The sequence below is a fragment of the Parasteatoda tepidariorum genome, chromosome 10, assembly GCF_043381705.1.
Source record: "Parasteatoda tepidariorum isolate YZ-2023 chromosome 10, CAS_Ptep_4.0, whole genome shotgun sequence".
In the NCBI taxonomy this organism is placed as follows: Eukaryota; Metazoa; Arthropoda; class Arachnida; order Araneae; family Theridiidae; genus Parasteatoda; species Parasteatoda tepidariorum.
In genome coordinates this window covers 61415084-61487172 of record NC_092213.1, presented here as the reverse complement: position 1 = coordinate 61487172, position 72089 = coordinate 61415084, and the positions used below count along the sequence as shown (strand labels likewise).

General features: G+C 28.9%; 1 protein-coding gene across 12 annotated transcripts; it reads left to right on the top strand.

Annotated features, from left to right (window-relative positions):
• Nucleotides 1–22328: 22328 nt before the first annotated feature.
• On the top strand, nt 22329–66176 carry LOC107436661 (mitochondrial glutamate carrier 1). 12 transcript variants are annotated; one of them, XR_011638007.1, is made up of 12 exons: nt 22333–22605; nt 44677–44811; nt 44980–45035; nt 46836–46929; nt 47069–47184; nt 49846–50130; nt 50214–50289; nt 52910–53050; nt 56003–56023; nt 56110–56181; nt 61040–61056; nt 63376–63525. XR_011638007.1 is itself a non-coding variant. In XM_043045737.2 (11 exons), exons 1-9 carry the CDS (start codon nt 22583–22585, stop codon nt 56019–56021), a joined length of 945 nt encoding a protein of 314 aa, XP_042901671.1. In that variant the 5' UTR covers nt 22333–22582; the 3' UTR covers nt 56022–56023; nt 61040–61056; nt 63376–63525. The 12 variants fall into 12 exon arrangements, 3 of the variants coding, with proteins under 3 accessions (XP_042901671.1, XP_042901670.1, XP_042901669.1); XR_011638006.1 differs by having other exon boundaries at nt 56105–56181; XR_011638008.1 differs by having other exon boundaries at nt 55951–56023.
• Nucleotides 66177–72089: the final 5913 nt, after the last annotated feature.

Genomic DNA, 72089 nt, shown 5'->3' with positions numbered 1-72089 from the left:
TTCCCTATTAATAATAAGTAGAGACTAATTTCTTCTTGATCAATCTTCTGTCAAGATAAATAATTTGTCCGTAAATACCACTACTAANCTCACTACTTCATTTTAATTTTCTCTCAGTAAAAGATACTGAACCCCAACTTTCACCTTTCAGTTGCGCTTCGGCGATTTATTATATATTTCCACTCAGATGAATTAGTTGGAGCCCCTAGCGGGGCTGATGCTAAGATAACCAACACATATGAGATGAGTAATCATTTATTAGGGTTGCCACGAGCATCTAAAACTGACCCAAGTGGTAACAACTATAATTTCTTATTTTACTATAAGAGATTAAAATAATCCACTTTTTCTGGCATATTTCTTTCAGTATGCTATAGAAAATGCATGCATTGATGCTGGGTATTGGCGTTAGCTCAGTAGCGCCACAGACCGATTCATCTAAACAGTTATAACATATGCTAGCAAGTCATGTAGAGTCAAAATCTTGAGCTGGTTTCACTGTTGAAAATGCATGCTTTGAAGCTTGATCTGGTAATTGGTAAGTACCTGTCCGCATGCATTGACTTGACATGGTAATTGGCGAAGTACTGCCCGCAGTAGCGGGCACCAAATTTCTAAATCTGCAATTTGCCATAGGGCAACTGGGAATAAATAGCATAGATATTCGGAGGCAGTTGGCGGCTGGAATAGCATGCTGTGGTGCACAGCTCAAGTAATGAATTTTAAGTAAAGATATAAAATGAGATAAAATATATAAACTAAGCTAAAGTCAGTTGCGCGACAGCTTACAGAGGGCCAAGGCCTACTGTGCCCCATCTCAGTTTTCTTGATCTTGGGGTCTGGGATGCAGGAGCAGATGTTCCGGTCAGCCGAACGTGGAACCCCCAGTGTTTTGTTCCCAAGCATGCTTGGTACTCATTTATCGACCCACAGAAGGGATGAAAGGCCCCGAGGATCGAACCAGGGACCTGTGGCACGACAGCGCTACTGCTCAGCCACCGGGCGTCGAAATAAAATATATAGAAAAGCTTAATAGACATTAAATAATGAGTATTGGAGTTTAAAAACAATTTAATTAACCTGAGGGGTGGTTTGTTCCCGAGCCAAGAATCACCTTTGTTCCTTTTCTTTTCTCGGGAGCATGCACTTGAACTTTATTCATATACACTTCACACTTTCATCTGAAGGTGTGCTCGTGGGCACCTGGAATGATGTTGGGTATCTGATTTGAATGCGTTTTAATTATGAATAATTTAAAACCTAAGTCATAGTGGTAGCTTTTTCGAGAAAAAGTAGATATTGTTAAATGGTTAGAAGAGATAAATAGATTTACTCTTTTTCGTTCTGGATTGTCACTTATCCGGAATGGATTATTGAACTGGTTATAAGACTATTCAATTTTTCCTTTCTTTCGGCCGGAGTAAATTTTTTGAGACTACTGCTACATAGAAACTACTATAACAAGAACTATGATAGAAACTAAGTAGTGGTAGTTTGTGTATGTACATTTTTTCTAAAGGAAATATTAAAATAAAAATATTCCTACTACCAGTTTCGTATTTTTTCCATACAAGAAGCAATCCTGTAAAGATAAAATTAGTGACTAATAAAAGTGATGTAAAAGGATAATTAAAACTCTTAGACTGTTTTCCATTTTAAAAACGCAGTCCAGGCTCATTAACACATTGTTGATGGATGTTTGTTTTTTTTTTGTTTATAAAAACAAAGGAGTGTGGCCGGTAATTTTTTCGAAAAGTGAAAAAGAGAAGATCCTCATACTAAAAATGTGAAAAGCTTTATTAGGAACTTATCATACATGTTATCGAAAAGTATTTTAATATTGTTTTAATAATTTTTCGTAAGAAGTTCATGATCACCATTGGCTATTTCTCATGCACTTTAGCATATGTTTGATTTATGTATATCAAAATCTTTTAAATTAAAATTATAAGACAGAAAAGGAAATAGGAAGTATACTTTTAATAACTACTCTAAAAATGAAAAAAAAAAGTTTGAAACTAAGTTTGTGTTTCAAATTTTACAGAAATTACGTAATAAATTACTGGTAACCAGAATTTGAATATATGATTCCTCACCAATTACATTCGATTATAGGAGAACGTCATAAGACCTTCCTGTTCAGTGTGTAAGGAACAGAGCTCCTACCATTGGAAAATAAGCAATACGCAATGTTACGTCCATCTAAAAATATTAGTAATGATAGCAAATAAAAAGTGAACTCTTTCGAGCATATGTTTTCAGTTTGTTAGTAAATTCGTTTTCATAAATAATGTAATAAATGGTGCTATTTACAAATGAATAAAAAAAAGGATAAAGTGTTGATCACATTTTACAATTGTTGTGCACAAGTAGCATAAAGAAAACAAAAATTTAATAAAAGTTCGTATGGCAGTTCATTTTTGTTGTTGAAATTTAACTCGTACGTAATCATTAATCATTCTTTTATCCACTAATAAATATTACATACCAGCAACGTAACACCTGCTATGAATACATAAAATAACCTGGTCAAAAATATTGTCTCAACTAATTCAAAATGTATTTTCTTTCTGTTCTCCAATTCATAAATATTAGCAAAGATATTAAATAAGATAGCCATAAAAAAGAAACAGAGCAAAATTCGAAACTCAAAGAAAACCGTACAATGCGCAAAGCTATAATTATAAACTAACCGAAAGCAAACGCTATAACTTTCGCAAGCCACGACGGCACAGCTCTTAGTTTTATAACGATTAACTCTTAAAATCAACAGGTATCTAGCACTCGATCAGAGCACATAATTCAAAAAATATTCATTTGCAGCTACACCATACTTCATTCCGAAACATGATCCCAAGATTCAAGCAATCTTCCATCAGATAAAACGGGCCCAATTTCCTCCTACGTCAATTTCTTCATTAATATACATAGGCTTAAATAACTAATCCCCTTGTAATAGACCCTCTGTATACTAATAAACCCTGGAATTCTAATCTAGAGTCAGTCCCTTCTTAATTGATTTGTAAGGAATATAATTGCAGTACATCGAAAAGGAATTCTAGTCATGTGCCCCTCCCTGGATTTATACATCGCACGATTTATGTCTTTCTTGTCAGAAGCCTTGAACTTAAATATGCCTTCTCGCAAATTGTATAATAACGAGAGACAACCTAATCCCTATCTTCAGCCGATAGCTATCGGGGACACTAATTTCAACTTTCCGAGATCAGAAACTCATTTTTATTTTTTTCTCTTGTTCCAAACCTTTAATGTGCAATCTTGTAGTTTTGATCGATTAATTTCGAAGATTTATTTTCTCCCGGCCACACAGCCCATGTTGTGTTATGGTACGATAACGATAATGGATGGTTTTTTGCATCGGGAAAGATTGATCCAAGTTCGTGCATGTTTGGCAATAAGAGATTTCTTTTTACCCTTTGGTGTAATGTTTATTGTGAGCGAGGAGTAATTTCTATGGTATTGTAATGAGTAACACAGTAGGTATTGATATTAACTACTGCAGGGAAAGAATTGATGGAAATGCGATGCTCCGCGGACTGCATTATGATAGGGATGGATTTAGTGGTGAGTAATCAAAGGTAAAATAATGAATAAATCTTGTATTTTAACCAGGTTAAAAATTTGAAAGAGTCCATTGAGTCCAAACAAAGAAAAACTACGATTCCTAATATCGTCATCTAGTGTTGCTCAAGCCTTAGAGGTAGGTAACTTTAGCCATTTTGTTTGGTAAATTTCACACGTTGATTTTAGAGACACTGTTTCGGGTTTGATGGTTAATTTTCCTACCATCAGGTTACATGTTTTCATAAAGTTACTACTTTATCTTTTCATAAAGTAGTAACACAACATCGGCCACACAGGCGATGTTGTGTTATGGTACGATAACGATAATGGATGGTTTTTTGCATCGGGAAAGATTGATCCAAGTTCGTGCATGTTTGGCAATAAGAGATTATTTCTTTTTTATACCCTTTGGTGTAATGTTTATTGTGAGCGAGGAGTAATTTCTATGGTATTGTAATGAGTAACACAGTGGGTATTGATATTAACTACTGCAGGGACAGAATTGATGGAAATGCGATGTTCCGTGGACTGCATTATGATAGGAATGGGTTTAGTGGTGAGTAATCAAAAGTAAAATATTGTATAAATCTTTTATCTTAACCAGGTTGAAGGGTTAAAAATTTGAAGAGTCCAAACAAAGATAAAGGCATGGATAAAGGGAAGAAAAACTGCGATTCCTAGTATCGTCATCTAGTGCTATACTCAAGCCTTATAGGTAACTTCAGCCATTTTGTTTGGTAAATTTCACACGTTGGTTTTGGAGACACTGTTTCGGGTTTGATGGTTAATTTTTCTGCCATCAGGTTACATGTTTTCATAAAGTTACTACTTTATGTTTTCATAAAGTAGTAACACAACATCGGTCACGCACACGATGTTGTGTTACAGAACGATAACGATAATGGATGGTTTTTTGCATCGTGAAATATTGATCCAAGTTCGTGCATGTTTGGCAATAAGAGATTATTTCTTTTCTTTTTACCCTTTGGTGTAATGCTTATTGTGAGCGAGGAGTAATTTCTATGGTATTGTAATGAGTAACACAGTGGGTATTGATATTAACTACTGCAGGGAAAGAATTGATGGAAATGCGATGTTCCGTGGACGGTATTATGATAGGAATGGTTTTAGTGGTGAGTAATCAAAGGTAAAATAATGTCATCGGTCTTGTATTCTAACCAGGTTGAAGGGTTAAAAATTTGAAGAGTCCAAACAAAGGTAAAGGGAAGAAAAACTACGATTCCTAATACTGTCATCTAGTGTTGCTCAAACGTTAGAGGTAACTTTAACCATTTTGTTTGGTAAATTTCACTGATTTTAGAGACACTGTTTCAGGTTTGATGGTAAATTTTCCTACCATCAGGTTACATGTTTTCATAAAGTATTGGATCATATATTTTAATATTGCAAGTTTAAAACCTTTCCTTATAATTAAGATAATTACATGTAAAATTTTGTCACACCCTTCATCCAAGGCTCTAGGATGTTGATGTCCTAAATATTCTCTAAAAATGATCCTAAAAAAATGCAAAAATAAATTCCTATAACAAACAACCATCGAAAATGTAACTAAAAAATAATAATTTCCTTAAAGTTTTCATGTTTCATATGAGTTTTTACTTAAGACATGTTTTATATTAGTTTTTGTTTTAAGAAAATTTCAAATCCTTACTGGCATTTATAAACTTAATAAAAATATAAGGTAATAATTTAAATAAATAAGTTATGTTTTTCTTAACTTATGTCTGGGATTTTAAAATGAGAGCTAATAAAAAAATATTTGAAAGCTAATAGAAAGAAATTACGAGATTGGCATCCTTTTTTAGACTTTTAAGGACCACACAAATCCTGAAACAACGTCAATTCCTGCTAACAAAGTCAATTCAGTTTGAATTATTTTACCTCTAGAAATAATTTCCATGAAGCGCATAAAAGCTGACATTGCTAACTTTTATGTTCAAGTAACTACTGCAAATATGAAACTGGTTAAAAATTGAACTTCTGAAAAATGTTTGCAATGGAGAAAAAAAAAATCATAAAATGGGAAAAAAAATTTTTTGATCAATCTCTCTGTCTCTCGCGTCCTTTCAAAGGGACTATTCCTTTTTCTTTTTTTTTTCAAAAAGTAAAAAGTGGTGACTTAGGTGTTCCATTATAAGTTTTTATTTTGTAATAACTCAATAATACTATCCATCATAATATATTAATAATATCAATACATATATTTGTGTTTGCAGCATAGTTATGGTGAGTAGATTTTTAAATCATAAATTGAGAACAAATAAGCGGTCCTCGAAAACTTTTGCACTTCTTGGAAACCTCTATATGTATGGAAAATATTAATCCATATGGACAAAAAAAAATTTCTTATAAATTAATAACTAATATCAGGTGCAGAATTTCATCAAACTTGATTTCATTACTAAACAGTTTTAATATATCATTCTACATTTGTTTAAAAAATATAAAATGAATAAGTTGGTACATTATTATTAAAATTTGTTTATTTTTTGCTGAAATTATTTTCAGGCGATAATAGAGTTTTTATCAGTTTCAATATGGTGCTGTTTCACTTTTCGCTGTATTTTCTGTAAAACAAAAGTATCTTTTTTTCTTCCTCTTCCAAATCTTTCTTTTTGTTCACATTTCGCTGCATGTAAAAATAAAATTATTCGTCATCAGGGAAATTCGAGCGCATATATTAAGATTAGAGACAATTCTCAAATTTTGAAACAGTTTGAAAATTTTTAAGGGCAGCTATTGAAATTACAGGACTGTCCTCAAGATTTGAGGAAGTCTGATTACCTCCAGCATAGTGTCTTTTCAAAAATGCCAGGAATGAAATATCTAGTTAATCTAATTTTAAATGTCCTACAACTTTTTTCGCAAAGGCACTTTTTATAGCTACAATAGGTGGGGCATTTGTGGATTAAGGATTTTCAATTCGGTATTCAAAAACTAAAATATGCTATATTCAAAAGCGCGCATCCTATTGGAGTCTGGCAAGTCATGATTAAGATAGCCATCTTGACAATTCTGCTCTTTTAGCTACAAATTTCCTAAAAACGAATGTCATAAACGTAGAGTAATGACCGTTTGAACCAAGATTAATTTGGCAATTAGTGATGACAAAATGATTTGTGACGTACAACGGATACCATCAAAATATGACTACCAAGGATACGAAACAAAAGATTCTTCACAAACATTCTTTAAGCTTCTGCGTGCACCCAAAACTTCTTATAGAAAATTAAAAAAACCAACAGACATTTTGACAAGAGCGAAAAAAAAGAAGCCTGTAAGTTAATGAAGCGCTTTAGGAAATAGAGCTCTATGAAGAATATACCTTCTGTCTTTTAAAATGGAGACTTGGGTGACAAAGTGACTGTCAGAGGCAAGTTTCAACGGCTACGTTGTGCCAAAGCGACAACACCCTCTTCGAAAGTTCTTTTTTCATTAGAATAAGAATATCTAAATTTAGATGCGTCGTTAGAAATAAGAGAGTATCTTTGAACAGGAAAGAGTAACTAGGCGTGAAAAGAAGTAGGAATTGTAGAGAGAGCAAAATAGAGGAAGTTTTCTGGAGAACTGAGCGTATTCTAACTCAAGCGTTATGCTTCCCTGGGGAAGGTAGAGTTAAATCTGGTTAAAGAAAACAGCTTCTTAGAATACGTATTACTTCCCAGAATACGTATTACTGTAATTACGTATTACTCAGAATACGCATTACTTCTCAGAATACGTATTACTGTAATTACGTACTTCTGAGAATACGTATTACTTCTCCGAATACGTATTACTCAGAATACGTATTACTTCTCAGAATACATATTACTGTAATTACGTATTACTCAGAATACGTATTACTGTAATTACGTATTACTTCTCAGAATGCGTAGAAAGCGTATTACTGTTAGTCACAGTCTTAGCAAGAAAACTTGTTTTTTCTCTGCGTATGTATAGTTTGTCTAAAGTAAGAACTCCCCTAGTAACTATGGTAACGAGGTATGACTATTTCAAGTAGGGGTGTGGGGTCACTGTTTAGGACAGGTTTTGGCACGACTCAGCGAGAAAAAGGTAATTTTTTTCTCCAGTCTATTGTGTTACCCCTAGAGTGAAGAGAAGCTACTTTCACTGAAATGCGCTATTCTTGTATCCATAGCAGCAGACGGCCTCAGACTTTGTGGTGGGGGGAGTTCTTATCGTAGACAAACTATACTACCGTAACCAGTGCGTCTACTGGTCGCGAAAATTTTCATGACTTTATTTCCAATTCGTAAATGATTTTCGAGGAATTTTGAGCTAACTAATTTTTAAGAGACAATTTCTCCAACGAATCTGATATTTGGGGACATAAATTAGTTATTAAAAAGAAGCAATTAACAGAACCTCTTAAAGAGGTCTTAGTTTAAGATTCTTGTCTGTGTATGTACTAGACACTCTGCGTAACAGTCCATTATGAAACAGGGGTGATAGACGTTAAGGCTCGATAATATTGAAGTTAAGGTCTGCAAAATATAATTGATTAAAAATGGTATTATCGTAGTTTTCCGAAGGCAACTCATTAAGGCGCATCGTGAAGTTCAATTAATCCTTCTCAAAATAGTAAATAAAAAATATTTACGTACGAATCATATTTTTGGACATTTACTCGGTCCGTTTTTGGACATTTACTGAGACCAGGGTTACGCACGACTCCACGCCCGTAATTATGGATAATAGTAATCTCAATATGGATAGCCATATTCAATAATTCCATAGCCATATCCATAACCATTCAACTATATATAACCAAAAAAACTGTTTTATAGTAAGAAACAAAAACTATTATGAAGCAATCATCTAGGTTGGTGAGCGGCAGCGAACAAGGGATTTATTTCTCTAGTGAGAAATGATTATTGTATTTTGCTAGTGAGAAATAATTACTGTATTTTGCTAGTGAGAAATAATTATTGTATTTTTCTAATGAGAAATAATTATTGCATTTTGCTAGTGAAAAATAATTATTGTATTTTGCCAGTGAGAAATAATTATTGTATTTTGCTAGTGAGAAATAATTATTGCATTTTGCTAGTGAGAAATAATTATTGTATTTCGCTAGTGAGAAATAATTATTGTATTTTGCTTGTGAGAAATAATAATTGTATCTTGCTAGTGAGAAATAATTATTGTATTTTGCTGGTGAGAAATAATTATTGTATTTTGCTAGTGAGAAATAATTATTGTTTTAAAATTTTCATTTAAATGAAAAATAGCGCAGGTAAAATATAAAACATAAAACATTTGGAATGGGTTAAACACTTAAAAAAAAAATTTTTTTTTAGCTTTTTTTAATAAATTAAGGTTGAATTTTCCACCATTTTTCTCTGATGCTTCTAGGCGGTTTCCTAGGTTCGCATAATGATGGGTTCGGCCAGCTGAATAACAATCCTGCGACCTTCAATGCCTCGCACCCTCCTTATTTAGAGATTATCCTCATGGCTGTAGTCTATAAAAATGCAAATTTTCATTTCTTCTAAAATTTGTTACAAGAACTGAAAAAAAAAAGTTATGAATCAAGTTTTTAGTTTTATTTAAGAAACTGCCAAACGAGAGAGTGGCCCGTTAAAGGCCGCTGGATTGGAAAATCGCGGCCGGTCATAACTTGATCAAAGCTTTGTTCGATATTCGGTTGAAAAGAAGTTAAAACCGAAGGCAATCTCAATGAAGCATTAAAAATCAGAAACGGTTGTGATGTCTTTTTTTTTTTTTTTTAACAACAATTAAAGGCCGCATAAAAACGTCCCATGTATCACAGGTTCAGAATCCTTGGTTTAAATCATGAATGAAAAATTTGCGAAGAAAACAATAAGCCTAAAAACTCACTGCGTTGTTCCACGCTGGAATAAAAGCTTCACTCTTCCATTTAAAATTTTGAACAGAGCACAGTGGGCCAGCATCCAAGGCTTCGTGGCCAAAATTAGTATTTTGATAAAATTTGTTTCAAAATTTGGGGGCTTTTATTTAGGGGTTTTTATGTGCCGGTAAATTGAATTCATAGTTGAAATTTTGAAATACATTAAAAATACCAAAAAGCAAAACAAAATGGCGGCTGAAATATGGTGAGCAAAAATAAAAAAATATATTATAATACGTTTAAATAATTAAATATAGCAATAAAAATGTAATAATTTCGTAAATTTTACATTAAAAATGAATCATATTTCCGAAGTAATATTACAAAATAACGCGAATTAATTACAAATAACACGAAAACCTGAAAAAATAAAACATAATTTTTGTTTTTCTGTATACTATTTAATCCACCTTTGCAATATGGGCAAAATGGGGCAGGTTTTTTCGAGAGAAGAAACTTCAAAGAAGACAACAAAAGAAAGTTTAGCTAATTACCTCGTGGAACTTTTTGGAGATAAGTTTCGAAAGTAATTCAAACATTGTATAATGTCAAATGATAAGATATAAACTATAAGTTTGTCAAGAGTATTAACTAATCCAACAAATTGAAAAATTGTACTAAAATTTCAGACTAATTACTCTGATAAAAATGTAACACTAAGGTGAAATTCCTATATATATTTCTGAAATATAAATTAAAAAGTTACATTTAAAAAAAAATTTTAACACATTTTTCACTACATTGTACTCTTGTCGGTCCAAAAAGTCAATTATAATGTTTGGAATGATTATGAATACTTAGTTTAGGCGATATTAAAACTGCCTACACAAATTTTAGTTGAAAATTAAATTTTGACTTTTGGTCAAAGATCATGGTCTTCTGGCCCACAGTGCAGCCTAATATTAAAAATCAATTAACTCTTAAAATCGCTTTAAAGAACATTAAAAAAACAACAGCAATAAAGAATTTTGATGTTTCACTTGATTACCATATTCTACATGGGGGAACAAAAGGTAGAGATTTTATGTTCGATGACGTAAAAGAGAAACAAACTGACTCCAGAACACGATGCGTCCCATTGTTTTCCGTGTTGTTTTAAAATTGTAACATGTTCGCCAAATTTATATCTCTATAAATCTGACTTGTTAAGACATGTCCAAAGACATGACATAAAACATAATTCGCTCACATCTAAGTTTTTATTGCCTTGTATCTTTCTTGGCGAACTGCTATATGTAATAGCCAAAACGTAGGCGTTCTTGATTTACTGTTTTATGTCCAATACGTGTCTTTTATTTTAAATCTTATTTTTTCTCGCAGATTTTTATTTACATTATATTTCATTTTTTTATCGAGTAGAGGCGTACTTTAGTTCCCAGAAAGGTCAATTACTGCGATAACAACTTTTTGAGGAATTTTTAATTGGTTGAACAGTAATTTCGTCGCCAAGTAGATAGAGGTGTAGATTTATTGGAGCTTCTTGGTAAAGTTAAGATTTAGATGTGAGCGTTTATGGATGTGGAGAAAAAATATTTTATTCTCAAGTTTTTTCTTTTATTTATTTATTTTCTTTAAACGTGTATTGCTAAACTGAATGAGCGTTAAAATGTGCTGTGATTAACAATATGGTTTGTAAAAAGTGCGTAAAGAAAAATTAATAACTGCCCAATGTGTTTTAAAGTGCAGAGAGGAATATGTAAACAGTTTTTATGATGTTTATTAATTTTTTTAGATTTGCACCCTTGATTTCGATCTCGTAGGACACGAAAATAAGGCAAAGTTGCTACTTATGCTACGTATAAGTTGCTTAATCTACAAATTTATTTGCAAAAGTACAAATACTGATACTAATAATTCCGTTTTGTCTATCTTTTAAATAAAATTTATTACATATATATATATGCGTGTGTATTATTAGTAGTTGTCAGGAGTTAATCGTTCTATGGACATTAACTGCGTTTAAATTCCAGGGACCCTCTTACGGTTTCACGTATTTTATTTTATTTTATAACCGTCGTTGAACAGCCGACCCAATTTCATGGGTTTACGACTACTTACGTTCAACTCCGTAGCCTTGTAATTTTGAACCAATCCAGAAGACAAGGAAACTCCTGGATCAGTACCCCCAGAGGTATTGATTTGTTGTGGGAACATGGAGGACTTTGAGACTCGACAGATTTAACGTGCATCAGTCACCATTTACTACACGGGGAGTCTTCGGCCGGCGAGGATCGAACCCACGACCTCTTGGATATGGGCCCAGCGCCCTACCGACCAGGCTATCCCGGCCCCAGGTTTCACGTATTCAAATTTATCCTACTTTATCGGTAGATTTTTCTTGAAAATTTGAAGTGATTATAAATTTGCATTGTATATGTATATTTAATATTCGCATATTTAGTGTTTTATTTTTATTGCAATAAATTTGGTGTTCTCAGCAATTTCAACCATCACGATATAAAAAAAAATATATAAATATATGTATGAGAAATACTAATAGTTCGATGAACTTCTTAAGTGCTCAAAAAAGAAAACAAATTCTGCTTACCTTATTTATATTATTCTACATCTTCCTATGCAGTAGGAAAGGAGAACTTCTGGGTTGGCATACATGCTGTCAATACAACAGAAACGATATCATATTTGTCATTTCGATTCGTTATTTCAGTATTTTATAGCTTATATTGAAATCAGTATCCTTAAGCATCATGATGACAAAATTTTTCAATACAAATGTCATCACTTATTGTCATGATGGTACAAGCAACTCAACTAAAGTTCCTACAAAGTGTCACGACTATTCTAACGAAAATACTTAAAAGTAGAGAAGGAAAAAAAAAATTGTGATTTAACGTGCTTCTGAAAGTAATGACCAACAAAAAGTACCAATCTATTGAAAAAGATTTGAAACAGGTAGACTTTTTTTACTTATTTCTTTATGATTATAAGTGCTCAACATAACTTGATTTGAACATGCATCTTTGATTTTGGTAATGTTTGATGGTAGTTACTCATAAATAGCGAAGTTAAAAATTTAATACTAATGAAGTCGAATTCTACATCTTCCTAACTATTTTGAAACACGTTCCATTATTGAAAAAAATAAACATGGCGGCAAAATAGCAAATCAAATTGTAAGTTTTTTAATCATCCAGAATTTGATATAGATATGTTTTAAAGATTTCTTTACCCATTGGCAAACCAAAATGGGTGTTGTTTTGGGTTATTTGGACGTCATCACACTTTTCAACTGCGTTCAAGACTAAAGTAAACAGTGCGCATGCGTCGTCATTGCATGCGTTTCTATGGAGACTGCTGCTGTTTGATAATTTTTTTTAGAATTCTTTTTTTCACTTTTAATTTTGTTATGCATGAAATTCAATTGTTAATTCACGTAGCTGTCGTGTATTTGATGAATAATATCCGTTTGGCTGTGTTGTATGCAAAACCAGGGTCAACAACCGATGACATATTGGATGCTGTAGAAGACGAATATGAAGAATGCAACACAGCCTAGGCCAGCGATTTTTACATAAATATAAATACTGAAGATGGAGGAGAGTTTTGTGATGTCCTGAGAAACGTATATTGGTTGGAATTGAAAACAAATCCATCTCATTGGACGAGGACAAACATCAATAGATGCAATATTTGCTAGGCATGACGTGAAATGTTGTGGCGTTCATAATAGTATTTTCAGCTACCATGTTCCTTTATACTGTAGAATATAAAAAAATTAAAAAAAATTGACAATAATCATTTTGCCAATGAGTAACCTGTGGTCATCTTTCGGCAATCACAATTTTTTTTTGTTATTATTTTCATTTCAAAGTAATTATTCATAACTAATTTCGACCCAATATTGTGCATTTTCTAGTTATAATTTTGCACTATGCATTCGTTATTTCTCTTAATAATTCATAACTTTTCAGATATCGAAGTTAATTTTATGCTTAGTTTTCTTGATTCTGTAATAATTATTTTTAAGTATTATATTTTACTATTATTTTTAAGTAGTTTGCAGAGAAAAGAAATTAAAAAAAGGAAAGTTAATTTGGAACTTTGCCTTTTAAATTGAAAATGGAATCTGTGTTTTCTTTAAGTTCTGTTAACCAATTTTGAATCTGAAGTATCAAATTTTAGACCAGATTCAATTTGTTGATCTAACTATGGCGTAATAAAACGATTTGACCTATTTTTAGAAATCAATAAAGGATTAATAAAGAGTGAGTGCAAAAGAATTTTGCGTGCATATGAGATCCATGTAAATGTACTGTTCGGTTCAATCAAATAGCTAAATTTTGTAAAGTATGAGGTATGCGCTCAAGAATAGAGTAAAACCGATAATCCAGCTTTCACAGTTATGGTTAAAGTGATTTTAACTCCGAAAGTTTAAAATTAATAAAAACATCCACTTTTTTCTTCAAAGAAACCTGGCGGTATCTGTAAAAACTTTAAATGGAATTGGAACGATAATTTTAGCATGAGAAAAGACGGCAATAGGCAAAGCAATTCAGAAAAAAAATTTAGCAATTCAGCTCTACTGAGCGTGACCATATAAGGAAAAAAGAAAGTACTACATCGATTTGTATACCTAATCTCTGTCAAACGTCGCCAGCATCGTACTGACTTCATTTTTAAGGTTTTAAGCTTCATCATAGTTCAGTGAAAAAAGGTAATTATTGCCATTTTAAAACTGCGAAATTTTGACTCAGGTCACAGACTCTTTAAATCTTGAAGACAGTCTTTACATTTCAATAGTTGTCCTCAAAACTTCCAAACTTTTTGAGAACCGAAAATGTCCTCGAATTTCGCCGAAGAACATATAATCTACTTTCATATGCAGTGAAATATGAAGAAGAAAAAAAACCCGAGTGTTAAAAAACAAAAAAAAAATTGTTTTTNCTATTATTTTTAAGTAGTTTGCAGAGAAAAAAAATTTGGAACTTTGCCTTTTAAATTGAAAATGGAATTTGTGTTTTCTTTAAGTTCTGTTAACCAATTTTGAATCTGAAGTATCAAATTTTAGACCAATTTCAATTTATTGATCTAATTATGGCGTGTAAAACGATTTTACCTTTTTTTTTAGCAATCAATAAAGGATTAATAAAGAATGAATACAAAAGAATTTTGCGTGCAAATGAAATCCATGTAAATGTACTGTTCGGTTCAATCAAGTAACTAAATTTTGCAAAGTATGAGGTATGCGCTCAAGAATAGAGTAAAACGATTATCCAGCTCTCACGGTTATGGTTAAAGTGATGGAACTCCGAAAGTTTGAAATTAGTAGAAGCATCTACTTTTTCTTCAAAGAAACCTGGCGGTACCTGTAAAAAACTTTAAATGAAATTGGAACTTAGCTTGAGGAAAAACGGCAATAGGTAAAGATAAGAAAAGGAGAATTTTCTAAAAAAATTTAGCAATTCTTCTACTGTAGTTGAAGAAAAAAGAAACTACAACGATTTGTATCCTGAATGTAGCACTTTTAATCTCTGTCAAGCGTCGCCAGCATCGTACTGACTTCATTTTTAAGGTTTTAAACTTTATCATAGTTCAATGAAAAAAAGGTAGTTATTGCCATTTTAAAACTGCGAGATTTTGACTGAGGTCACAGACTCTTTGAATCTTGAAGACAGTTCTTGCATTTCAATGGTTGTCCTCAAAACTTACAAACTCTTTAAGAACCGAAAATGCCTTCAAATCTTAACATACATTCTCAATTGTCCTCGAATATCGCCGAACAACATATAATCTACTTTCATATGCAGTGAAATATGAAGAAAAAAAACCTGAGTGTTAAAAAACAAAAAAATTTTGTTTTTCAGTGAATTCAGCAAGCGAAACTCAAACTAGCACTATGCTAAAACTAACTAATGAAGACTCCATGCTCGTCTGAAAAAATATTAATTTCCACAAAAAAAGAAGAAGAAAAAAAAAAAGAAAACTCATTTTGGTACTTACGTATTATGTCGTCGATAATTTTCAAAAGTAAAAAAAATTTTTTGATGTGGTTCATATTTAAATATATTTTCATTTTTTGCGTGCACTAAGTTATATTTGTATTTTGTCTATCTCTTTATGATCAATTACTAAAAATAAATTGGGAAGATACCAAAATGGCTTAGGTACGATATTGGTAAAAACAGTCGACGGGATAATACGTATGTACCCAAATTTTATTCACTTCATGTGTTAAACAAGTATAGAAAATATGATGTATTAATAAATATAGAATATATGATATGCCCTCATTCATTTTACATTTGTTTAACAAATGTAGAATATATGATTTATTAAAACTGCTTTGCAGTGTAATCAAGTTTGATGAAATGAAGATTATTCTGCACCTGATATTAGTTGTCAACTTTTTTTAAAAAAATCTTACTTGTACATATAAATTAATATTTACAAAAATATATGAGTGCCCACGAATCGTACAATTTTTCGAACTTCCGTTATTTCACAAATTATGTTTTAGAGATATTGTCACCTTATATTTAACACGCTATTCTTCGCAATATATTCTATTATTATACCTTGATACAAAATTTCATTTCATTCTCGTGAAAAGTATAACACAGCAAAAATACCCCAGCTTGTAAATATGAAGACTACATGTGATGTGAAGAACGTTTAATGTCCATTTTTCACAGTTGGATCAAAGGACGATTGGTTCAACATTTTGAGGATTACTAAACTTTGACAAATCAATAACGTGAAAAATCAGTTTTCCATGAGAATTATTACACACTGAAGATTGGCTGTAGTGTGGAAAAACCCTTCCTTTCCTCGCACAAAGTCATGTATTCTCCGTATCAACTTTTATGGACATAAATCGTTAACATAAAAGTGATAAGCATAGAATAATTTCGTTAAATTATTGATAAACTAATCTAAAGCTATTAATTTTTTATTGTATTAAAAATAGTTTTCGTTAGAATTTAAAAAAAGTAATAACTTAAATAACTTATGAAGTTTTGAAAAATTATTGAAGGGGCACGTGCCCCACTTGTGATATCCGACTTTACGCCTATTACTTCGCCAAGTATAACTAAATAAAGTTTTCGCTGCAGAACACAGCTACACTCCCCAATTTCCTTTTCCACCTGTAATAAATGTGTATATTTTCTGGTTTAATATTCCATATTTCATGATAATCTAAACAATTATAATAAGCAATCACCGTAAATAATAAAAGTGGTACCATTTTGTTATTCATTTCCTTGGCCAAGTTCATTTCATATCTAATGTAATAATTTAGTGCTGCCATCTATATAATCTTTTCAAATATACAAATGTATTTAATAAATAATGGTAACTGGAGCATCACGCAATATAAAAGTTTGAAAATGAGATAGAACTTTAGTAATTATCAGTTATCTATGGTTATTCACAAGAAATAAATACACAAATGAAATATATTCATGTTAGTACAGCACTTTCCTAATAGCACAACTACATTTTCGCTGGAAACTTGTGTGTTTCAAAGTTGTTGATGTTTTGAAAAGTCGTGATCAAATATTGTAGAAATAGAATTATTTATTTGAATGTAAATTTTATCCAAGCTATAACTTACTGTGGAACTTCAGTTGGTACTTTCTGAAACTGAAATTTTAAATTGAAAATAAAAACATGCTTTTTTTGTGAAAAAAAAGTAAAAAATAAATAAATGAAAATAAAATTAAAAAAGAATGACAGAAAGAAAGAAAAAGAAAACAAAAACTTAAAGGTCACGCAATCCAAGATATATGATAGACAGCTTGAAGATTTAATTATTATACCACGAGCTGAAACAAGAATATTTATTTTTTTACTTTTACTCGAATAATTAATACGATTTCTGAAAGAACTAAGTGCTTTCGAAATTCATAAATATAAAAATTTTTCCTGCGAAGTTATTGGAAGTGGAAATTTTTTTATCGGAGTATCATACTTGAAATTCATTCAGAATCACCACTGTATCTACAAATTTCCTTTCTTTCTTTACTGTGTTCGATTTTAGTGCTGCCATCTAGAGTGCTTATTTAAAACACATGTTACTAATAAATTATTTTTTTTTACAGGAAGTCAATTTACAGAAGGGAATGATTTATTTTTGTTATTCTTTTTCTATCATTTTTAATATCGTGCTATTATTTTATAATTATTTCTATTAAACAGTTTCGGATAATAGAACAATTAAAAGTATTTAAACTTTTCTAAGGAACTTTAAATTTTTATTTAATAAATTTACCGATGTATGTTTTAAGTAATTGATATTAATTAGCAAAATAAATTTTTATATGTTATGCAATTTTAATATTTAACTAATTAATTTAAAAATCTTTTTTTGTTAGTGATGCATTTGCTAGAAATTTCTTGAAATATCAGTACATAAAAATGCATGCTATAATGATATACACCCCAAGTAGCACAGGGATATTGTAACAGCTTTGGTCTACATCGACCGACATTGTCAATATTGGCGAAAACCGAAATTGTGTGTACGATATTGTACGATTCCCGTCGATTTTACATTAAAAATCTGTTTGTAAAATTTTCATTTAAAACTTTATTGTGTTCTTAAATCAAAATTAATCATTTAAAAGACAAAAAATGACGTCAAATTGTTATAATTCCAAAAAAATAAATTTAAAATATAAATTTAGAGATATCCGAACAACAACCGGACAATTTTTGCTATCAATATTGTAATCGTGTTTTTGTCATGACATCGATCGTTTTCACTAAATACTGAAATCTATGATATTCACCACTCGGAACCGTAACCCGTTAAGATGCTGTTTATCATTTTCGGCTACACCTGCCGTCTATTTATATTTTGTCTTCTTATATTTAAATCTAATTTCGTCTCATAAGATTTATATCTTAGCGCATAATGTAAGTGGAATTAAAATAATTTCGATTTAGCGAGCCCGAAAACTCAAACCAGCTGAAGATGAAGGAGAATTAATGCACCTTGTTGAAGTGAGCGAATTCTCTGATCTTGGCAGGTATGTTCTGTTTTTAATATATATAATTATATATTGCAAGAATTACATTGATTTCCTCCTTTTTCATGTCCAGGCTGCTTAACTATTTAATTATAACACATTATTCAATTCTCATAATTCTCATATTCACAAACAGTGGCGAAATTTTATAGTATGTTTGGAGGTGTTAAGCCTTCTGACATGCTTATGTTTATATTTTTTCACACCTGCAACTTGTACGTTCGATGAAAAATATTTTTTAATACTTAAACTAATTAAAAATTTAAGAGCNGAATTATTGATATCACGATTTATGTTTGAAAAAAAGGAAGTTGTAAATAATTTTAATAACTCTTAATTAAATTTTAATTTAAAAAATTGAACAAAATGAAAGCTGACAGAAAATTTATATCTGAATTAAAAATTATTAATTTAATTGATGCAGTTAAATGAGTTAAAAACTGGAATTTAACTGGAACGTTTTACGTTTGCCTCAGAAAAAATCTCTTGACAAAATGACCTAAGTAAATGTTAACAAGAGTCATCCCCTTGGATCCCTTAAAAGCTTACATCCGTTTTCCTAGAACATCTAGATAATTGCTAGTTTCAGACAACTTAAGGGACATATAGATGGTACTGTAAATATATGACATTTCATAAAAGCACAAAAGAGCCCAGGGTCATAAAAATGATTTAGGCAATTTAAAGAAGCAAAAGGTCATTTTCCTCTTAGTGTAAAAGGAGATGGCTATTTTTTGAGGAGTCAGATAACTGTGGGTTAACTCTGCGGGTGGTATGAAGATTTTAACACCTTCATACCACCCACAGTCAAAAGATGCTTTAAAATATGTCGATTAGTCTCAGTGTAGGATGCATTTTTCAGGATGCAAAACAGTGGTGCTTATTTTAGTCTTCTAAACACCTGTTATGTTTTTTTATGATGAACACCTCTTCTCTTTTCGTGTTTTAGTTTTAAATTTTTTTAATAAATTAAAAGTTGTAATTTGTAGAAAAAAACTGAAGCAAAACCAAACTATTTTTCTTGTGGGGGGGGGGGTGTTATTTCAATTTGGAAAATAGCTAGTAAATTGGAAAAAAAATAATTTCTTTTTCTAAAATTCTGAATTTTATTTTACTTTATTGTAGCGAATGTCAAATTTTCAGAAGGGCTGGGGCATATTATCTTCCATCTCAATTAAATTTCAGAGGAAAATAAAGTTTTCGATTTGGAAAATAGTTTTAAAGTCGAAAATAAGAGTTAAATATAAATTCTGCTTGACTTTGTTCCTTCGAATGTTTGAATTTCAGAAGGGGTAAAGTATATTATTCACCCCCTCACTTTAATTTAAGAGGAAAATAAAATTTTCTTTTTGGAAAATAGCTTCAAAGTTTTTTTTTTTTTTTTTAAATAATTTTACTAGACTTTATTATTTCAAATGTCTGAATTTCAGAAGATGCAAAACACATTTTAGCCCCCTTTACTTTATATCAGAAGAAAATAAAGTTTTCTATCCCCTTACTATAATTTAAGAGAAAAATGAAGTTTTCTATTTGGAAAATATCGCCGAAGTTATGTAACAAAACAATTTTTTTTCTTCTAAAATGTCCAACTTCACTTGATTTTATTCTATTAATGTTTAAATTTCAGAAGATGAGAAGCAAATTCCACCCCCTCCCTCACTTTTATTTTAGAAGAAAATAAAGCTTTCTATTTGGAAAATAGATTCAAAGATGACATTTTTTTTAGTTACCAATTTTTATTATTTTTGAGCACTTTAAAATTTCAGAAGAAGCGAAGCACTATGTTCACCCCCTCATTACTATTTCGGAAGAAAATAGAGTGAAAATTGGAAATAAAATATTTTTTCCACTTTTACTTTACTTTTCCAAAAATCAAAAAACACATTAATCGCCCATAACAGAATAAAGTTTCCTGCTTGATGTATATTTTCAAAGCTGAGAAAGAATAACTTTTTTTTGTCTTTCTCTAAAATTACCTATTTTACTAGACTTCGTCTTGGCGAATAACTAAATATCAGAAGAGGTAAAGCACATAAATGTTAGAGGAATATAAAGTTTTCTATTTAAAAATAGCTTCAAAATTGAGAATGAAAATTTTTTTTTGAATTACCGATTTTACTTTATTTTTGTGAGTGTCTAAATTTCAGGAGGGGAGAAACGCATCGTTCACCTCATCACTTAAATTTTAGAGGGGCCCTCTGTCTGCCCCTGGTTGGCACGCCACTAGATCTGACGCTAGATAGTAGAGGAAACAACTGAGTAAAGTAAACCATATACAGAAAGTGTTAACAATCAACTACATGCAGTTGTGGCCTTTACCCTTCTCTGCAAAGCGTGTTTGTCCTTTTGAGAAAGGGAAATAATTCGCGAAAAGATGTTTTATCGTTTTTTACCCTTTCCTTTATGTTATAGTTTCCTTTGTGTTATAGTAGGTACGCAATAACAAAAAAGAAAATTTGCATCAACTCTATCTTAACACAATTTCTTTCTTACATACATATAATTAGAGTACTTTATTTTGAAAAAACATGATGTGGTCGCTTCATATGGGGCCCTCTTGACCGTCGGGGCCCCGGGGCTGTGCCCCGACTGCCCCGGTGTAGTTACGGCCCTGCTTGCAAACGTTGTATTTGTTTCTTTCTTTCTTGTGTTTACAACGAATTCGAAGTCTAAATACCACATGCAATAACTAATAAAAATGTCGTTATATAATAAGAAAAATTGAAAAGACAGTACGCTTATATTATTTTAATTATATTAATGTTAAAATTATAAAGGGTATATAATTTTAACATTAATTGTAAAATTGTAGTATTAAGTAGAAGTAACATGTGGTTTGATTTTTCTAAATCTAGCGACCATGCCACCTTTTTGAGCAATATATCTATAATTAACTGAAACAAATTTTAAATTCAAATTCACCATCATTGCTTAATAACATTAATATCTTATGAAATGCTCAGAAATTATCTAATTTATTTCCTTTATTGAAAACAAAATTATCCATTTGAAAATATCGCCTAGCAGAATAAGCTGTAGTAAGCAGCTACAAACTTTCTAACCGGAACTAGAGTAGGTATTGAACTCGAGATTGTTATTGTTTACATTTATATGGATGGTGTTTTCTACATTGGGGAACGCTGCAAGCTCGGTATAGCCTAAATTTCCAGGTTACTGTTTCCGTTGTATTTTAAAGTCATTTGGCATCATTGTGTTTTGAGATTCTTGCAAATAATGTATTTCATTACTTATTACTTGTGTTTATAATGCTAAAAGTGTTAACACTAACGTAAGATGGTGCACAGCTTGCAACAAGAACAAACAGTAATAAACTTATGGAAAGAGGCCATATCAAGACTGCCAAAAAAGCGAGTTATTCAAAATCTAGCAACCATGTCACCTTTTTTAACAATATATCTCTAAAAAACTAAAACAAATTTTCACTTCAAACTCACCAGAATTACATATTAACATTAATATCTTATGAAATATGGCAGATTTGAGCTCAGAAATTATCTAATTTATTTCTTTTATTGAAAACAAAATTATCCGTTTGAAAATATCGCCTATCAGAATAACATGTAGTAAGCAGCTGCAAACTTTTTAACCGGAACTAGAGTAGGTGCCGAGTATTGTTTACATTTTTATTGAAAACACCATCCATTATATCATCCATATTAAATAACTAGAAATCCGATTAAGATTAAAGAATTATCGTTTTGAGACTACATGGAGAAGACCCCGTTTATTGGTCATTTTTAAGCACGTGGTTTTCAACGTTCTTTTTGTCTATTGGTTAACAATCTTATGACGTTTACAAGAAAATGTCTGTTTATAGTTTACAGTTATAAAATAAATAGTCTGTCTGAATGTTAACTGTATTGTCCGTCGCAAATCGTTCTTTTCGTTTTTATATTTTGATACGGCTGCTAGCTATTTTCTTGTGCTCGCAGTTCTGCTGCCTTCGTTTTCACTGAAAATAACAAAATTTATATAAATCTACAGAGAATTATTCGAACTAAGATATAGTTGTTAGTTTAAAATATTTCTTATTATCATTAATTATTTTTCCACTTTCTATTTAAATCTTGAATTTCGAACTAAAGCAATGGTTGGCACTACAGAATTTCCGTAAGTAAAATGAGATTTTATTTCATTTATATTTTTATATCACATTATATTTATTATAATACAAAAGAAGATACTTTCCGATTCATTAAAAATTTAATCTGATGATAAAATTCAGAATAGTTTTTGTTATAATATATCAAATGTAATATGAGGATTTAAGTAAATTATCATGCAAAAAATAAAATGTAGTTTTAGTAGGTTAATATGCTAAATAAATGTAATGAAAGTACTTTATTAAACTAGATATCGCCCGTTTTATTGAAAATATAATCTTATCACGGTGTTTAAATTTATTCTTGTATACATTTATCATATTTTGTTCAGTGTAATAAAAAATGTAGTTTATAGTGATTATTTTCCTTTGAATTACGTTGTTTTAATCCTACTCTTTTAATTATTAGATACGCTTATTAATGCTTAACTAATCAAATATTCATTTATCAATCAATATTTGGTTATAAATTAGAGTATTATATCCACAGATAAAAAACTAAGATCAAGCATTAGACTCTAGCTATATTTCTTTATTGTATTATTAACGGATGTTTTTAAAGCTTTAATGGTTAGTGTAAGAAAATCTTGGGATAAATTCAGAATATCAATTTTGGATATTAATGTATTATTTTCTGAATAGTAATAATATGAATATTGTACATGGGGTGTCTCCTACAATAATTAGAAATCTCTAAAAGTCTCCTTCAATATTACACACAAATAAAGAAAATAATTTTGAATGATTGAGGATATTTCTGTATTGTGATCTGCAATCGCCGAGGCACCAAATTAATTTTAAAGGGAAAAATAGAAGGAAAAAAAAAAGCATGTAGAGGTGTTAACGCGGTGAAAAATAATCTATCTTTTTGCAAGTATTTAGTAAACGTCGAAGAAAAAAATGTGTGAAGTTTAGAGAGCTATTTTGACCATGTATTTTAATTCCGTACCCCATGGTATCATAGTATGACTATCAGCGAAAACTTTTAATTTTCTGTGTATTTTACTCTTAAAAGTTAATTATTAAGTTTGGCATTTATTTTTATATTTGATTGAGTGATAAAATATAAAATTTGTGTTAAATAATATTAATATAAAATTGAGTGGTAAATACAAAATTGGGTGATATAAAATTTAATATGTTAAATATTTTTCAATGTTGTTCCATTGGTGATAACATTCTAATACATTTAAAAAGAATCTTTTAATTTAGAGACTGTTATCTATGTAACTGAAGATAACTTCTATGTCCATTTATAAACTTTAGATTAATATCATTGAATCATTAGAAATAAATATCATATTTATTAATAGAAACATGTTATTAAATTTCATGCATTAGATGAAGAAAATAGTGACTAAGTCCACCTGCTCAATTAGTGGAACATTTTTTTATCTATCTCCTATCAATAGCAAATTTACATGCATATCTGCATTATTCTATTTAATCTTTCCATGTCCATCTAATAGATTGGAGATAAAAGTGTTTCTATGTATAAGGTGTCTTTGATTTAGAGTTTGATGGCCGTATTTAGTTATCAGATTCCTGGGTTTAAATTTTGTACGAAATATTCTAAAGATGTTAGCTGCTTCCCTTATCAATTTTTTTGAGAGCAAAAAAATCAACATATATTTTTATTTCAATAATAAATACAAGGAACAAGATCAAAACATAATACACAAGTTCTAAGTTGAAATTTTAATTTTTTTATGTGTATAAAATATTTAATTTACCATCAGTTTACTATTCCAAATTATCTCGGGCAAATGAAAAAAGTTAAATATTAGTCTTTGTATTTGTTCACATAATCTGAAAAATCACCTACGTTGCTTTTACTTTCGCTTTTTCACTCTTTTTCTATGTAAATTCAGCAATCATCGTATATACAATTGCACAAAACACGCCTGCAGTCCCACAAACACGCTACGTTGCTTTTACTTTCGCTTTTTTACTCTTTTTCTATGTAAATTCAGCAATCATCGTATATACAATTGCACAAAACACGCCTGCAGTCCTACAAACAGCAAAACTCTTAAACAAAAGTTGGCAAACTTCCAATCACAGCAGATTATCATTATTTTTTGATTTGAGTAGAAACGTGATAAAAGAAAACGTATTGACGAATTCTACTATTCCCAGAGTTTACTCGGGATAATAAATATTTGCAATCTATACATGCCTGAGTTAGCTCGAGATAATCAGGGAAGCGATTAAATAATGATAATGCTCATGATTTTTGTTAGATTTAAAATTTGTGTCATATAGATTCTTTGATAATTATTATATACTAGTGGGCTGTGTCCCCTGCTCTCTAACGCTCGCCAACCCCGAAAATTGCTACGCAATCTTATATGGTTTGCTTCGCAAACCAAGCTCGCTTCACTCGATGCTAACTTTGGTACAATGCAAATACACAAAATTCTAAGAATTCAAAACAATCATTCAAATCCATATAACAACTTTTTTTTTAAAAAAAATTACATCTTTTTAGTAAATACTAAGTCATTAAAATAAATTTGAATTCAAATAAAGACTCATTGACTGAGACTCATTTTTCAATGAATAACTAATAACAATAATAAAACAAATAAATTCGTGGTATAAATCAAAAATCGTCAAATGCATTTGTAATATATAAATTCGTGAAAAAAAGCAGTTTCGACATAATACTAAAATAGAGATCTATAGACAAAGACTACTCACTTCTGCCTAGCTTAATGGTATGAGATTGCTGCAGCTGAATTGTTATTTCAGTTTCCGTTTTTAAAAGCGCTATATGTTGAGCCAACTCAGCTAAATTCGGCGTGTGACATTTTTAGCGGCAATCATTGGTTGATTTTCTAGCTTTGTCATTCGGGGAGTTGTAATGAGAGTTTTTTTTTGTCGCCGTGTAAGAGAAATATATATGTACAGGGGTCTGTTAAGAAGAAATTTGGGTCCGTTAACGGACCCTTCACAAAATATATTTTCATAAAAACGGACCCTTCACGAAATATTTTGACTTTAGAACGGACCCTTCACAAAATGATTTTTCTTTTAATCGGATCCTTCACAAATTTGTTTATCTTNCTTGTATGGTTTGCTTCGCTCGCTACTAACTTAGGTACATTGCAAATACACAAAATTCTAAGAATTCAAAACAATCATTCAAATCCACATAACTTTTTTTAAAAAAAAAATTTATTTTTTGGTAAATACTAAGTCATTTAAAATTTTGAATTCAAATAGAGACTCATTTTTCAATGAATAACTAGTGAAAATAATAAAACAAATAAATTCGTGGTATAAATCAAAAATCGTCAAATACATTCGTAATGTATAAATTCGTGAAAAAAAGCACTTTCGACGAAATACTAAAATAGAGATCTATAGACAGTAATTCACTACTCACTTCTGCCTAGCTTAATGGTATAAGATTGCTGCAGCTGAATTGTTATTTCAGTTTCCGTTTTTAAAAGCGCTATATGTTGAGCCAACTCAGCTAGTTTCGGCATGTGACATTTTTAACGGCAATCATTGGTTGATTTTCTAGCGTTGCCATTCGGGAAGTTGTAATGAGATTTTTTTTTTGTCGCCGTGTAAGAGAAATATATATATAGATTTTAAGTTTTCTTAATTTTATGTTTTCGTAACTCACATAGTTTGTACATCACTTTAATGTATTGTATTTTGTGGTCAGAAAAAAGCACAGCAGTGGCAAATATGAAGTTTAAAAAAAAAATAATAATAATAATGAAGGTAACTTACAATGTTAGTATTGTATTTACTAAGTGAGGGTCTTACCAGCTTTAGAAAAACATATTTTTCCCAAGGTTTTTAAAACTTTCATAAAAGATGTTTTTCTAGTGGCTTTTATTGTTTTTAAAAAAAGAAGCATTTTATTTTTTACCATCAGAAAATGATTTTTATTGCTTCTGCTATTTTTATGAGCATCTTTGAATAATCCAGACATTTTTTCCAATCTTAATTTTTATCCTCTTTTCATTCTTTAACTAAATACTAGTTCTGCAGCTTTTTGTACACCGAGTCTATTTCTTAATTTAGAGTCGATATAGGAGTAGTTTGAGTATCAATTTATAAAACTTATTCCTTGGATAAAACATTCAGTATCAATAAAATCATACTTTAATTTTAAAAAATTGATTATAAATGATATACCACTGTTGGCTAATAAAAAAGCAAGGGTACTGTTTGGAAGGTTCTGGCAATTATTCCCATCTTTATACTGGTAAAAACCCAAACCTTAGATAAAACTCATATCTGTCCTCCAGACGAGCTAATGTATATTTTCAGGGTAAAAATTAAGTCACTGGTTAAGAAGACCAGTACCTGAAGGAATATTTAGCATCAGGATCATGATGGAATATGCTTTTAAGTGACAAAAACACAGATCTAAATATGAAACTGAGGAGGGGTGGGGGGATATATCAGGTTACCATCCCTTTACTGCTGTGGGAGATCACTGATTATTACTTTATGGTAGTTTTAGTTAAATTTTAGTGGTCTCCGGCCAACATTTCTGTTTATTTTGTGCTTATACTCTGCTTATTTTTAAAGTTTTATTCTAAGTATGAGGACTGCATAGTTTCTTTTGGTCAATTCAAAGTTCCACTCTGGAAATATTCACCAAATATAAACTTCTTTGTTGTATTTACGGTACAGACTAAAATGTTTATTAGTTTCGAAAATGACTCTATCAATTTTTATTCTTTTAGAAAATCTAAAGTATTGATTTGTGATTTGTCTACTGTAAAAAATAATTACTTACCCAACTGTGATTTGACTTTTTCTAGAAAGAAATCATTTATAAAAGAACACTACTTCTATAACTTCAAGAATAATATATTACACAAAAAAACAATATCTTGATTAAATCTGACCCCACTTTCACATATGAACTTTACTGACCAGGTAATTTGAAATTTCAAAAAAAATTGCCCTTTGTTTTAGTATTGAATCTGTGTACTAACATGCATATTATGATGCATTTCTGTATTTAAGTTTTATCTAAAGGTTGATTTTTAAAAATTTTAAACGTAAGTTGACAGGAACCGTTTTTTTATACAATAACTTTCATTTTTAAGATTATGTAAGCTAGAAAGTTTTCTTCTAAGACTTTCTGTTTATTATTGAAATAAAGACTTAATGTTCATTACAAAACATTTGGTTACTGATTTATTTGAAAAATAATTTTTGGAAGTTATCTTTGAAACACTTTTTTTACTGTTATTTTTAAACTGTAATATTATATCCTTTTTTATTAGAAAAAAAAACATTGAGCTTTTACTATAGCAAGCTTTAATATAATTAAAATACTTTAGGTTTCCCTAAATTGTTTCCAGCACTCCATGTTGCTTATAGTATAAAAAACGAAAATGCTATTTCAACTAAATCTAAGATTAAATATGCTTTGAATATGTATTTTTTTTTTTAATCAAACGTTTATTTTAAAAAAATATTTTTTTCTTCAAAAGATTCTTTTGGAACTTTGATTCAATAGCTTATTATTTTGGTCCTAGTTGGTGTAATTATGCAGTCTTTCTATGGTGGTTCCTCAAGCTTTATTTGCATGTTCTTAATTTATCTCAAGCATAGATTCTTGAACATGTTAAATGTATGTAAGACCAAATTGTCCCTATTTGGCTGAGAATTTTAGTTCTTGTTTTGTGTGTTGAAGTTTTATCTAGTTATTCTGATAATTTCTCCTTTATCACCAAGCTTCTTGAGTTGTTTATCTTATTTTATTAGTGATTAATGTATTGCATAAGTAAGCCACTAGATAGCCCAAAGATTTCTAGATTTTTAAACCAGATATAAGATTAGACCTGTTTTCCCCATTAAGATAATCTCTATCTGTGATAATCTTTGATAAAACTTTTACATTAGAAGGATCAAAGAAAAAAATAAGATAAGCCAAATTATTTCGAAAGCCTGGAGATGAGATTTATCACTTTAAGCACAATTTACTATTCTTTTTTACTTTAGTCTTTTTTTTCTTTCTGAAATTAGTGTTTAAATTTCATGTTAATATTAGCCCAATTGTTATTTATTTTTATTTTTTCTTCTATGATTTATAATTAATTCAAATAAACACATGAAAAACCTGATTATCCTCATCATCTTCAATGGTATTTTTAAGTGATACATAATTTTAAAAGAAATTATATTGACTCTAAACTTTTCTGCTTTATATCATTACTGCACTGGGAACAATCTTCCTCTAGGATATTAAAGTTTAGCTGGTATGAGGAGACGTTTTTTAAATTTTCATTTAGTATATTTGAGATTTTTTTTTTTTAATTGAAAAGAAAAGTAAACAAAAATATCTTTTTCAGGATTTGAATATCTCATGTGCTTTTAAAAAGCTTATATTCTGTAAGTTTTAAAATTGAGAAGTTATGTTACAATTTACACTATTTTCGGAAGAAAATACTTAACAATAAAATTTAACTAATTAAAAATTGCCTTTCTTGTATTAATAATATAATTATATTAATATAATATCATAATAATATTAATAAATATTAATTATTTTTATGTAAAAAAAAGACATGTATAATTTTGCTTTAAAAAAAATAAAATTTGGAGAATAACTATCTGGGTTTAAAAAAAAAACCTTTCTTAAGACAGAGTTACATTAAAAAAGTAAAATATTTTTTGAAAAAAAAAAGGACACCGCCAAGTAATTTATTGAATATTTTAAATGCACTTGAAACAATATGAAGTTATGAAGTAGCACAACAATTTACATAAGTAATTCAATTTTATAAATTGATTTTCGAATAAAAATATATTTTGTTAGTAAGAATTAAGTAAAAACTTCATAACTCATTACATCATCGTCACAGTAATTCTGAATACTATCATTTACTCTTAAAAACATGTGGTATCGCGATTTTTAAACAAGACTAGACAAGTAAATCTCTTCTAAAGCGTTCAAAACGTATGGCGATAAATAGGGCAGATATTTTGGTGCAAAGGTATGGTTGGTAGCAGCATTTTATTTCGTCTTTTTTACCGACCTTCATGTAAAAAAACGGAGCGAAGAATCGGGAAGTGTAATTTTCCTGTTACTTGTATTCTTCGATCAATGGCGTCTTCAGACTGCTGTCAGAGTGCCAGTATATTTAAAAGTGTCACTAGGTGAATAAAAGATCCCTGACCTATTGCTCCTGACAGAACAATTAAACGTAAAAAGTAAAAAATTTTTGCTTTTGAGATCAATGAACTTGTTTGCATAAAATACAGTAGGAACCTCAATTATCCGAAATAATTGGGACTGAACCTACTTCATGTAAACCACTTGTACAAAGCAGTATCGCATTCCAAATGGTTAGTTCATTTCATTGATATGCACGAAACCCTGGCGAGGTTTGCAAAACTTTTTCCCTGTTCTTTCACACTTCTAAATTATTTAATTTTATTATTTTTTTTAGTACGAATAATATTACACGTTTCTTTTAGCAGATAAACTAAACCAATAATTATGAAGAAAAAAATTGATGAAACACCGGAAATTTTAACTTAAAGATTTACGTAGTAAAACCAACGTAAAATACAGAAAATGAACAATTCGATGTGCAGATCAAAGATATGCAGAACAAAGAATTCTTAATTCTTTATTTGTTCATTTTTTTTTAAGGCCGCATTTATTACTGCATTGCGATACCTGTTATTGAAATTAAAGAATTTAAAGAAAAGACGAAAAAACTGCGCCTGTGGGGAAAAAAATAATTTTTGCTGAATCGTCTGCAATTAACAAAGATATTGGGGTAAAAAAGGTTCAGATAATCGATGTTCTACTAAAATCTGTAACATATAAAACATTTATTTCACTTTTTCATTTCGTGTGTAGTTTCGTAAACATGTAATGAAGATGAGTTTGAGAAGTTATTACACAAATTCTTGTTAGCAGATACACCTACCAGCACGGCGGCAGGCGTTGCAGATTGTTTTCACTTGAGTTTTATTTTTGAAAAGTAAACAAATGGTGGGAAATTGTTGAGACTTCCTTTTAAAGCAATTCTGAACTTTTCTCTAATAATGAAAACTGAATTGAAAGAACACTGCAAAGTACAAAAAGTTAAGATTTTTTTCCTTCTGTTTCTTGATTGCAGACTTAACTGTATATAATGATTATTCTTTTCCTTAGTATCATTGAACAAAATTCACTGAAATTTCGATAACATACATTTTTGTGTAACTTGGTATTTGCAAATTTTGCTACAAGTATGTTGCATTAAGCTGAAATTTTATATTAATAATTTTTGTCTGTCTTTGAGGTTGTAGTCAAATTTAAATCTTAGTGCTACAGATTCACTGCATAAATTCTGCAACCATAGACTTCAAAATGTTAATAAGCAGTAGTACGTTAACTACGAGAAAAGAAAAAAAGTTCTCATGTCTCTGCCACAGCCTCAGAACCCGAAATTTAATTTATTTTCAAAGAGTTTTGGAAATGGAAATGTTCCCTTTTTTAAATATAATGTTTTCTTATTAATGAATAATCGAGGCATTTTTTTGCGTCATCTGTACTATGCAATTCTAGCTATATTGAGCAGATTTGATAATTTGTATTACTAAATCATTAATACCAATTACTGGTTCCGTACGTAAATAATGCTTAATTGAGATTTTTGAAAATTGTTTGGGAATATAATGATTAAGGCTAGTTAAAGTGAAAAAAAAAAATTGCCTGCCAACTTTAGTTTCGAACCTGGGATCTCATATTTGAATTGTCGGCATTTTTTCCTTTGTGATATTAGATTCATTATCTAATGTCACATTCATTCTCAATGGAAACAATTATAAAATTTGATTTAGACAAAAGCTCTCTTTTTTAGAATTACATGGAATCTGATTTTAAATTACTCAAAGATTATATTTTCTCATTTAAAATATACTATTTAGTTATAATTTTAAAATGAATACGCAACAGAAGTTTGCTACAATAAGGAAGTATAAATTGTCCTTATGCGTAGTTAATGTCTCTTAATTTCTTTCTGTATTCCTGCTTGGATATTTTGCGCATGACTGACGTAAATATTTCGTTAAACACAAAAGTGTGCTTTTAAGATATGAAAAGTCTACTAAATATCTTCTTTTTTTATATATTTTGAGTTAATCCTAATGTTTCAAGAAAACACTAAAATATTCGTGCAATCGATATTAAGTTACGACTGTCAGACATAAAAATTTACTTTCTATGTATAAACATGGCGCCCCCCCCACCTCTAGCGGGTTTGCGGGATGATTCCCAAAGCACCGTTATCTATGAAGTCCCAATGGTTTAAATGGTAGAATTCCTAAGCCAACGGGCTTTACCATGGGAGATTTTCGTAGTTCTCATCTCCGTGTAACGCAAAAGCAGATTAGTTCCACGAAAAAAGTCCTGCCCGAAGTTTAGTTTGCCCCAATGCTTGATATCGGAGTTCCCTTGTCTTATGGATTGGGTTCAAAACTACAAGGCTACGGTGTTGAAAATTGCATAGTCGTGAACTCAGAATTGGGTCGGCTCTTCATCGCCCGTTCTAAAATAAAATAAATTATGAAATTAAGATTTAAATGAGTGCAAAATTGATGTGTAGTTTGTCTAAAATAAGAACTCCCCCAGACATTCGTCAGGACCTGTGGCGGTGACTATGATAACGAGGTATGACTATTTCAAGTAGGAGTGCGGGGTCACTGTTCTGGTGTGGTTTCGGCGAGAGAAAGGGAATTTCTTTCTTCGGTCTGTTGTGTTAGTCCTAGAGCGAAGCTACCCTCCCTAAAATGCGCCATTCTTGTTTTCATAACACCAGACGGCCTCGGACTTTATGGCGGGAGGAGTTTTTAGCTTAGACAAACTGTACGCAGTGAGTTATGGAGAAAAATTAAAAATAACATTAAGGTTTATAACCTCTTACTCTCTTGATCAAACTAACGGGACCATATTTTCCAGACTACAATTATAACTGTGTCCCTTGGTAAATCAGATTTTATTTTTTTAATTTTTATTTTAAGTATAATTATTCTGAGGTAACTAATTGCTTGTGTATGATTACTTGTAGCTACTTGTGTATGATTTTGTAAATTTTCTCAGAATTAATACTAATTAGCCTATTACAATGTGTTCTTTGTGCAATTAAATTAGTATCTTAGTTGACATGAATAAAAACACTAGTATTAGGATTACAAAATAAATATTAATATGTTTTTAGATGCCAAACCTTTTTTGGAAGAAAAAAAAAATCACCTCTCTAGAAAATAATATAGTGTTAAAATCAAAATATACTGTAAAGGTTTCTTTGTTTTTTTCCCACCCAGTTTGTTGTTAAAAATCATTTTTAATTGATAAATCCGTTCTTTAGTTCTACGCAATTCGTAAATTTGTCATTGAACTTCACCTATTTGTTTTGATTTGCAATTATTTCTATTACTTAACAATCTATTCTTAACAGTTTTTTTTTTCTTTCTTTCTTTTCCAATTGCTTAATTACTAGGCAAGTGCATTTTCCTGGTTTGCTCTATAATTCACTGCGCATTACATAACATAATAAGGATATGTGTAGTAAGCTTGTAATGATGGATATTTTTCTTGTCAGTTAAGTTTTTCAATAATAAAATTCCTTAACAGTTATATTATAAACCATTTCTTTGAATTTGTGAGATTCATTGATGAACTCTTATAGCTTATGGAAATTTTTTTTTTTTTACTATTTACGGTAGTACTTTTAGAATTAAAATTGAAATCTATAGATATTTATTCATTGGGGGAAATATAAACCAAATGAGTTTTTGTCTTTCTATGACGAAATTAGTAAGTGGCTCAGCATAGATAGGTATAGTCCAAAATATTTCAGAATCTTTACAAGTATCCTTGAATATGTAGTTTAAGACTTAAATATAAAGTCTTGAATGACAAATTATTAATATTTTCGCCTCTGATAATTCGACAAGTTCTAATTATTTCTCAAATTAAAAAACTGATGCTATCGCACAATCGCAATGGAATATTTTGCAACCAGCCATATTTTAATATTAAAAATAGAAAAAGCTCTATAGATCAAGCTGATACTTAAATATTTAGTTTTTTGTCTTTACCGTGAAGTTAGTTTCGTTGGAGATGATCGGTTTTCGAATTCATTGATTCATTTGTAGTTAACTTTGCACTTGAGGTTTTGAAAACTCATTTTTAAAATTCTGGCAAATTGAAAAAATAAATAAATATTTTAAAGTCGAGATTCATAATAAAATTTGTTAAAACCATAAATGTAATTAATTCAATGAATAAATTCAAAAACACTATCAATATTTTACACTCAGTTCGAACTTAAAGGAAGGTAAATAGGAAATTACAAACATGAAGTAATTGTAAAAATAAAAAATATATATATAATAATAAAATAATTAAGAACTACGCTTTCCAAGTGAACTGAAATCAACGTAAAACATAGTATAATAACACCATATTATTGCAACTTTAGTAATATAATAATTCTATGAAACGTAAAATAATTCAACATTTGCCGCCAGACCAAAAAAATAAAAACGTGTGTGCTCTAAACTTATCTAATAAACGCATCACAAGCGAAAATTTCCCCCACGTCTTCGCAAGTGATGCACCCTACGCTTTTTAATTTAGGCCTGACGAATATTGAATTTCTTAACCTTCTTGAAAAATGTAGCTCGGAGCTATTTAATTTTTATATTTTATTTATTTAATTAGAGCTTTCAAAAGTATCAATTATTATATTTAAATCTAGCCAGAGTCCCTGAAAAATATTTTTATTTGCTTGCATCAGTTCTCTTTTGAATATTATATTAAATCCAATTTAGAAGCTTCATTAAGGCTTCAGAAGTTATCCTAACACATAATTCATAATGTCTTAGCGTAATCCGAAGAGCGGGGGAAAAAATCAATTTCAAAAGTATCAATTATTATATTTAAATCTAGCCAGAGTCCCCGAAAAAAAAAATTTCTTTGCTTGCATCAATTCTCTTTTGAATTTTATATTAAATCCGATTTAGAAGCTTCACCAAGGTTTCAGAAGTTATCCTAACACATAATTCAGTAATGTCTTAGCGTAATCCGAAGAGCGGGAAAAAAATCAATTTCAAAAGTATCAATTATTATATTTAAATCTAGCCAGAGTCCCTGAAAAATATTTTTCTTTGCTTGCATCAATTCTCTTTTGAATTTTATATTAAATCCGATTTAGAAGCTTCATCAAGGTTTCAGAAGTTATCCTAACACATTATTCAACAATGTCTTAGTAATCCGAAGTGGGGAAAATAAAAATTCTTAGACATAAATCTTGTTTCTGTTACTAGCATTAGTGTCAATCAAATCATTTGTTTTTAATCTCCAAGGTAAATATTAACATTCGCAGTATTTAAAATTTACGTCACTAAAGTTTATTCGTGATTAAGAGCTTCATTCATCTTGTGTTGACACCCTTAAGCTCAGATTGCTAAGTTGAATAGATGGAAAAGAGTATTAAATCAGATTATTCGTGGACTGATATATCACTTATTTTTAGTGCGTCAGCGAAGAAGCGTGTATATTTAGACACAATGAAACAATTTCAATTTATATGAAAGAGTCATAAATTTTCACCTGTTCAGATATTAATATTGACTGACGTTTTTGTAAAGGTAAATTTATCTATTGAGCATTGAACAAGTAACAATCTCTAATATATAAATTTAAAAATAAACGTATACAACACCTTTAGTTGAAAATGGAAACCTGTGCTTAGAAATGCTTAGGAGTAGAAAAGGACTGTACGAATTTTATAAAAGAAAATAAAGAATTCCTCAGAATTATTTACAGATTCGTTGTTAGAAACTGTAAATTAAGGGCTGTAATGATGAAACAACAATATTAGGATGTAGTGAAAATTTAAAATTTAATGGAGGTCTATGCTTAACGCTTGCATAAGGCTGGAAAAATTTGACTTTATTGTGTGAAGTGGTTATTTGTTGGCATATTAATTATACCAAATGGTCATTTTCTTCTGTTATCTACTGCTTTATTTAAAATTTTATACTATACTTTGATTTTCGACGATAAATTTATAACATTTATTTTAAAAAAGTGATTAAATATTATGATAAAAAGAACTATCTTGTTTCCGTAAATCCTAATATGGAAACACTTATGCTGCCACTTTTTTCTGTTTCGGTAAAAAGGAGGCATTCTTTTAATAGGGCTTAAAAACAAATGGGTTAAGGTTTGTTGCGATCCTACGTATCCTTATGCATATAATGCTAAGATTTAGTTATCGAACTGATGTATTTCTTATTGATTATTATTATAGATTTTACACGAAATATTTAGAATAAGAATTTGTTGTATTAACCTCATAATATTTATGTATTTATTTTGAAAAGAAAAATCATTGTTGACTTTTTTTTCAACTCATGATACATGCTTGTATGTTCTAGCTAGTTATTTTGAGATTCCTTTTGTCTCGCGCTCTTACTATCCTCTTAATGACCCTTCTCTCTCAATTAAAAGTAATAATGGCTTTTATATTCTGGCGATTGGCCGGCATTGTGGTAGAATAATCAAAACGACATTAGAGCTTGGTATTATTCTATTCTAAGGTTTAATGCGATGATGTTATTTATATATTGAAACGAAGTCTTTTAATTATGCATTAACAATGTTTATTCAGAAACAGTTGTTTTTCTTTAAAACGATTCATTCTCTATCGGTATCTCCTCTTTATCTCTTTTTCTAATAATAAAAATAGACAGACTTGGCTGACGAACTTTTTCATTGGTTGTCGAGGCATTTCTTAGTAAAAGGGTTTCTAGTTACCCAGGAAAGATAAAGGGCTATTCGTTCGAATGTTCCATTTTTAAATTTTCTTTTCGGTAGAAGTAAGCTATCCGTATATTTCACTACTTTCTAATCGTTATTATCTATATATGTACTTAGTCGCAGTGAGTCAGGGGATAGAGGATTCGCTTCCCAATGAGGTGACCAACGTTCGAATCCCAGCAATGGCTGACTTATAATACGAATTCTGCTCCCGGCTTGCTGAGACCATAGTGCGGGCCTGAAATATCTTCAGTGATAGACGGATTATGGGTTTGAACCCCTTGCCTTCGGGCTAACCGTGTTCGTGTTTTTCCTCTCCATGTAATACAAATGCGGGTTAATTCCATCAAAATATCCTCTATGAAGGCTAGTTTATCCCATTGCTTCATCTTGGAGTTCTTTATTTTCTGGGTTGTGTTCAAAATTGCAAGGCTACGGAGTTGAACATTGATAGTCTTAACTGAGGATTGGGTTGGCTGTTCAACGTTGGTTATAAAATAAGTTCAAAAATATTATTCAAATTATTATCGCTGGCAAGTAACAAGTAATGGTAATCCCTAATAGTTTATTTTTTTAAAAAAGGTAGAAAATTAAGTATTCTTAATACTTTTTTTTTTTTTTTTTTTTTTTTTTTTTTTTTTTTTTTTTTTTTTTTTTTTTTTTTNCCTCTTTATCTCTTTTTCTAATAATAAAAATAGACAGACTTGGCTGACGAACTTTTTCATTGGTTGTCGAGGCATTTCTTAGTAAAAGGGTTTCTAGTTACCCAGGAAAGATAAAGGGCTATTCGTTCGAATGTTCCATTTTTAAATTTTCTTTTCGGTAGAAGTAAGCTATCCGTATATTTCACTACTTTCTAATCGTTATTATCTATATATGTACTTAGTCGCAGTGAGTCAGGGGATAGAGGATTCGCTTCCCAATGAGGTGACCAACGTTCGAATCCCAGCAATGGCTGACTTATAATACGAATTCTGCTCCCGGCTTGCTGAGACCATAGTGCGGGCCTGAAATATCTTCAGTGATAGACAGATTATGGGTTTGAACCCCTTGCCTTCGGGCTAACCGTGTTCGTGTTTTTCATCTCCATGTAACACAAATGCGGGTTCATTCCATCAAAATATCCTCTATGAATGCTAGTTTATCCCATTGCTTCATCTTGGTGTTCTTTATTTTCTCGGTTAAGTTCAAAATTACAAGGCTATGGAGTTGAACATTGATAGTCTTAACTGAGGATTGAGTTGGCTGTTCAACGTTGGTTATAAAATAAGTTCAAAAATATTATTCAAATTATCATCGCTGGCAAGTAACAAGTAATGGTAATCCGTAATAGTTTATTTTTTTAGAAAACGTAAAAAATTAAATATTCTTAATACCTTTTTTTCTTTTTTTTAAAAAAAATTTGGATATGAAACGATTTAGTTTTAAATATCACTGCTATTGAAACGCGGCATTTCATAATAAATCATTTTAGTTGTCTACAGATATTAAACAGCTAAAGATGTATAAGTAGCGTAATAAAAAAAATTGTATTTTCCGTTAAAACTGTGCCAATTATTATACATACGTAATTACAACAATTAATAAAACTAAGCATTTAAAATTGCAAAACAGTATTAAAAATCATCTTTTTGCTCTGTTAAATAACGTTTTTTTAAAAAAATATTAAATGTGTTTTCCTACTAACTAAAAAATATTCGTACAACTATGTTTCATGCCTGGAGTTGAACTAAGTTGAAAGTTTATTCTTCAGTATAGGGCTTTATAAACTGTTGTCCTCTGAAAACTTAAGAAAAAATTTATATTTCAGAAAATAATTGTAAAATGAACAGATACAATTGAAAAAGCCAGATTGATAACTAAAACAACATAGAAATTGAAGATTTACTACTACAGTCTTTATGTTCCCAGACTTTTAAATTTTTAACTTACTCATTTCGCGTCTATATCGTTGTAAATTCACCTCGTTTTTCTAACATTTTTGAGGGGTTATTTAACGATTTTTCGACTGTTTCAACGTGGTCTTTTAATACGATTTTTTGACATCCGAACTTCGAATTCGAGTAATCACTTTTCGGTGTGCTTTATTTGCGATTATTCTATCATTATTCCACATCATTTTACGACCATTTTCTCGGCAGTTATTTTTCGTTTTGACGGTCTTTTACACCTGGTTCTTCAAACGATATTTTTTATATGATGTTGAAATACATGAATTCCAATTTGACTATTTACTTTTTGACGCGAATATACCGTCGTAAATCAATCGTTTTCAAAATATCGATTTTTTAAAAACGATATTATTACTATCGATTTATTCGAAATCGCGCATTTGAGTATTTAAAGTTCTATACGAATATAAATATTTAATATTTTCCATCCAATGATCATTTTATTGCAATAAGTCACAACAATGATTATGTTGAATTCTAATTTTTGCTAATAGGATTTATTAGCACTATAAAACTTTGACACTGGTTTTGAAAAATGAAATAATACCTTGGTCCTCACAAACATTATCAATTTTTTCCCAACGCAAAAGGCTTTGAATAAAGTTAATTGCTTTTTAAATGAAATGTTTAAATGATTCATAAACTTTTAAAATAACCTCCTGGTGCTTAGTTCTAAGAAAACTTTTCCATTATAGAAAGTTCACTCCTCAATTGTTGAAGCGTGGGCTAATGGTGGATATGTTTGGAGTGAGAGAGAGAGAGAGCACCTAATGTTTCCGCGTAAGATGAACGAGAGGACGTGATGAATGACGAAAATGAGTTCCTTCTATTTTTGTCCTTGGTTGTCATTTAGGTTGTCATACGCAGTAGACGTTTTCTGTTATGTTACTAATGTTACCCTGGTGCGTAGTCCTTTTCACACCCCACTTCGATGATCAGTCATTTTTTTCATTATGGGAGACAATTGAATTATTTGCAAAAGGTAACTGGATCGGGATGTTGGTAATATGGCCGTATTTGCCATCTTTTTTGATGCTCTGTCAAGAAACGAATTTCATTGTACGAGGCGTCTTATAATGAGTTTTAGAATGCTGTAAATCTTTTATTATCGATGAGTTCCAAAATAAGTCAGTTGAAGTGGATATTTCATGGAGTTTTTGTTTTTATTTATTTATTATTTTTTTTTTTTAAATAATGTGTAAGGCTTTATTAACTTCTTGGCTTCAAATTTATCCAATTAATATTTTTTTGACGATCATATCTGCATTAAACATGTTCACTATATGCTGAGAACATGTTTTAAACATGTAATGTTATTGGAAATTGCTTTTTATTTGAATTAACAAGACGGCCCACTCTCTGAAAAAATTTTAGAAATGGTAGAAAATAATGACTATACAAACTGTATTTGACAGATTTTTGGATTTTTTCAGTTAAAATTACTTACCTTAAAATGAGTTAAAAAATTGTATTCTCTGCTACGAAAAAAATTTCGACCATTATTAAATTAAATAATGAACTGTTATCTATTAGGATAAATGAGTTTTATAATTGGGCAAATGGGTTTTGCTTAATTAAAGGGCTCGAACTTTTGATTGCACCCCTAATTTAACTAATGAGACCATATTTTCCAGATTATTTCTATCCTCATATTTTACAGGTCGAAAATACAAATCCGTTGAAAAAAAAAAACATATTTATTCTGAGAAATTATGCTTGTGTCTGATTTTATAACTGAAAAGTAATTTCCGTTTTTAAGGCTACTCCGTCGAATCAAAATGATTTGAGTCTTTAAAAGCGGAAAAACATCAAAAAGTAATTAAGGTATTCATTTCAATGTACAAAAAAATCTGATTAGAATATCAAAAATTATTTTGTTTGTAAAATTGTTTCGCTTTTTATTTTGCCCTTTGTTCAAGCATATACATAATAATGTACAGTGCCCAAGAAAATAAGCTGATCTAATGATAGGGTTTTCACGTACTAGAGAACTCAATCTTAATGTTTCGAAGGGGTGACTTCTTATATGAAAATTAATTAGTGCGAATGATATTTTAAGTTACGAAATTAGACACTAAATCATACTTTCTCTTAATAAACATAGCTTTCTTTCGACGCATTCTGATTTTTGGCCCTCAAAATATAGAGTTTTGCCGCAATCTGGGAAATAGTCACAATAGTTTGGGCAAGAGAGCGGTCCAAACTTTGAACCCCTTATTATACATTTTATTTTTTGCGTATTTCGCCATATCTTAAGAATTTTTCAAGTGAACCGAAAATTTTTTGCACACAATTATAAAATTCGTTTTTCTAAAGATAATTCATTAAAAAATAGCTTTTAGTAAATATTTATTATTTTATTTAATTATAATCTAAAAAATTTTAGAATCGAGAAGTATACATTTTTTACATCATTTTAAAGAATGTAATTTTACGTGGTAAAATAGTTACTGCGAGATCGAATTTTAAAAATGTGACTTATTCACATTATTGAGGTCACTCCCCAAAGATTTAAGAGGATAAAAGATTTCCTAGAAGATAAGACTTCCTAGAACGTAAAGATCCGATCATTAGATCGAAAGTTATTTAGGGTGGTCCGTTTTTCATTTTGCGCACTGTACACGTTGTTACAAATTGTGCAGCATATGTACGTTGGTAAGCATTATGACACCATTTCATGTTTTATATTAATACTTGATAACTAAACTTCGCGAATTCGAATTGTTCCCGTTTTGCATGTACTATCTCACTCTCAGTACCTTCGTAACTATTAAAATGAGTTACCGGAAGGTAATAAGCGTGGCTCTGCACTTGTTAGCTTTCGAGATTTGCTGACATTGTCGTCTGAGCCGTTGAGTTTTTTTCTGTGTTTTTTCTTTTTTTTTTCCCCTGTAAGTTATTACTATCCTTAAATTTTTTTTATTCTGTCCATCAAAAATAAACAGAATGACTAAATACGTATGCAACAACTGTGGAGAGCACACTCATAAACATCTGCCAAGAATGCAGACGATAATTTTTACCATATTTCTTTTTTTCTTTTTTTTTTAATTGAAATATAATGCGTTTTTTAAGTTGCGATAATTTGATTGAAATAAACGATGAAAATGTAAAAAGTATATTTGTTTTAAGTTCGTTATCGAATGATTAGTTACAGATTAACTCTGATTTAAGTTCAGTTATCTGCTGTTTAAAATACATTTTTAAAAATAATTTTTTTCACGATATCATTTTTGTTATTTAATGTTTATCGTATCTTTTAAAATTATTTCTTCTTGAAGTGAGCAATTTTATTTAGTCTTCATTTTAAGGAACTTCTTATTATCAATTTTCCCCACTTAAATATTTATAGCTCACTATATTGATTTTCAATTATTTGTAACATCTTATTTATAGATCTTTTTTTATTTTTTTATTGCATCAACCGTAAAACGCATCGAACTCCAATTTTTAGTCTATTCTTTATGTTTAGATACATATTTTTTTTCTTTCGATTTTAGCGCAATTGAATTGGTAAGTAAATAATGTTGCGTATGTCTAGCACTTATCATATTTGAGTTAGTGTTAGATTAAGATACTCATTATCTAATGATCTATAAGCGGAAAACATTTATGGGCGTGTTGATTTCCATTCGAACACATCAGACTAATTTAAAGTAGATGTACTAGAAAAGATTGAAACAAAATATGGCATGTTCATCTACTTGACTCAGGAATTCTTAATTGAAGTCGTGTTTCAATAAGGATGTTGCGCAATATATTTTTTTTACTGCTTTTACACGGAAAAAAAATACAGAAAACTGTGAATGTTGAATTTATCAGCAGTGTAGAAATCCGAAATGATTGACATTCATTTTTGTTTATTTGAAATGAAATACTAGTCCTAATTATATAAAACCCATCTAAATGCTCACCCTATTAACCCATACTGATTTTCGTCTGGGAACATTTTGGATTAGTTGAGAAAATATTAACACGTTTAGCGAGTGCTAGTTACATAACTCATTATTTAAATTTTCAAGAATTGTCATTAAATTAATTTTTGAAAGGGATGCTAATTTTTATTGCGGCTGATAAATTTGGTATATTTTATGCAATATTAGAAATCAATTTTAATATTGTTATATCAATAAGTGTTAATTGATTTAATATTCATTTTAAACAAATACTTAAAAATCTTGTTTTTTTTACAAGTTATTTAGGATTATTAAATTTTGAAACCATTTGCATTTTTTTAAATTGTATTATAACAATGACAAAATATTAATATGAAGATTATTACAAATGAACAGGTATAAAAGGCTGGCTGCTGTAGTGATAGCGATGCAGGTAGTGATTCGAGTTCCAGATTAAGGCTCTGCAAGTGGAGGGATGTGAATATACCACTCGCTTACAATTTTGCTTGCATAAATTTAAATTTTTACCCCTTTGAAAGCATTGGATAATTAACTATTAATTTTTATAAGAGGATCAATTTTTTATATCAAAACGAGTTCATTAGCAATACATTATTCAGAAATATTTTAAGTTAATAATCATTAAGTAATAAGGATTACTGATTTTAAATTGGAATGTATGTATATATTCTTTTTAAAAAAATCTATAACCTTTAATACTTAATGAATATTAACTTAAATATATTCCTACATTTAAATTAAATAATTTATCCTATATTTGAATTAAATAATTAATATAATTCCTGATTGTGCAAGATGTGGATGCTGCAGGAAAGATTTGGACCAGCTTCCTCCCTAATCCTTTACTCATGATCTTCCCCCGGTTAATTTTCGTACGTTAACTGGTCACGAGTATCTTCTGAGCACCTGAGATACCGAGTGCTTTCACTTAATGCGTGTAACTTTTTGTTAATGATGAAATTAGATTTTTAATGCGGCTCTCCTGACTTAACTATTAGGATCATATTTACTATGTTGTAAGTAACATATTTTGAGGGATTCAAAAATAATATCCGAATGTGTAGAAGGAAAGGAATGTTTGTATTTGAGAAGAAAATTTTTGTGTCTGTTAAAATATGGTCTGTAATAATTTAGAATAAAGTCTACCTCTTGAACAATAAGACCTTAGTTAGTATGCAAAAATCGTATAATTAAATTTTTAAAAAAAGTTCTACATGTATTGCATTTTTCATTTTGCATTCTGAACATCATTTCTTGCATTTTTCAAAAGATTGCTATAGATCAGGGGTTTCCAACTTACATGAGACCAGGGGCAGCAATTAAAAACACCAGTCAAATGACGGGCCACAACTTTATCAAAATTTTATATAGGACTCTTTTTATGTTTGAAGGAGCATTAAATATTGCTGTCAGATTTTTATAAAAGTTTTTTTAATATTAAAAAAATAAAAATAGCAAACATTACAAATAATGCTTGTTGCGTATCATTTTGAATCTTCTCTTAATCTGAAACTTAGTGACAAGATTTTTTTTACTTTAAAATTTAATTCTGTGATAAATTAAAAAAATTTCGACTTATTAGGAATTATAGCAACAACTAAAAAATTCTCGTGCATCTGAAATTATTTTTTTTTTCTTTTCCACTCATGCGATATTCAAAACATGATATTCATTCCCTCTTTTATGCACTTTAAAATTTACGGATGTAAATAATTTCGTCCAAAATGAGTGGTTTCAAAAATCTAAATTGGAGAATTTCTGATACTCACATGCTGAATTATATTCACGAAATAAAAAAAGAAAGCAACATACACGATTATTTTTGTATTTGAATAAATATTTTCTTGGATGCAAAACCTGAGAAATGAATTTTTTTGCAACGTTGGTATGTTAAATTTCACAGATGACAAAAAAAATTAGATTTTTTTTTTAACGAGAAAAGTATTTTAAGCTCTTATAGATTTTTTACGAAAATTGTCCGCTATTGAAACTAATATATTTTAGTTCGCGGGCCACAAAAAAAGGCTTAAATGGCCGGATGCGGCCCGAAGGCCGCCAGTTGGAAACCCCTGCTATAGATCATAGACCATAGTTTCCTTCCTTTCTCCTACTTACTCTGTTCTTGTCTTCTGCATTTTCTTTAGAATTAAAATTTGAAGAATAAAAGTAAATTTTGTTTTATTTAAAAATATTTAAATGTTATAATTATAATTGCATAACAAATTACAAATGTTATAATTTTATTTAAATTGTCTTTTTTTGTTTCTTCAATAATATTATATACTATTAAAAGGGGGGAAATTTTTCAAATTGGTAACCTAAAACTACTTGTTTTAATTTTTACTGTAGTGAGAATTAATGAAATTTTGAAAGTTAAAAATTTTGTTTTTACTTGTTTAGGTTGATTCCTAAAATTATTAACGGTGGCATTGCTGGTATAATTGGCGTGACATGTGTTTTCCCCATTGATTTAGTGAAAACGAGGCTGCAGAACCAGCAAGTTGGACCACAAGGACAAAAAATGTATTCTTCTATGTAAGTTTATCCTTTAGTATTTCATTAATTTAGTTTTATGAGGCTCACCTTTATTCTTCTTTTGCATTCTTTTTACTTTTTATATACATATGTATGTTTATCTTGCAGTATTTATTATATTTAGGTTTATGAGATGTTTTTCACATTTTATATTTTTAAATTCTCCAGGTTGGACTGTTTCCGTAAAACTTATTCTAGAGAAGGCTTTGTTGGCATGTACAGAGGTAATAAATCCGATTTTATATTTTTTTATTAACTTTCTGAGCTATAATTCAGAATATTGCTTTTTTATCATTCTACAGGAGGTTCATAATTACAGTTCATGTTCACGAAATGCTGCTTCAAAAACTATATAGCGAAATTTCGTGAAAGCTGGACAGTAGCATAATGAAATAATGGGAATCTTATCTCACTTTTTGCACTTTTTGATGTAATTTTCAATACAACTTTGCCTCTCAGATCTCTTTATTTGAATTTATTGCGACATTTGGCTGTGCACATTCTTTACAAGATTTGACCTTATGTAATTCTATCTACTTTGTCTCCAATCTTAAAGATGGCAGAGCACGCCATGTGTGTAACTCTCTTTAACATACATAACCTTCAATGAATTTATTTTAACCTCAATAAATTATAAATTTATGATTTTGTTTTCAGATGATTTACAGACTATGTTGGAAATCAAATTAAGTATATTATTATAAGCAGGAGGTTGTTAAATTTATGTGCTATTCATTGTTGTTCTTATAGGCTCTCTGTAAATCCCACCATTATTATCACCCCCATGAGGTATACCACCTATTGATGAATTTTGAACTAAAATTATATCTTTTTTGTTAGATGAAATTCCCATCTTTAATCCAATTTTCATAAAAATCTGCATAATTTTTAGTACCAAATTCAAACTTTAATCATAAATATTTTTTATATTGAAGGTATCGAAGCAATGCCTTGCAAATTTTCCTATTTAAATGCTAGTTCCGACTGTTAATGTAATTTTTGGGAGGAAATGGAATACGTGTTTTAGATATAAATTTTTTGTAATTTCATTCAATATGATTGTCAGGTTCGATTTTGTAATCAGGCATGATTAACTCTCAATAGTTAAATCTGTATTGAAGTTTTTTTTTTAAAAAGAAAAACAATTAGATTACAAACAAATTAAACAGTCAACTTTTGCATCAACTAAGAAAATCTCTTACATTGTTGCAATAGCTGTCAGTTTTAAGGATACACTTTAAGACTTTATAGCTATTTTTTTAAAGTTTGATTTCTCTATCTGATTTCTAAAAAATAATTTTTCTGCCTTGTTCAATTTGAGTAGTTGAAGCATTCTATTTTTAGCATTTTGTATAACTTTCTGTAGACATTTAATTTTTTATTTTTATTTGTGATAATTATTACAATATGTTAAAGTTTCAAAATAAAAGGAAGGAGGAAGAAACATTATTCAAACAATGACTGCCTATTTGATACCAAAAATTGGTTTCTGCTAGATTCAAAATAAAGTACTGCATATGAGAGTAAGGCTGCTATATAAATAACTTTTGTATGCCTTAAAAAGTGTGCTTGTTTTAATGTTATAATTAAAAATAATAAGCTTAATTTATCAAGAATAGTTTTTTTTTTAATAAAATTGAATTGATAAATTTCCTGCAATATTTTCTAGAAAAAATGTTTGTCCAAATCAGCAAAAACTTAGCAGTTAATATAATTATAAGATTTTTTTTCTATGTTTATTAAAGTTTTTATTAATATGTAAATACAATAAAGCAGCTCTTACTTATGTTGTTGTTAAAATAATTTGACATTTATTANTTTTTTTTTTTTAATAAAATTGAATTGATAAATTTTCTGCAATATTTTCTAAAAAAAATGTTTGTCCAAATCAGCAAAAACTTAGAAAAAAATTTTTTATAATTATATTAACTGCTATGTTTATTACAGTTTTTATTAATATGTAAATACAATAAAGCAGCTCTTACTTATGTTGTTGTTAAAGTAATTTGACATTTATTAATTAGGGTCTGCAGTTAATATTCTCCTCATCACTCCTGAAAAAGCCATAAAACTTGCAGCTAACGATTTCTTCAGACATACGTTATCATCTGGATCTGGGTAAAAACTTGACTTGACTTTTTCCCTACTCATGCATTTTCTACTATTGATTGAACTTATATTTTAATATTCAACTTTTTGCAGATTTTTATACATACAATAAATGTTAATTTTAGTTATAATCGTTTGTTTGTTCTAGTAAATTGCCGTTGCAAAGAGAGATGCTTGCTGGTGGATTAGCTGGTTTTTGTCAAATAATTGTTACAACTCCCATGGAACTGTTAAAAATACAACTTCAAGATGCGGGGAGAGTTGGTAAGCAAAGTTGTTGATTATTTTTTTTAATGTTTTGTGTTATTCATCGGGAATCAAGGTTGCGATTAATATTTTTTATTGTTATTATAATGAATTCTCTTTAAATTAATTAGTATGAAAGTCACTATGTTACTTTAATTTATCACCTCAAGTAGTCATAAAAACGATAAGTGTAAATTTTTCTTACAAACCATTTGATTTACAGACCATTTTCTTACAAACCACTTGATTTGTAGCCTCCTGCTCTGGGAAACTTCCTTTGTCTTTTGTTGTATTTATACTCTCCTTACAGGAATATTTCTTGTAGTTTTATAGAACAAAACTACATGTTTTCTATAAAACATGTAGTTTTATAGAAAATTGAACACTACTGCATTGATTTAATTTCATTTCTTATTCTAAGTTAAAAAGTTTTTGAATGCTCATTTGAATTTGTAAATCATGTTTTTAATTCTCCTCTACCCTTTAGTATGTTACTTTGTTTTTATTTATTTCAAATTTATCTTAAGTATCTGAAACTGAGCTCATTAGTTCCTGCCAAATTAATTACATCCTTTCAATATTATTTTCACATCCTTTTAATATTATTTACCGATTTGAAACTATGATAATGTAACAAAGTTAAACCTCCATCTTTTGTTCCTGCATCTTTCGTTTTCCTGTATGTGTAATTTTGTTTGTTTAACGGTCCCATCACAAATGCTATTATTTTAATGTTAATAATACCTGTTTATATTGTTTTTGAAACTAGCGAATTCCCGATTCAATCGCACACAAATTCTGCCGATATTTAAAAAAAAGTGTAGTTGTTTTTAAAAGAAAAGTAGTAACTCTTGATACTAATGATGATGAAAGTAAGGTTTTGTTACAATATGCAGAAAACGCTTTAAACATAATGTTTGATGTTCATGCATGAATTGATAAAAATTTTGAAATTTGTGGTGTTGTTGGCTCAAAAACTGGTTGCAGAAGGGCTAAGTAATAGTGATGAAGGCAGAGAACCAAAACAAGGGCCAACATTAGTTGAACACCTCAAAGACTTTGAAACAAATGCCTTTTATTCACAAAACTTCACAAAAAATGAATGGCAATTTGTTAACAATTATTGAAAATTTATTGTTTGTGTCTAGAAGAAAGAAGAATATTCAAACCAAAATTTACATATATTTTAAATGAATAAATGTTTATTCAACTTTCATTTCCACCAAATATTTTTGCAGTAAGTACATAATTTATAGTTAAAAGTTTTTTATAAAACTACACTTACCCAATCAACATCACAGCCTGTGTAAAATCTAAAAATGATAGAAATTTTCGCTTTATACACATTGAAATATTCTCTAAAACTGAATTAGCACCCCTTATGCTCGAGTCAAATTACAATTTTTACCCTAATTTATCTTCCCCATAATACCATTAAGGCAGTCCCTGGTTGGTAAGCTATCTCTCTCTACTTACAAAAATTCATTGATTGTGAAAATCCTTTTGATTGCACCATGGCATGCTTGTCCAATGTATTGTTCAGCAACAGTCATCAAAAGAGATTTAAAGATACTAACAAAGATTATTTCAATTTTATTTTATATTTCTATACTTCCATCTTCAGCATTCTTTAAATATAGTGTGCTTTATTAAAAGATAAATACAGGAAGGCATTGGCCCACATTGGTCTGTCTGGCCAACTATGATGACATTAAGGCTTTTATTCAAAAGGATTGAGACTTACAGAAATGTCCATTAAATAGAGGGCCCCTCTTATTATGAGCTGTCCTTACTACAGTATATCATTTTTTTTCCTATTAAATTCATTTGTAGCAATAAGTGTAACCATTAATTTGGATTTTAAAATTGAGTATGATGCTTATGCAAATTATGAACTATGATATAATTACACATAATTACTCAATATGTATTTTAAAACTTCTGCATTTTACTTACCAAATCAAAAATTGTTTAGTGTTTAGGTTTTTAAGGTATCTTCTTTAGAATATTATAAATGTTTATTTTGATAAATATACTTCAAGTAAAATATATTCTTGTTAAGTTTCCCTTATAAATAAAATGCAACAGTCTTTGAAAATGTAAAAAAATATAATCTAGAAATCTGAGTGGTTTTACTTATCACATAAGCTATTGAAAAGTCCTTTACTCATGTTTAATGAGCCATAATTCAATAAATAGGCTACTAAACTGTTCAGTACATGGGGATAAATATAATTTAATTCTAAAAATATAAAGTCTTTGTTTCATGGTGTATGCAAGCTGAATAATGAAATAAGTGAAAACTATTATTCTCATTTTTTTACAAAATTTTTAAAATTTAAAACAATATTTCAAAAATTTGTTGTTTAAAAAAAGTTTTTCCAGAAAATTGCGTTCTTTAAATATTTAATTGTTAATGATTATTTTAGCCATATCAAGGCTCTGTTTTAGTAAGCTTATTAATAGTGCTTGTTTGTTAGTTGTATTAAAACTCTTGCCTCTAAAAAATCCATTGTAGTGACCATAGCAAAACTCTCTGAAAAAAATATGAATGTTGAATTTTCCTATATTTGTGCTTTTAGAAATACTAGGCATCAATTTAAAAAACAATGTTTGTTTTGATTGTTAAAGTCAACAATAATAGTGTGTATCTTTTAATTGGTTTAATGGTTTTCTTAGCTTCTAAAGGTGCAGCTGAAAGTGGAACCGTTGCTGCAACTTCTGCAACCTCCATTGCCCTGCAACTAATCAGGACAAGAGGTATTGCTGGCTTGTACAAAGGAACTGCTGCTACAATGCTAAGAGATGTTACTTTTTCAATGGTATATTTCCCTCTGTTTGCACATCTAAATGCTCTGGGGCCTCGGAAAAAAGATGGCAGTGGCGAGGCAGTGTTTTGGACATCATTTTTAGCTGGTTGTGGAGCTGGCTCTACAGCAGCCTTTACTGTTAATCCATTTGATGGTAAATGAAGTAATTTAACTCAAATTATTTGTTTTATGTGACTTCTGCTGAATTAAGTCTTTTTTCTTACCTCTAATTTATAGTGATTAAGACTAGATTGCAACTACTCAAAAAAGCTAGTGGAGAGATGACTTACTCAGGGATTCCAGATGCATTTGGGTAAGAACATAGCTTTTATTTCTCATTTGTATTTTTAACATCTTATGTATAAACCCTGTGACAGAATTTTTTCGAGTTATCTGTGACAAAACTTTCTAGCACTACTATCTTTCTGCAAGATACTTTTAGTAATAAGAAACATGTATGTTAATAATTTAAAATAACAACAGCGCTATGTTTACAAAAAAAAGCTTTTTTTTTAATTGAACATGTAATAATTTTTTATTCTAATATTTAGGTGATATTCTCGCATTTTGTTTGGGGAGGGGGTAATGCACAGATTATTTCCTTCGCATTTTGTAAATAATCGTACTAAATAAAAATTCAAAATTGTGTAATCCGTTATCGAATAAAAAGGTCGACTACGAAATTGCGTGAATTGGACTCCTCAAAACGAGGTTACTCAAATGCATAATAATAATTGTAATATCGTACAAAAAATATCGGATTTAAAACTATTGAGAAATCAATAGTTGCCAAAAATTAGATGAAATCATTGCCTTAAAAAGCAAATACTCAAATGTCCGATTCAATTTTTCCATATTGTTTGAAATATATCGGAATATTTAAAATCCAACTGAAAATCAATATCAGTAACTGCCAATAATACAATCAAAACATTACATTGCGTTACGATACCATCGTCGTAAATTGAGCGAGTCAANAAAAAAAAAATTTTCCCTCATAAGATTTTAGGATTTTTCTTTCTTTTTTGTTTACCTTACCATCATTTTGGAAATAATCATTAGTGTATTACTTCATCGTTTTTTCTTTCCAAATATTTATTTATTTTTTTAGTTGGGTTTAACAATAAAAAAAACGACTTTTTGTAGCTATTCAGAAAATCTGAAATCAGTTATCCGGAATAGTGATAGTCCCGATCGTTCTGGATAATCGGTTCCCTACTGTATTTTAAAACCACGTGAAAATCAATATCAATAACTTCCGATTGAACAATCGAAACATTACATCGATTTACGATACTATCCCCGTAAATTCAGATAGTCAGAAAGTTATTATCTAAATGCATGGTTCAAATATTACGTGTAAATTTCTGTAGAAAAGAAAACAAATTTTTTTATAATTTTCAAAAGAAAAATCTTTTTCCAAGAACTCAGTAACGTTCTGCGACGATGTCGCCGTGTCGCAGCAATTCTGCCATGGGGTGTATAAAATAGGTTGTATTTTGAGATATATTATTAAAAAACTGCCTGTTTAAATCAGATTATTACATCAATAGCCATTAGTTTATTACCTTATGAAAGTAATTCTTAGAATAAAGAAATGGTTTAATATTTTTTTTTTTTTCAAATTTATAGCCTATAGTAAATTGAAATTGTTACTACTTGTAAAAAGTTTCACAAGCATTAAGTCTTTTAATTTGTTGATGTTTTAATTAAATATTTTTATATAATATAGTTTAAAATACTATTATTTATGTAACATTTTAGCTTTGGCAGGGAATGTTATGAGTTGTCTGAAGTATGTGTCTGTTGCATGACTTAAGTCGTTTTTTTAAAAAAGTAATTCTTTAAACTGTCATCAATAATAAATTCTATTATTTGTAAATTTGTCTCTAATTGTTAAAGTTAAAACTACCAGAAACATTTTAAAAGTGTTTTCACTAAATTACTTACTTTGTTAACTTTGTTTCTTTTAAATAAAAAAGGATCATAATACAGTAGGGAACCGATTATCCGGAACGATCGGGACCATCGCTATTCCGGATAACTGATTTTTCCGGTTTTCTGAATCGCTACAAAAAGCCGTTTTTTTTATTGTTAAACCCAACTAAGAAAATAAATTTTTGGAAATAATCTTAAAAAGAAGAAAAAACGATGAAGTAATACACTAATGATTATTTCCAAAATGATGGTAAGGTAAACATCTTTCAAAAAAGAAAGAAAAATCCTAAAATCTTATGAGGAAAAAAAAATTATTTTTTTTAAAATGGCGAGAAAATTTATCGAATTTCGTTCCGGTTTTTTGGTTTTCCGGTTTTCAGATTTCCGGATAATGGGTTCTGTACTGTATGTTTTTAGTGTTACATTCTTATACATATATAGTGTGGCATTCATATACATATATTAGAGATGAAATTTATAAAGTAAATTATTTTTAGTTTAAAAAATTAAATTAAATTTACTATATGAAATAATTTCGAATAGATATTTAATTTATCCTTCTCCATCTCTTTTAGAAAATAGTAAAAAAATCAATAAATAAATAACAATTGCTGCCAAAGTTACATTTTCACATTTACATCACATTTTCCCCCTTTTAAAATACTTTTAACATATTTAGCAAGAAGTCATGTTAAGCTTGCAAGTTAATATTCCAGACTGGCAAGCTAATAATTAATTTATTAATTGTGTCGCATATGTTATTGAAATAATAATTTAAATAAGAATTTTTTTCTTCTGTGCATTCATTTGATTTGTTTCTTTAAATAATAAAAAATATTGTCACATTTTTTATGAAGGGTAATATTTTTGTAGCTATTTTTTTTTAATATTTAATTTTTAGTAATTTTTAAAAAGTATTTTCTACAATTTTTATTAATATACATGGAAAGAAATTTGAAACAAGCCTCCTAAAAAATCTTTTATGTATTTTCCAGAAAAATTCTCAAAAATGAAGGACCACAAGCTTTCTTTAAAGGGGCAGGCTGTAGGATGATTGTAATTGCACCTTTATTTGGAATCGCACAAACTGTTTATTATTTAGGTGTAGCTGAATATTTGCTGGGTAAAAAGCGAAGGTAATATTTTTTCTAAATGCTCTAAATCTTAATTCTTACCTAAAAATTTTACATACCTGTGATGGAAGTTTTTTCTTTCCTCTAATGATTGCAGCATTTTTTTTTCTTTTAAAAAACTTACCCTTTTTGCATGTTACATAGTTTTTTTTACGTAATTCTAATTCATATTTTAAGGCTGACTGGTATACCATTTTAATTATTTTTTTTTAACTTCATAAATGAAGATTTGTATTCTCATTTGTTAATATTTTTTGAGAATTATGTTTCTGATTAATAAAACACTATAATTATTATTTTTTTAAAATTTTTTTTAGTAGAATGTAATAAAATTGAATTTAACAAACAATTAATTTTGTTAATATAAATGTAATTTTCATTGTGATGAGTTACATAGATTTTTATTTTCATATAATCAATTCAAATGTAATCATGGTGTTGAATGTGTTTTATTTGTTTATTTCAAAAATTATCATGAAGTATATTAGTTTTAAAATTTTTAAAACAAATTTCAATTGCTTATCATTTGTTAATTTTGTTGCGTATTTTATTTATTTATTTATATTTTCATTTTAAAATTGAGAAAAAAATCTACATTTTAAAATATATAGCACTATTCTTCTTTAATTCATATGTTAATAATTTTTTAATTATTTGCATTCTGATATTATTTCTGCGGTTAAAAAAAAATCAATTAATTACTGCCCCGTTAAATTTTTCTTCATGGTAATTGTGAACACATGATGAATTTTTGTTTAAATTTTTATTAACTTTAAATTTCAGTTTTTTAAAAGAAATTTCTGCTTAACACTTTGTAATTACCTTGTCCATATTTTATAGCACAATTAGTAGGTTTTGCATCTGGATTGCGTTCTTTTAATTATTATATTTTATAAGGTGTATAAACTCTACTAGAGTTTTTATTTTTTTTAACCTTACATTCCTGTTATTTATATAATTTAATTGTTTGTTAATCCTGCTGATATTCTGATATTCTATTTCTAATAATTTAGCAGGACTGCTATAATGATAACATTTGATTTATTTTGATCAGCGTTGAATATAAATGTTGCAACAGTGTCAATAAACAATATTAATAACAACAGTGTCAATAAACAATAAGGGGAAGAAAAAAATTAGTAATTTTTCCAATGATCTGCCAGTTTTTTGTCCACTGGCATATGGCTATACTCTGCTAAACTCAAGATAAAAAGAAATGACAGTTCGAGCCCAAAATAATGTTACATGATGTTGTAAACTGAATTTGAAGCTTAAACTAAAAGATACAATTGAAGCTTAAATAGGAAATTTGAATATGATGCACATGGATTTAGTGATTTTTTAATAGGTTTCTTTAATCAGTTTTATTACACAATTAATCAATTCATTGAATATACCTTTATTGTATGTAAGCTACCTTTATATCTTACACTTCAGTTCTTAATTAAACTATGAAAAAGCATTTTAGGTTTGTGCTATAAGAAGAAACAAATTAGTTTATAAGCTATAAGAGTTTATAAGTGAAATATGTTAAAGTTAAGCAAGTTATTTGATTAAGATTTAGATATTAGGATATTTCAGAAAATCACTATATAGTTCTTTGTAGTATGAATGCCAATTAATTTTAGCTAAATGAAAGCTTTAATTTAAAAGTTAAGAGAATATGAAATGCAATAAAATTGTTTAAAAGATTTCTTTTCTACTTTATTTAATCATTTACATATTTATTGCAATGCTATTAATATAAACTTTAAAATATTTTGTTATATGTTGCTTAATATAATAATCTAAGTATTTGTTAAACATTAGTTGTGCATTTAATGAGAATTTGTAGCTTTACAGATCTTAGCTTCTGTGTCCTACAGCATAGCTATATTTTCTAGTGTATGATGTGTTAGTGTATTATGGGGGAAATGAATTTTCCGCTGAAATTTTCCTTAATCGCTTATTTTAATTTCAAAGCAATATTAGTTTGTTACTTTGTTTCACTTTTTTGGTTTTTCAACTTTAATTTTTTATTTGTACTCTAATGCATGCTTTACTAATATGCATCACCCTGTTCAATTCAAAAATTTTAATTGCCATATTCAGAATGAAAATAAAATATTCTATATGATTTGTTGCATTTCAATGTTTACTCCTCTTTTGTCACACTGTATTGCATAAACATATGCAATCCAAAATTTGAGATTTATATAAAATACCATTTCCACTGTTAGTGGCAATTTTTAAAACAATTAGAATTCTTATACAGAATTATCAAGGCTTTAGAGCATACCTTTTCATTATTTGATCTTTGATATATTTGTTTGAACCATTTGTATGTTGTGGTGGCAAAATTATTTCATTTCTAATTTATTAGAGTATTATCAAATAACTGTTGATACTACTATAAAAAATATTTTCAGAAACTGCAGAAATTTGTAGTAGTTGTAGGGTTTCGAATTGCAGTTCTGAAACTTAGCACTACTTTATAAATTAAATTTGAAGTTTTAATTTTAAGCATCATGACATAACGATCAGTTAATTTAAATGTTTTTTGTATGTGTGTTTGTGTGTGCATGAAATAAGACTATAATTTTAATGGGTTTTATCACATCCCTATTACTCCTTTTCAACCCCTTGTCACGAAATGTTTCAGTTTAACTTACCCTCTCCAAACATGACATTATATGTGGACGGCCTCTTTAGCATGTTTTCTTTAAACTTTTTGCTTGTTTTTCTCATCTAGTGTATTTTTTGTACTGCATTTTATTTCTTAATTCAGTATTTAATCTTCGTTAATTTTTAAAACTTGTTCACACAAAAAAAATTTTGACTAACACATTTCATTAACCTGCATTGTTTGATAATGAACTGAATTTTTTTTATACACTCATGTATTAACACTGCAATTTTTTTAGTCATATGTACTGATTTTTGCATATTTTCTTGCTCCCCATCCTTTGCATGCAGTGATGAGTCTGAAAACTAATGGTAAGAAAATGTATTTTATTTTCTTGGTTCAAAATTTTATGTAATTTAACGAATTAAGAATTAATTGTTTTATTTTTTAAGGGTAGGTTATGGATAATACCATAAAAGAGTGGAAAACTCAGAACTGATGTTCCTACTCTTTTGCAAGTATCGATTTTGTAAGTTACGATATGCAAGCTTATCCAAGTATTAAATTTAACAAGAAGGGTTGGGTATCAGTTTTGTTTAAATAATTTTATTTTCAGAAATATTTTTTAATTTGTATTGTTTGCTAAATGTTAGTCTTTTAAAGAACTATTATTGAAATTCAATATTTTCTTTGTAAAACTTACTATTTTAGAAATTTTCTAAGCAAAATTTAAAAAAATTTATGTAATTAATTTATGCTATGTGAATTGAATTTTATTTGCTGTAATATCTTATTTGCTGCTACTGATGTGATATTAAAATATCAAAGCACTACTATTTAGAAGTAATTTACTTATTCAATAACTTTTAAAATCACAAGGTTTTAAAATTTGTTTCTTTCACATTTAAATCAAGAGTTGATTGTTTTTCTTAATTCAGATCATCTAATATTTAATGAGACAGTTCAGAAAAAAAATAGAATAAATGATAGTTATATGTGCTGTAAAGAAGTGTATTTAAAAAAAATTGTCTACTTTCATTGCTTAATAAACTGTCTATCATAAAAGTAAAAAGTTTAAATATTAAAGATCCTTTGGAAAAAATCACAGTTTTATAAAATAAGCTATATTTTTAAAAGCGTAAAGATTTCTTTCTTATTTTGTTTATTGCTCATTTTATTATTAATTTAAATGAAATTTTAGATTAATAAAATTCAAAAATATAGCTATATATTAACAAAGTTATAGATATATATTTTAAAATTCAAACCAGCGCTGCTCTGCAATAACTTTCATTATAGTATTATTGCTGTGGTTATCATTATTTAATGTGTGTATAGTTTTAAATTATGCACATACATATATAACAAATCTAAAGAAGATGTATCTAATTTTTTTCTTTCCTTATGTATGGAATACTAACCAGAAATTTCATCTCTTCTTACTCTAATCCTACACATGAATACTATCCATCAAAATATTTAAATTCATTCAAAATCATATTTTTCAAAATGCGAAACTTTCAAAAAATTTTATTATTTTCCAAATTGTCAATTCATTAGTAATTTTAGGTAGTTGGAAATCTCTACCTTCATCCGTCTTTCTTTCTGGTTGTATGCCTCTGTCAAAACAAAAACAAAATTCCTGATATTCGTTCTAATGAGGAAACTGACTAAACAACTTGAATGGGTTTTTTTTATCCTAAAGTTTATAAAATATATGAATCCTTTTTAACAGAATTTATAAAGCACAAAATGTTTGAAATGTTATCTTGAACCTGTAAAGTTATACCTAATTGCATGTTTTTTATTGGACTTTTGTAAGCTACCAAAACTTAGGAAAGCATGTTCCTGACATATAACTTGTTTTATACAAAACACTGAAGCACATAATTTTCTTATCCTTTTTCACAAATATATATATCTTGTCTTTTGCTTTGTTTTTTTATAATATTACTCTTGTTAATTTATTAAGTTCTTGTTTCATGATTTTAAAGAATCTTTTAAAAAACTTAACTTTTTTAACATTATATTTATTTTCCAAATTTTTTTTCTTCTGAAATTGAAAATTTTTTAGAGGTTGATTTTAAATTATCCACATTGAGTTACTTTAAAAAATGTGTCTCCTAATGGGTTTTTTTCCTAATGTATAACAAATTATATCTGAAGTATTGACAATAATTTCTATGAAATCTGGCAGCAAATAAGTTTATATTTAATTCCCAATAAAAATTTTAAGGTAAATATATTGTTTTATCTTGAAATAGAAGTTACTTAAATTATTACAATAATTTTTTCTAATATTTTAGGAATTTATTTTTTCTAACCAAAAAGGCCAATTTTGACTATTAACTGAGCCAATGTAAAGTAAAATTATTTTATATGCATGATGTTTAAAAGTAAACATAAGAAAATAAAGAGAATAATTACCTGATAATATTCTTAGCAAATGTAAGCACTGGATAAGGTAATATTTTATTGTTAGAAAAAGTAATCTAATATTTTGATGCTTGTACTACTAAAGTGAAAGACCTAAATATTGCTAAAATTTTTACAAAAAATAGATTAATTAAGAACCTAAAACTTATTTATCCACCCTAAAAATATGTTTTCAAATATTTAAAAAAAAAAAATTCTTACGTTTTTATCAGGGATGAGATTTTTCCGCTTTTTAGCGGATTTCCGCTTTTTTCACTTTTATCACTTGAATTTCAGCTTTATTGTCAAAAATTCAGATTTTTCTAAAAATTTCATTTTTTTAATAAGTATTCCGCTTTTTCCGAAAATTTACCGATTTTCAAAGAGAAACAGAAAATTCAAACTGCATAGCTACCAAACCTTTCTCATTTTTACTTATTTTAGCTGTTTTCTCTCCGTTTACTCGCAGCAAATAACATTTTCGGAATTTTTTACCCGCCCTCCAGATAGATCCGATTTTTGTAGTTCAAACGACGCTGCTTCTGACAAGCCTTTTAGAGGTCCCAAGCCTAAAATCTGCTAATATCTCGATCTCATTCACACGATTTTAATATCAAACATAACTTATCATATTTGCGTGTTGCGATTCTGACTCACGTTATTTGAGTATTGTATATTGCAATTCTTATTTACGAGATTTAAAAATCCGATATTGTAATTCGTATTTACGCCTTTTTAAAAACCTATGTAGCGATTCATATTCACGCAAGTTTAAAATTCAATGTCTTGATTTGCTCATGCGGTTTATAATATCAAACATTGATTTTCGTATTTATACGTTATTTTAAAATAAGGCATTGGGATTCGCATTCACGCACTCTAAAAATTCATAATTCTTATTTATGCAATCTAAAAATTCCGCATCATGATTCGTATTTACGCGATCTAAAAATTATGAATCGTGATTTGTATTTACGCGTTTTAAAAATTCTATATCCCAGTTTGTATTTTCTCATTTTCAAAATCGTATATCTAGTTTCATATTCATGTGATTTCAAAATCCATAATTGTTATTCATATTCACGCAATTTTAAGATCAACTATCGCGATTCTTGTAAGAAGTAAATTTTTTTTAAAATTAGTTACTATAAAGGTGACTGTTTTTCTAACGACGATTATTAGTATATGTAAGTGTTACAACATCAGAGAAACTGGAAGGGAATATATTCAAAACTTACATTCTGTGCTTGCAAAGAAGAAAAAATAGGATTTGTCACAAGATGTTTGAAGATGGACTAACGACTAAATATAGCAAACATAAAAGATATAGCAAACAAAAGCAATCACTTAAAAAGGGATTTAATTAAAAAAAAATTTTGGGGGAAAAAGAGTTAATTAACTCATCATCAAAATTTTATTTATAATTGCTGTTATTTATGCTATAAAATGCAAAATTCTTATCAAATAAAAAACAATTATCTAAACAGTTGCTGATTGTCATGTAATTTTTCAAACTAAAATAGCAATTTTTGTATGTTAAGGAGTTACTATATATTTCTACTTCACTGTTATTGATATGTTTCAGAGGGCTCTAGTTAGATTAGACTATAATATGAACATAATGATTCGGTCCATTGTTAAAGTTTTTTTTTCCAATATAATTTAAAAAGTAATATTACTGATATATTTGCTATAAATCACATAACAGTATTTATTAAAAGAAATGAAATATTAATGTATATTCTCAGTAGTTTTAATTTGCTAAACCAGGTAGTTTTTCAAGTAATAATTGTCTCTTATGTGAACTGAGGAAAAATATAATTTCCAGGTTTTTTTTTTCAATTGGTAATTTTTATTTTCACTAAATGTTAAGTATAAATGTAATCATTTATATAATAATTTATTAGTACCAATTGTATGTCAACACATTATTTATTACCTTAAACTGTCTGAAATTTATTATTAAAGGGTTGCGCTTGCGTAAAATTTACTATTGTGGAAATTCAGCTTTTTTGCCTTTTGGCTAATCTCATCCCTGTTTTATAAAGTATTTTTGCGACAAAATGTTATTTTTTTTTACACATAATGTAGTAAATTGTTCAAAATTGCATAGCTATGGGATTGCAACTCTAATAGTTTTCCCCACAACTTAATCATTAAACCTGTTGTGGTTTAAGCCCACAGTCCTGTATTAGTACTGAACATATCATTTTGATTGAAAAGATGGAATTCACTGTCCAATTTCATATATTTATCTTGCAAATTTTAGGGGGTGGTATATTGAATTCAAATATAATTTATCCTTGTGTCATTCTTTTTTTTTTTTTTAAATCAATACTCCAATAAAATCATTGGATTAGAAATGATTAAAATAAGCTTGATTTTTAAATTTCAATCTATATGTACATAAAATGTTAGTGTTTTTTTTTTGTATAAGTAGTGAATATTAAATGCGTACAGCAAAAATGTCAGTAGAATTCAAAATTAATTGTAATTAACATTATTATTATTACCTTTTGCAAAGTGCCCATTTGTAACTGTAAAAATTTTCTTCTGAGTTACTTATTATTGTAATTTAAAAGCTGCTTTTAACATTTTCCTGAATATTTTGATATAAAAAAAAAAATATTATATCTACTTTTTTTTTTGCTGCAGTTGATGATCCATATAATGCACTTTTCTAAACTGCAATTCTCCACAAACTACTCTAGCTTTGTGGATGTAAGCAATGAAATTTGCAGTTAAGAAATTTCTATTACAAAAAAGAATAAATTAATTGGTATAAAGTTAGAATTTCGAAAGAAAAACTAACCAAAATTGATCAATTTGATCTTAGTTCTAATGCTGTAGAAAATATCATGTTTTTTTTTTTTAATCTAAATAATAAATACTTGAGTGCATAATTTTGTGTTTTTAAGTAGTATTTGTATTTAAAAATTATTTTAAAGCATTATACAATTGATTTTCTCCAGAATAACATTGCCAATTGGTAAGTAAGTTTAAAGATAATTGAAATAATTTATAACACTAAATTTCATAAAACAGAAAGTCTCTGGTTTCAAGGTTTTCATTATAGAGATCTTATACTATAGTTTCTTTTAAATGTAATAATTTTTTTAATTTTTTTTTATCAAATTTTAATTAGTTTTGGTATCATTTCCTAAAACTTATTGTAAAAGTAATTTTTACAAGTTACTTTTACGTATTTTAAAAGTAATTCTTACAAGTTACTTTTACTAATTTATAAGCTACTTTTGACATTAAGAGAGGAAAAAAATTATATTTTTTGTTTCAGGCTAAATTTTCCATTTCAGCTGCTTGTTAGAACTGAATATAATCTGATTTAACTTTTTTCTTCAATATGCATAAGTGATGCAAAATTTTATTTTTTATAATAAAAACTTTTTATTCGAAAACTTGTATCAAGACTTGGTGGATTTTAATTTATTAAATTTTCTATTTAAAAAAATTACTATTTTTATAAGAAAAGAAATGTATTGATTAATGCTTTAATCATTTAAATTATTATACTATGGTGAATAAGTTTTAAGAACTTGCTTTTGATTTTCTGTATTGTTTATTAAATGTAGTATCATTATTGCTCAATATAATTATGTATTCTTAAACAGGTTTTAGAAAGAAAATTAGTGAAATGTATCCTACCTAGCTTTTATTTATTTTTTTCAGTTTTAATTAGCTTAATATTTTGAATATCTGAAAGAAAATCCTAGCATGCTTTGTCAAGGGTCTGTTTAGGTTTTTCTGTGAGGTACCTATTTTGTGAAAATTTAGACATGATTTGTGAATATTAAAAAATCAACACAAAAATGTGGTAAAAATAGGGATTTATCGTTTCTTACAGGATACAAAAAAAAAATTTAAGAAAAAGTATTTTGTGAGACTACCGTTTCCCCAAAGTTGAATTTGTGAAGGTACCGCTAAACGGCAGTAAATTTGGCCTGGACAGACCCCTGCTTGTATTATAATTTAATATCACATTTCCCTTCTACCAATTTTTCCCTTAAAAATGTAAACAGGCATTGCATCTAGGCTAATCAATTGTTTTCATTAGTGTGAAAAATTTTATTGTTAAAATTTTAAAATATGTGTTATATACAGAATATTAAAAATGTAACGAAAAACTTATAGAAGGTATTTATAAATCTTTAACATTGAAAACTGCATAGCAACCCACCACTTAAAATGTCAGAGTAAAGTGCTTGCAGAGGTGTAAAAATTCTGAAAGAAAACAAGAGAGTGATTAGTAGAAAAAATTTATTGTGCATTTTAACTCTAAATGGCATACTAGATTAATACAATTCATAATACAACACATATACAAAGTTTGCATCATCACATGCTATGCATACCTAACATCGATGATTATTGAATCTAGGTCATATATTTCTTTCCATATTGTTAGCTCAGAGTATATGATGTTGATAGCTTTGAAAACTCCCGACAATAATTAAGATTCAATTCATCAGACTGGGAATATGGCAACTGAACTTATGTAGTATTGCAGTGATTCCACTTATGTACTGTAACCTATCGAATATGCCAAAAACTCTAGAAGGGATGTGTAGTTTTTCAGTGTGGAAAAAAGTAGCATGCCAGTTGATTTATGCTATGCGTTATAAAAATTATAACTAAACTTTAACTATCTATACATATATCTATATAATTTCTTTTTCTTTATTAACAGCTGGAGGTAAAAATTAGAATAATTCTGAGAATCAAATTACAATGTTGCTTTTCCTTTCAGGCCGGTGTTTGATCTGTGGATAAAAAGCCTTTTTTTTTAAAATATAACTCTTTTTATTTTGAAATTATTTGTTCTGCCTATCAATAGATCAAAAATAGTAATAGTAATTGATGAATAAAGAGTTTGAGAATTCATATTTTAAATAGGAACCTGCTTTAAATTTTTTAAAAAAAGGGACCGAGAATAATGCAAGTCTTGGGGTTTTCAGTACCTGTTGTTTCCATAGTCTCAGGGAATCACTGCAGGTCCACAATAGCGTTACAGTCATTGCACCACCTAATAACATGCAATTGTATTTTTGGTTTTGTGTTGCAAATATATTCTAAATTCTTCTATACTACCCCTAAACATTTGTTTCAACATTTTGAAATCATTACATATTCAAATAAGGCTTTCAAAAGCATGATTTTTTTTTAATTAAAAGGAAAATAATTATAAATATTAATCACATTGATACTTCTAAATCTAAGCTCTTTGCTTTTTAAATCTAATTCAATTGTTTTTTTTTGTGCGAAGTTTAAATGTTAAAATTTTTTTTTTTAGATTTGCAAAAGAGGCAAAGTCACTGGAATTGTCCCCATTATCAAGCGTTTACTGTGATGCACATGATTTAAAGTTTTTAGACCAAGAAAAGGAAGACCTAAATTATTTACCAGATAACAGTTCATTTATAGTACAAAAATAAGTTACAGTGCTGCTAATATTATATAAAAGCTTGTACATTTGCAGAAAATGGTTACTGTGTTCTTGTATCACTATTATCTGTCCACTATGGCACTTTTTAGCGAGTCCATAATGCATAATATTCTTTTAAAAAAACTTTTTGAATTGATGTATTAATTTATTTTATTGCTGTTTTTTAATAAACGTTACATTAAATGTATTACTTAAATATATCTCTTGATGGTTATATGTTTTAGTATACAAGATCTGTTACAATGTGTTGATATTCTTTATGGTGTGTGTTAAGACATAATTAATATGGTATTACTTCTATCTCATCATTTGCAACCTATGTACTGCCATCAATGAATGAAATGCCGATATTCTATAGAAGGCCTAGTGACTGGGATTTTCAGACAATTTATGAACTGTAAGAATTATATACCTTGCCTTGTCATTTTATGGAATGCCTGCAGGTTTGTCATTAGTCATTATATACAATGATTAGGCAGTGTGGGAAATTTCTAATAATTTCATACTTTGTCTTTTTTAGGCACTCTTGATAATGATTAATCATTTTATTGTATGCCGAATTTCATATATTGACAGTTATGTTATAATAAAACTATTTCGGTTCATGAAAATTGGTTACATTATTAAAACAAAACTGATTTAAGTTCCTATGACTCTAAATGATGAGTATGAAGTAATTCACTAAAATTTGTAATCCTCATCATTATTTCCAACTTCTTAAATTGTAATAATTTAATATCTATTTTAAATTGTTGCAACAGTAAACCTTTTTGTTGATTTATTCGATTCAAAACTTAGAAACATTGTTTCTAAGAAGCAAATTGACTTGCGTCTCATATGCTGTAAATTAAACATAGAAAAGCTTCAGAACAGAATTTATATATTTAGATGTCTTTAAATATTGTAACTGTGCATAGTAAAAATGCATAATTTAATAATACTAAAAAATTCAGTACAAGGTACAGAATTGAAATTTTATTCAAAAATAATGTTTAATTCCAAAATTATAGTTGTTTTACTCTTTAATTTGAACTCATAAAGACATAGTATGATTTTATATATATTATTTTTTAATCTGGAAGTATGTAAAATTTGAATCTGCTTTACCACACCATTTATAAGATTTGATTAGCAGTCTGTATGAATTGTGTAAATGATCGAGCTTTTAATCATGCAGAGTTAATCAAATCATTGTATTTATATTATACAGTGCGTTCTTTTAAGATACAAAGCTGTGTATGCTGTGATTAATGTAAATTTTATTTAGATATGAGAACATTTTAATACTGAGTATTTCATTTTTCTGCATTTATAAAATAACCATTTTACTAAGGTTAATTTTATTTTACATATTTTTTTACTCCTTTTCATTTTTATTGTTCATTGCATGTTTAACTTTATTGAAGGAGTTAATGTTGACTTTTGTGTTTGCATTAGTTGAAACAAATTTTTTTCTTTCTTTTAGTTTTATTAAATCTTGTGAAAATAAGCTTATCTAGTCTTTCTATAAATATTGAAATTATATTTACATTGAAATTTTATTGAACATTTTATGGTGCATGGAATTTTATGAAGGTTTATTAAAATTGTCAATTTATATATGTTACATTATGGGGGGATTTTATTGCTTTTTGTATAATATAATTTATTTCATATATTAATATTGTATTCGAGCAATCTTTCGTATGAAATCTTTTTTTAAATTATAGTTAGTGTTAAATCACTAACTGCAATATTAAAAAAAATTACAGAATATTAATTTATTGTAGACTGAATTAATAAAAAAATTAAATAAGTTCAGTACAATATTTACTTACATTTATTTAATTTTTTTTGTTAAGTCTTTTGTTGTTGCAGGAATAAGATTAAACACTTTAATGGTACAAAAATCTACTTCACCTTTTTTAAAAAAATTTTCTTTCTATTTTGTTTTAAAGGGCCATTTAAATGTTAATAGACATATTTTGGGAGATGAGCAACTTTTTCACTTCAGTAAGTAAATAGCTTACTCCTTTCCTTAGATGTTTGCATAATAATTGAAAGGTCCCTAATATCGTTTCATTTTAACTACACAATGTTATTTAATAACTTGTTTACTATCATTGTAATCTTATTTAATATAAATGTTTTAACTATTTTTTAAAAGGGAAAATAATAGTTTGAAGAACTATGATATTTATAAAGTTTATATATGGTTATTCTTTTTAATAATAAATTTTCAAACTTTATACGACAGTGAATGAAAGAATAATTTGAATGCTTGGACATTCCATTAGTTATCTAGCCCTTTTGTGTATATGATTATTTTGTAAAAAGTTTCATGAATTTATTGAAATGTGTGAATTCTAAACATTAACTGCAGTTTATTAAAAATGGTTTTGGTAGAAACAGTGATAAAGAAGAAACATGTTATGAGTAATTTAATCAAAATGTAGATTTTTAATAAGCCATTGTAAAGTTGAGCTGCTACAATTGACTATGATGTGTAGCTAAGTAAATAAATATATATGTCTTCACTCGCAAAGGGAGTAATGAATGTTTAGCCATTTTTAAATGTGATAAAATAAAGAGCCAAAAGTGTTCTTATTGTTATGTCAAAATTATTGTATAACTGTTTTAAGACTAGTTGAAATAAAATTTAAATCTTACATGCGTTCTTTTTTCTTAAAGTATACATGGTAATTCTGTGAAATATGACTAAAAAGCAAAAATGTTTACAAACTTTTTAACATTTAAGGAGAGATTGAAAGTATCAAACCCGTTTGATTGCTAGAGAAAACTAATTGGTGAATTGTAATTAGTTGGTTTTATTTACATTTGGCAATCAAACAGGTTTAGTTATTTTCATTCCTTTCTATCTCAAAAAATAATAATGTTGTAGGCGGCCATTAAGGCACTAGGGGTGCGATCTATGGCCAAGAATTCACACCCATACGTCACACCAGTTAATAGGGCCGAACCATTTCATTCATCCACAGATCATAATTTTGACCTCAATCAGAGAACGATCAATCTCCAATCTAGTACCCCGAGATGTATAATTTCTTATGAGAACATGGAGGTCTTTGTGACCCGACAGATTTAACGTTCAGATTTTTAACCTGTAACAAGTTTAAAAAATTTTTGGTTCGAAGTTAATTGTATGCAGCCATATAATGCTCAAACTAACATTTATCGTTTCATAAGAAATATCATTGATAGTGTTTGGTGATTAAAAAGGAAGATTATAAACTTGAGAATGAAATTTTTCTTTTTTAATTTCTTCATATTCATTAAAACATTGAAGCCAATTGAACTTAAATAGAACGGATAACTGTAAGAAAATAATATCTGATAAAAAACAGCTGGAGACAGCACTTTTCATCGAACATGTACTAATAATCAAACGACAAAGCAAACAATCAAAAATATAAACTTTTTAAAAATAATTTAAATATCTGTACAATTTTTTGATTGGAAATGGACATTTTATTTTAAACTTTTTTGACAGCTCTAATCTAGTTAAATTCAGTGATTATGATCAGAAAAAGCTTTATGCTATGGTCGGACCACCATAGATAGCACTGAAGGTTCGGTCGGTTGGCCTTGGAACATAATTCAGTGCCTGGTCATATTTCCAATCAGTTCGGTTTTGTGTCGTTTAATTTTATTTCAATATCGTTACTTTTAACCCCTTCCTTCTCGTTCTCCAAAGTGACGGGGGGAGGTTTCGTCCTCTATTTCTCGCTCCCATGATATTTTCGGGCTGGAGTGTTCAGAAGTAACGCGCAAATAAGAATAAAACTAATTCATTTCTTTTGCCCGGAAAACATTTTATTTCTCATTTTACACACCAGATGGCAGTATCAGGATATTTTTAAAGTAATTGTAGATAGTTAGTTTATTTTAAACTAGATGTCAGCACTAATCAAATAGCACTGATAAAAAAAATAATCACTTTTATGACCGTTTTCTTGAAAAATAACCGATCGTAAAGGGGTTAATTCTTCTCTTCCCGAACTTGAGACTTTCCTTTGGGTGGATTTATAAACTTATTCAATACTCGAACTAACTTGCGACATTTGCCTTTCCTTTTAAAGATTGAGTTTTCTTTTCACAAAATATATGAACTTCTTCGATTTTAAATGTCTCAGTATGTAATCTTCATTTGACTTGCTTGGTGCTTTTTCGACGAATTCTGTTGTTTTCTGCTATTTTTTTTGTAAGATATTTTGTAATAAGTTACATTTTCTTATCTATGTCATTTGACGTGAATAGTAAAATAAGGATTCGACCCATTTTATCACTAATTCAGTAACAATGAAATAGTATCGAAATGGCTGATTCGGTCTCGTAATTATAAAATGTCTTTGTGCTGATTCTTATTGGACAAGCAAAAGAGATAATCATGCATATATATCCAGAAATCTTCAGCTACCACCATTATGAAATTAATAAAAATTTTATTAATTAATAAAAATAATTATTTTACTAAAAAATTATTAAGGCCAATTTTAATGTGTAAAACGTAACTTCTGTTGCCTCATAGTTAAATATTTATAGTAAATTTTCAATATCAATACAGTGTAATTTATATAATATATATAAATATTTTTTAGCTATGTATTAAGATATTACTAAAAATTAATCTATATTATATAAAACGCTAATACGTACGTATGTATGTATCAATAAAACCGATGATATTTCTTTTCTCGCGCTGGCAACAGTTTTCATTTTTAATTGATTGGATTCGGCGCGCAAGAGCACGTAGTGAGCAACCAGATAACAATAACCAGAGTGAGCATTATCAGGTTGTTCAATTCAGATTCATGCACTAAAAACATGACAATATTTAATTTAAACTCAATTAGGAATTAATTAATTAATTGAAGTGAGAATGCTTTAAAAGGCCGCTGTTGAATTGATATTTTTCTACTGGGAGCTACCTAAACGTCTAAAAAACGTTTAAGTGTTTGTATTGAATGCATTGAATTTTTTTATATTTCGCGTTTATTTATGCATTGAATTTTCACGCTTTAAAATGCAGAATATTAGTGAAGCAATATTTGATAATTTATTTTGCTAATATGTTTCTTATTTAGCTAATGTTTTGATTTTTTCACCATGTACAATCTAAATAGCTAATATACTTTTTTAAAAGTCAATAAGAACATTGGTAGAATTCTTCTACATAAGTACAATACTATGTCTTTGATGATAAAATACTATGTCTTTGATGATAATATATTATGTCTTTGTGCTAGAACATTGTGTTCATTGGCGAGCGAGCGCAGCGAGCCATGGTTCACGGCGTGAACCACATAGGATTTCGTAGCAATTCTCGGGGGTTGGCGAGCGTTAGCGAGCAGGGGGCGGAGCCTCCTAGTTAAATTTAATTGTTAAAGTCAATTTTTGCTTCTTGGCTGCATCTTAATCATAGAAAAAAAAATATTAATTTTAGATCACTAAAATTTTTCAAAAGAAATACCGCGTATTAAAGTTATGGATTATAACTAAATTTGGTTTAAAAAAAATTTTGTTAGAAAAAAATTGTAATAAATTTTTTTTTAGAATGAGTTGTAAAATTTTGTTATACTTATTAAGCAGTTGTTAAAAAGGTTATTTTTTTGTGCTAATTTTTAATTTTTTGAATGATCGACGGCTGAATGTTTTGAAACTGTCTAATTTTATTTTGAAATATTGAAAGGATTGATTTTGAAAGATTAATTACATTTTTTGTAAAAAATCACATATTCTATGTAAAAATGACGAACTTCCTAAAATTAAAAAGTAGGAAATTTTAAACAGTTTGATGAAACATGTATATATTCCCCTGCTAGCGATACATTTTACAAGTTTTCGTTAATGATGGGGGATGAAAGTCATTTTTCAAAAGCAATTTTACTATGAAGAAAATCATTTGTCAAAAGCAATAGTCGGGAATGGTTCATGACAGAGAGCAAAGAGATTAGATTATCATCTGGTTTTCATAACTGATAGACTAAGTTTTATAAAAGATCTAGTTGCTTCTTTTGTTTATAAAAAAGGATTCTACATATAAAATAGTTATTGGGTAATTGCAACTCGAGAAGTTAAGTGTTTATGCTTAACCCTCTAATTTAAATAAAATTTAATTGGATACATATAAGCGACGTCACACGTGTGTGTTATACCTAATTGGCTTCCGAATCAACAAATGACATGATTTATCTAGGATGGCGTCACCTACAGGCATCCAATTACAATGAAGAACGATCTTTTTTTTTCTGTAGCATGGGATTTTTGAATGGATATTAAGTATTTTTACGTCGCTGATTTCAAGTCTGCTACCGGTTTTTTTCTAAAAGCTTTTATGCAACTCAATGTATTCCTAACCAAGATTCTTTAAAATTCACTCCAGTAAGTACCAAGTGCCCTAACTTTTCTGCTACGTAAGGAGTAGTATGAAGAAGACGATAAAACATATTAGTTTAGGATACGATATGTTCAGATCATGTGTTTTTTTGGCTTAAAAGTCAGTTTCGATGGAGCTGACAAATCTGTGTGTATGTATATAAACCTATACAATAGGTTCTTTATAAACTTGTACAATGTTACACACAGAATGTAAACTTGTACAATGTTTAGACAAAAAAAAATAAATAAATAAATAAACTAAACAAAAAAAATACAATTTTGAAGGGAAAAAAATCTATAGCTTTTGGTACAAAACTAATTTCAAAGCTGAAATTCCCACGCTCGAATTAGGTAAGAACAAGAACTTGTATAAATGCAACAAAAAATTTTCCACAGCGTTATCAAGCCTTTAGTTAATTTGGGCCGTTTTTAAGCTATTACAATGAAGACTCTCAGGTGCATGCCTTGTCGAGAACACACCGGACATTTCTATAGAACTATGGTAATTTATGTTTCATATCTGCAAACATATGCTCTTTTTGTAAGAATTTTTTAGAATGGTAATGGAATGACAGGAAAAGTCGTTTAGTTACATAAACACGAAAAGCATAACATATTAATTGGTTAATTTAACAAATTAGTATAGAGTTGGGCCAGGATAGTCTGTTTGGTAGGGCATTGGGTCCATGTCCAAGAGGTCGTTGGTTCGATCCCTGCCGGCCGAAGACTCTCCGTGTAGTAAATGGTGACTGATGCACGTTAAATCTGTCGAGTTTCAAAGTCCTCCATGTTCCCATAACAAATCGATACCTCTGGGGGTACTGGATTGGAGATTGATCGTTCTCTGATTCAGGTCAAAATTACGATCTGTGGATGAATGAATGGATGTATGAATGGGTCTGCCCTATAAACGGGTGTGACGTATGGGTGTGGCAGAAGTTGAATTCTCGGCCATAGATGGCACCACTGGTAAACAAGAACAATTGTACTCCTTCTTCCTTAATGGCATATGTCAACAACAACAGTATAGAGTTAATGCATGATAACTCGAAAAATAATATTTTTCGATTCGATTAGGTCCCACTAATCAAAAGTTCACCTGTTTGTCCTCATTTGCTATTTAATTTTCTCTATGTGTAGTCATCTATTAAAAATTACCTTCATAACTTTTAAATAGTTGGTCGGATTTTCATTTTGTAGAGTTTTATAATATCTCAAAGAAATCCTTAAATTATATATAACTGCTAACTGTGGCGAGGTAAGCTTATTTTAAATCGAGAAACGGAACAATTTCTTATGTCTTTCGATTTAGCGTGCAAAAATACCAAAACCTTGAAACCAAATTTTTGACACTCGTAGAAACTGATTTACGAAAAGCATCGCTCCGCAATCGTGCTACCTTGAAGTAATTCATTGCATAAACTTACTAATTTATTAAGAAAGGTAAATGTGATACCAAATTTAAGGAATAATAAAAAGTGGTGGAAAGATTTTCAAAATTAATCATTGCGTAAACTAGTCAACCAACGCGGATAAGTAAGTATGCCTTTTGTCTGGACCCGTGACGGTGACTATTGTAACGCAGTATAACTATTTCGAGTGGGACAATATTTTAGGAGAGGTTTTGACTCGTGTCGGCGAAAAAAATGGAACATTTTTTTCCGGTCTATTGTTTTAGTCCTAGAGTGAAGCTACGCTCCCTAAAATGCGCCATTTTTGTTTCCATAGAACCAGGCGGCCTCAGACTTTGTTGCGGGAGGAGTTCTTAGCTAAGACAAACTATACCTTCTCTGAAATGCGCTATTCTTGTTTCCATAGCAGCAGACGTCCTCAGACTTTGTAGCGGGGGGTAGTTCTTACCGTAGACAAACTATAGACATTACTTCGCCGAGGAGGGGGGGGGAAAGAGTGAAAAATAATAATTAGTTTCCAACTCCTGATAATTAGCCTACATAAATATTAACATCGAACCCTAATCAAAATAATCTGAAAACTTTTTTATATTTAATAGGAGAGAAGTTGGCTGTGGACTAAAGACAGGGGAAAATATAATTTTTATAATCGTTGTGTGATTGTATTTTTTAGTAATCAAAATTTAAATGTTCCTAAACTAATATGAAATTTTAAAAAAGGTCAAAAAATTATAATTTTACTTCTATTAGTTTTTCCTTGGCATCGAAAAA

Bases quoted from the DNA above. Each gene is read 5' to 3' on its own strand.
- LOC107436661 (XM_043045735.2), top strand. From the start codon at position 22,583: ATGGTTGGCACTACAGAATTTCC. The intron at 47,185-49,845 runs GTAAGCAAAGTT...TGGTTTTCTTAG, and splicing joins TCAAGATGCGGGGAGAGTTG to CTTCTAAAGGTGCAGCTGAA. The intron at 53,051-63,375 runs GTAATATTTTTT...TTTTTTTTTTAG, and splicing joins TTGCTGGGTAAAAAGCGAAG to ATTTGCAAAAGAGGCAAAGT.